Source organism: Labrus bergylta, chromosome 20 (genome assembly GCF_963930695.1).
Source record: "Labrus bergylta chromosome 20, fLabBer1.1, whole genome shotgun sequence".
Lineage (NCBI taxonomy): Eukaryota > Metazoa > Chordata > Actinopteri > Labriformes > Labridae > Labrus > Labrus bergylta.
In genome coordinates this window covers 12,614,198-12,678,637 of record NC_089214.1, presented here as the reverse complement: position 1 = coordinate 12,678,637, position 64,440 = coordinate 12,614,198, and the positions used below count along the sequence as shown (strand labels likewise).

Here is a 64,440-nt window from a genome sequence, read left to right as displayed (position 1 = left end):
AATCTGCCGCTGATGCCTGACGAATTGGCAGGCCTCAATGGAGATGGCAGGCGGGCGACCACAGTTCAACAATTATCAATCACACACGCTGTTGGACTGCGCTCATTTATCACGCCACCATTGTCATATTGGATGGATGTCATGCAGGTGGATTGATATGCAGAAAGAACCTGCGTTTATTGTCTTATTCATCTTCAGAAGTTAATCTCTGTGGCTGCCACCTTTGCATTTAAATAACCCTCTTTCTTTTGTTCAAAAAATGTCATTTTGAACACTGACTGTGATCCATTAAGTATGACAGCAACAGTTATATTGACCACAGCTCACCAACCAATTTGTCAGGCAGCCACGATACCAGACTCATATTTAAAAACTCTCCCAAAGGCACTCCATCTGACTCCAGAGAGCTGCTCAGTGTCACCCGTCTTCTGCACCAACTGTTAAGTCTGACAGTGTGAAGATAACTGTATTATAGTGCTACACAAGAAGCAAGACGGGAGAATACTTTGGGGGTAAATTGCCACCCTCAGATAGCGTAATTTGAGCCTCATTTCAATTAGAGGTTTTTGGGTGTGTATGAGAAGTTAATGGTGCCCGTGAATCTATTTGTTCATTTAACATACATAATGAAGCTGGAGTGAGCAATCAGAGGCGGTGGCGGCGCAAATGGCTCAAAGTATAACTGACATCAAACAAGAGTGACAGAAAGGGAGAGAGAGAGAGTAAGCAGGGATTTAATTACATTTGTTAGAGAGAGAGAGGGCACAGAAAGAAGCATTTGAAGGATATTATGAAGCTATAAATGGTTTTGACAAAATGTGTTGGAGTCTTAATAGCTACATAAAAGACACCAGCTTTAACAGCCCACTTCCACATAATGCTTACAGTACAGATATCTCTCTCCCCGTCCTTACAGGACATTGAATGGGCTAAATATAGGCGGTGCAAGCAACCTGATTATTGCTGGAGAGCAAGAGAAAACTTAAGTGATAGATGTGAGCTTCGGGAAAGATGTCAGAAGCCCTCGTAAAAAACGTAATGGGATGGCTGTGAACTGGGAATAACTGACAAATAGTCCTTAGGCCTATCATTTGTCTACTATTTTCTCCTTGTTAAACCCGCTTGGGAATAAAAAAAGAAAGGTAGTCAGAGGTTATAAGAAAAAATGCACACAGGTAAAAAATAAATGGATACACCTTGAAGTTTAGATGAGTACGATTTGATTCAAGCAGGTTGGAAATTTGAATGTGAATGGGGCAACAAATTGACTCAAGTGTGAGTTTTTAATAATAATATTCAGCATTATTTAGTTAGACTTCACACCCTAACCTGACACTTTTTCATATGAACAATTGCGCAATGGTAACGATTAAAATAGCAGCACATAAACTTAATGAATAAACACATTAGAGACACATGTTTGCTTGAGTTGTGATTTTGAACTATCTTACGATCTTTAACAATAAACATAAACTCTAAAAATGAAACCCTAAGTGGCTGTGCTTATTTGCTACCTCGATATAGCTTGATTATATTAAGTTGTTATTTGAAGCCACTATTATATGAGGATCAAAATTGCAGGGAAGAATCAGTGGGTATAGAAGATTCAGAGTATTGCACAAAACCAGCAAAGATTTCAAAGATTCTGGCTTTTTCACATCCGTCATCCATGTAGGGGAAACCTCCAACATTTTGACTCTATTTTAATATTTTAATCTCTAATTTGAGCAGCTGTCTGAGCTGGATCATCCCTTAAACTTGCAGTGACGTTTTAGGTTTGCTCCATGCACAATGGGATGACACAACCAGCGCATGACCATCCAAAAAGAGGGCGAGTTCATGACAAGGGGCAGAGCATTTGATTCATGGTGCTTGAAATGATATACGATATGAAATGATAAATGAAAATGAAAGCATCCACTTCAACTCATTTTTCTTTTAAACCTCAGATTTGGATTTCATAATGAATGTAATGTTAACGATATCATTAAAGTTATATTTCCCTAGATTTTCATTGAGCCCTGTTCGATTAACACAGAATACTTGTTTCTCAATAGCCCATGTTACATTGCTGGTTCAAGGCAGGACTGTTACAACTCAACTCAACGTCAATGTAAATGCAATCTTGGAGTCTTTGACAATCCTCATTTTCTTGTAGACGATATATCCACAACCACCGCCTGACGCCCAGCCACCACCATCTGACTGTGTCGTCCCTCAACCACTGTCCAACGCCCAGCCACCACCATCATGACAGTAAGAATCGTTGTTTGGTTGTTGGTGGTCTCACAGATGTGTAGATCGTGGCTGTACTGGTGGCTGCTGAGCCATCAGTGTGTATGTTTGCTGTATTGTAAATGGACATGTGTAAAATCGATATTGGTCACCATAATGCAGACCTAATGAGTGACAAAAAGGATGGATCAAGTTCTTTAAGGACTCAGCACTTTCTCTACAGCATCATTGTGTGAAAAAAACTGAAGTTGAAAGTGTATGGCTGGAAAGGTCGAGAAACCTCAACAAAGGCATATGCAGAATAAAAAAAACGTTGCACCTTTACAAACTCTCATGAAATGCCAAATAGGCCTATACGAGCATTAAAGTCAAGACAAATAGTTTATTTAGGTGGTTGATCTCTTATGTTGCAAATGTGAATATGGATCAATGAGGGGAGAAAAAAAAACATTCAACGATCAGTCGACAATGGCCAAGATCTGCGGCAGACTCGGTCGGGGACAGACCTAGTGAAATCATACATTCGAGGCTCAGTGTTACATCATTAAGGCGTACTGACCGTGGAGCTTTGTTACTGCGTTGCAGTGGGATCTGAATGCATATAGGGGTTGATGAGAGCAGCAGCATTGAGAAGTCACACAGCAGCCCTCAAAATGTGCAGATATAGATCCTCTGTCTGGATTAATCTCAAGACAGTACCTTGTGATCAAACAGGCCACCAAAGCAACTGTCCACATGCTCTCAACTACTGGTTACATGATGAAGGAAAGTTACAGAAATATACTTGGTACAGATGAGCTAGTCTGCTAAAACATGGCTTACTCTTATTATATGCTGCTATTGTAAAAAAACAATATCACACAGCACTTCCTCTTGTGTGGTATTGCTTAATTTTTTTTAACTGTATCTGGGTGATGTACTTTCAAAAAACTGCAATTGAAGACCTGTGATTTCCTCTTGCCCTTGATTCAAATTAAAGGGAATGAACTTCTGACACTTTCGATAAGCAGAAAATGCAGGAAATGCAAAAACACGTCCAAACTTCCACAGCTCCCCATTTTCAAATTTCTGTTTTACTCGTAGCAATGATATACTCCACACTAGGATTAACCCACCACTGTGTGTGTGTGTGTGTGTGTGTGTGTGTGTGTGTGTGTGTGTGTGTGTGTGTGTGTGTGTGTGTGTGTGTGTGTGTGTGTGTGTGTCTGTGTGTCTGTGTGTGAATACAGTAGAAGAATAGAGCACCTCACTCAAGTGAATGAAACCGAGTTTGACCTGCTGCTGAACCAAACATTTGCATATATCTGTTGTCATACAGTACTGGAATCTAGCTTGCCAACAAAAGATTATCACTATTATGTTCTGGAGACAATGTTATACCGGCTAGCCGTATCTCAAAGCGGTAAAAAAAAAAAACCTGGGTCATATATTGTGTCTGTACTATAAAATAGCATTGTATAACTTTAATTTTCTACTGTAAGCAAGTCCTCCTTTAGGTGAATTTTGAGTAGCTATATAAAACTCTCATAGGACACAACCTTTAACCCCCTATATGATACCCTTTTCCAGTGTATTTTTCAGATTACTTTGGCGTTATTTGTTTTATTGTTCTACTATTGCAGATTAGCATGCTTTTGTTTCCCTCCCTGTATGCTTCCCACATTCTTTCTTTTCTACAGCGCTGCTTTAATGCCAACATCATTTGCAATGGCACTGGACCATCTTTCACATTACGGTTAAATCATCCATTTGATTGCAATTGACATAATTGGAAAGGATTCTAATAATGCCTTTCCAAAATCGCAATTAAGAGCAGTGAAGCCATGGGGAAGCAGAACAGACCAAACCCGAAGGAGGCAGAGGGAAAATGATGAGAAGTCGGAGAGCAAAAGAAAAGAGAAGGCTTTTTTTTGCGACGCCAGCCAAGCAGCAATTGCTCTGCACAGTTGAGCAGTGGAGATAAGCCACAAAGCAGATGCCTGCATATCAAGTGCTTGCCTTAGTTGCCACATTTCCAATAGCTGACTCACAGTTCTGATTTGATGGAGGACAGGGTTGTGTTTGTGAATGTACTGAATGACCCCCCCCGCCGCCCCCCATTTGTGTGTGTGTGTGCGCTGTGGTTTGGATTTTTTGCAGGATTAGAAGTCGTTCAAGACAAAGGGAAAAACGTTTGTGAAAGGGTCACGGTCTGGTTATTACCTTTGCGCAGCCTCTGAGACAGGAACAGAGCAGGAGGCATCGATCATGTGTAGCTCCATGACCGCAAGACTCGTTGAAGATGCATGGGGAGGCAGATCAGCGATCCCCTTCAATGTTTAATGATTTAGACCCGATTGAAAACAGCAATGTTGCATCTCCATGTACTGGAATGGATGCTGTAAATCTTTGCATACACCAGCAGTCAAAAGTGTGTTTCTTTAAATGGCATACAAATGTGTCATTGCCAGTGAAACTCTTCCAGATCAAAACATTTTTTTTCTGTTTTTCCGTCAAGGGTTGGACAGACAGTTCTGCAGCATCATTCTCAATAATGGTTTTTGTTTTTCCGTCTGCAACATCGATTCCTCCAATCATGTTATTTCTTCCTTGTTCAATCTCCACTGTTGTCAGCACGTCCTGCAGAGGCCGGCTTCTTCGACTCTTCCTGTCAGAAGACATGCACAGTTGAAATTAAAAACAAGAGCTATTTTCCAACCTTTCGTGTTTGGATTTTGGGTTCACAATTATTTTGATGTGCAATTATGGCATAAAAAAACAAAAAAACATCAGCACAGCAAGAAAATATCAATTAACTCAAGATATAAACAGAAGGTGTGTGAAAATATATAACAATAAAATGACTACACAAAGATAAGGCTGAAATTAAGCGAATAGTAGTATTCTTAGCAATGTTACAAAGAAAAGTGGTGCACATGAACTGATGAATGCCTCGAATGCTCATGACAGTGCCGTGTGAATATGCTAATTAAGAGTGTGTTAGAAGATCTGTGAGGATTAAATAAATGAAGAAGAGACAGAGGAGAGGAGCTTTAGCTTTAATAAGCAAACATCAGGGCAGCACGGCCAATTAAAAGGCACTCTGCAGCAGAAAATGCCAGAGCACATGAGATAACAGATTAGCACATAGCATTATTACTGAGTGGGGCCTGGGAGAGTTGGACAGAGTGCCAGTGATTTTTCTGTTGCTGATTAGGCAAACGTAAACACCAAGATGAATGTGGTGCGAGAACTGCGTATTGATTTTGCCCCATCAAGAGACAAACTCTCAGAGAGACTATTGAACCACTCGAAGGCATCAGAGCTGCAGAGGGATTTGTCTTTAAAGGTCAATGAAGATGATGCATGCTTTGTGGAGTCTACATTTAGATATTTAGAAGAGTAACTCCAAACTTTGCAGGGCCTCGGAGGAAGTTTGTTATAGAGAAGTGTATAGAGATATTAAGACATGCCATGATTTAAAATAGCAACCATATATTTGACGTATTTTGTTCTAGAATCATTGACCAAAAATGCTTGTATTTTTTCGAGCACCATCCCGCTTCATCTTAAAGTTAACAGTTGGCAAGTTATGGTGGCTGGGAAGTCACCAAATGATGCTTTGTCCCTTTTGTGGAAACCATCTGAGACGGTTAATGCAGTTAAAAAGCCAAAACTAACTAAATGACTGCTCATTAATATTTGGTCTCTTCCAGGATTTGGTACATTCCCCTTCCAGCAAGATTCTGTAGCTTATTTCTCTGAGCAATCGTAAAAGTGTTCTGCCACTTGTAAAAACATTTTCCTGAAATGTAATTAATTTTTTCCAAAAAGTAAATTTGTCTCGAGCTTTGCAAAAGTGTTTCACACTTTGTAAGTTTGGTTTGCACTCCACAGTCACAGCCATATTATGTCTATGATAGAATAGAAATGGAGTCTTTCTATTCTTAGTCGTTACTGATAAACCAAACAGGAACAGAGAAAATAAAAGTAGGTGACACAAAGACAGAGATTTACACATGGTATTCTTGCTTTAGTCAAACTTCATCTGATGGAGACCACGAGGTGCGGCTGAAAGCTTAAGACCAATCTGAATTTTAACATTCTACAAAGATTGCCAATGGACTTAGTTAACATGTCTTTATGCATTTGAACTATAACCATTTTCTTAGTTGCCTGTTAACAATTTTATACATTTAGAGTAAACACCAAACTGTAAGTGATTATAAATCAATGAATATTAGTTTTTCTGTGTTTAGAGTGATTTGTTTTCCATATCACTTGCTAGGAATGCTTCAAAGGAGAAGCTTTAATTAAGGGATAATGCTCAGGCCTGTACTAATATATGCAGAGTGGAAGACAAATTGTTCCATGGAATCTTCATAATGAATAACTTGGAGAGCACTATCTCACCATAGTCAACTTCTAAATAAAAAAAGAAAAGAACCAACTGTTATGTTTTCTTTTTCTTTTTTCTTTTCTTTTACATTCAGAATATCGCATTTTTAACAAGTTGTTCCCTGGCTACTCTTATATCTGAAAAAATGACTTTCATTCCATTGATTCTGACAGGACTGAAACATCCTTTCTTCTGGAGATAGAAGTGATCTTAGCTACGTCTTGGAAACCGGAGACATTCGGTCTACACAGTTACTTTATATATTGGTTCAGCTGTAGATCAGAAAGGTTACAGTATTACAATATTCAAAGTCAGTAGCATGCTGTAGCTAATCTAATATCTCGTTGTCTCTAATCAACATCAAGATTTTCCCAAAAGAATGATCTCCCTATTCAGATGCTTCCCATCTATCAAGATGTCGAATTCTCCAAAAAGATGACGGAAATATTGACGTCCCTCACTGTTATAGTTGGATAACGCACTCTTAACAGGATGCATACAATCCAAGCAAAGGCTGTCACGTACATGCAGAGTGATGGGTAGTCAGCAAATGAATGAGGAACTGTGAACAGACAGTACCATAGCTTAGATGGTGTCCATTGTGAAAATGTACTAGGCACCCTTCAGCCATTAGAACTGAGGACATGGCATGATTGGTAATAATTACAAGTACAAATAAAATGTTACCCATCGTATTACAGTTGTGTTGTAGGGTCCCTCATTTAGCGGGATGCACCTCAGGGCTGATCCTGAAAGAGAGGTCACCTCAATGAAAGATCCAGCATGCAAAGAACACCAATGACCGAGAGGGGAGAGGTTAGATCTCCTGAATAATTCATGCTCTTGCCTGTCCAGAGTCATGGAAACATTGTTTGCCCATTAAAGATTGGCCTTTTACCAAATAAATACAGCAGTTAATTGAGGTAATTACATTACAGTCATGACCTTAACTAAACAAATGCCAGATGTTATCGCTGAGCTTGAATTTTATTGCTTCTAGTTTTGGATGTCACTGCTAATTACTCATCAGTTTACATTAGAATTGCAGGAATTTTAGCGTCATCCTTTATTTTCACAGGCAGGAAATGTTGTTCTAAAAGTTGCTGAATATTTTACGAGTCTCTTTATTTCAATTTTTGACACCAGCCTGAAGTCTTTTTTACATCAAGTCCTCCTGAGGGACGGTTGTGATTTATCCTGACACATCTTCACATTTAGTAAACAGTGATGCGATATTTTCTCCTCCTGGGGGGTAAGGTGGAAATCAGACCCAAAGCCAAATGAGGGGGGAAATCTCTAACTTTAAATAAGAAAGTAAACAAAATATTATTTTGTAAGGTTTGTATAGTACCTGAACTGAAGTAACTACTCACTGAGTGGAGGTTACAGTTAATGCTGCCCCTCCCTATACACAGAACACCTGCTGTGTGGAGGGCCTCATCATCTAAGGGGGGCCTCAAGAGTGTTGTTGTGTTGTTACTCATCAGGCAGATGTCAACATGATACATTTACTAAGCTAATGAACATCAAATGTGTCTCACACAGAGAACTTACCTGGACGTTACGCCTCGGTATATTTACAGTCACTCGTGGATTTGGCGGACCATTTAGGCATTAAATATATTTATATATTAAATGACACGGTACCCGATCAATCAATTGTAGACATCCACACTATGCAGAAAACTATCTCTTGTGAAAGCACTGAGGGGGCAAAGCAAAACTCTGCTTTGGGCTCCATTTTGGCGAGGGGTAGCCCCGGTCACAGTTTGTGATATTTAAATGGGCAAAATAATGACCAAAAACAGGCGTAAAACTTCTTAAAGTAAATGGTAAAACATTTTCCTAGAATACTGTCATGTCTGTACAGAAAATGTAAAGCTACAGCCAGCAGCTGGTTAGCTTAGCTTAGCTTGGCATAGAGACTGACAAGGGGAAAATCCTGCTTTGATTCCATCCAAAGACATCTTTTTTACACTTAATCCTTAGAATAAAATAAAGAACAAGAGCTTGTCTTAAGGCAGAACCCGGCTAGAGTCTCAACACGAAGCTATGCTATGCTATGCTATGCAATGCAAAGGTAAGCTAAGCTAAGTGGCTTTAGCTTAAGATTCCTATTGACAAGTAAGTACCGACAGACTTGCTGTTTTATTTGAATCTAACTGCAAACAAAAAAAAAAAGATTTTGTTCAAGTGTTGAATTACTATTTTATAATGTCATTAATCTGCACTGACAATCAGTGCAATGTAATACAGAACAGACAATCCATTGCTGTGTTCAATTGTAACATCATGAAAAGAGACAATGATACACAGAAGATGTTCATTTGGCCTGAGGGGAGGGGGCGGGGGGGATTAGGACCCAAAACATCTGTCAACATCTGCTTGTATGACACACGCTGTAAAGATGCTTAACTCTCCTCCGGCCTCTTCTAATCTTATGCTGAATAATCAAGTTTAAAAGATATCTCACAGCACACAGCATATATCACTTTGACGTTATCTATCACTGTGATTTATTTGCACATCCACGAGTGAACAATTTGTAAGCCAGTCAAACGCTGCACAGGTTTAGCCTTTTGATCCGACAGATCATTTAATGTATGACTCTGACACGGCTGTCAGGTTATGGACAGATTAATAAATGATAACACGACTAATCCAAGGAGAAATGAACCAAACAAGAAGATTTCCGGTGACTGAAAGCATCAGGCATTGTCTTATGTATTATTATTGTCAAAATGTTTTTCAGACTGCTCATTCATGGAGAACTACAAAGATGTCAGTGAACTCTTAGGGAAAAGATTACATAAAAACCGGGTGCTGTTTATGCATTTTAGGATCAAGTTCTGTGTTTATCACTGGGATGGCCATTTTTTGCATAAAGTCAGAGAGTATGGCATTGCACTGACTCAACGCAAAGAGCAAGACACACTCTAGATTCACACACTTCCAGCAAAAAAGCACTGAAAGGGAATATACAATTTACGGCATATGTCCAAACCATAAATGTACCCAAGTCCACAAAGAACTATGGAGCATGAAAGCAATTAAATGGTTATAGCCTTATCTCCATTAGTTTAATAGATTTATGATGGCACAAAGCATTCAGTCCTCCTAGTCGTACAGATTGAATTAAAACTGTGATATGTAATTGTTTTTGTTTTTTGAGCATTTAAAACAACACCTATCACAGTTCAAGAAATCCCATTGGGTACGTGCTCTGATGCTTGTTATCTTACCATTGGACGAGTTTATTTGGCAGGAAATGAGACATGATATGCTAATGAGCTACAACAGAACGTTGCCAGCTAAATTAATTTGTAAACTACTCCTGCTCGATTGGAAATGATTAATCTTTAGATTAATGGCAGACACAATGATCAAGCAGAAACATGCACCTTAAACACATTTCATCCAGAGTTCAGCAGGGAGCAGGAACTAACATCTCTGTCTGAGTTATGGCTCATGGTGTTTTTTTTTTTTTTCATTTAATCTCTCAGGTGATTACCTCAAAAACAACTCAAACCTATTTAAATGATTCGTTCTTCCTGTATATTCCTCTCTGAAATCACTCGCTGTATCGAAGGTGTGGTTGCTGCGTTGATTTATTCAGGAACATTCCGTGTCTTTTTTTTTTTATTAAAGCGTGTGAGCGACAGCAGCAGGGAATCAGGGGGGATTAACTCAGTTTTAAATGTTTTCACTCTGCATGCAAAACAGTGGAGCTTGTCGCTTAAGATTGTATCCACAAAACGCTACGAGGGAGGTCATGAGAGAGAGATCAGTGGATTTTAAGCACAGGGCCGGATGCATGCGAAGCTTCTTTACAGTACATTGTCATGGTAATGTTATGCAGTCAATATAACATTACATAAAACTGATGATGCAGAAAAAGTCATTATGTTAAAAGATGTATTGTATTTGATTACTCAATATAATCCTTCTATATGTGCCATAGTGATACATATGCAATGTAATACAAGATGAAGCCATGATTGTTTTACACAAAAAGGCAACTCATTCTTTGTCAGACATTTCTGAATAAAATCTGTTGAGATTATAGAAGTGGGAGGTAGAGGAACGGGGCTCAAATGATTGAAAGTTTGACTAAGATGTATCTGAGAGAATTTCAAACTTTTATAAATACATTTTAGCACAAAAGCATCTCCACCGCTGGAGACTTTGCTCCAATGAACCAAACAAAGGCTTAGCATATAGCTTTATGGTGCTGCTTAGCCTACTTTCTCTGGAGTTTAAAGGTGCAATACAAATTCATTATAGGATGTGGCATTGTAAAATGTCACGGTGTTGGAGACCATGTATGCAACATTATGAATAGATGCATAGAAACATTATGAATAGATGCATAGAAACATTATGAATAGATGCATAGAAACATTATCAATAGATGCATAGAAACATTATGAATAGATGCATAGAAACATTATCAATAGATGCATAGAAACATTATCAATAGATGCATAGAAACAAATGCTTGGTCAGTTATTCCTGCCGTCTTCTTGATTATCTGATTTAATTACTTGTTGCTAACTCCTTAGTTAGGTGATAAGCAAAACCCTAATGGGCCTAATTATTTTAATATGCACTTGTACATACATTCGTTGAGTCGTCTCTCAACTGAAAAGTCAGGGGTTCAATCCCCAGCTCCTCCAGCCACATGGCTGATGCATTGGGAAAGATACTTCACCCCAAGTTGCTCCTGCTACTACGTCGGCAGCGTCTGGATGTGTATTATCATCGGTTCAGCCTCTCCAACAGCACATTTGCATGTTATATTTGTGTGAATATGCACTAAACCTACTGTAAGGAGTTGTTTATGATACCATCCCAGTAAAACACAGATGTCTCTTAAAGTAAAAGCAGACCATCTGGGAGAACACATGACTATTTTTACATTATTACTTAACTAACTATCAACGCTGTCATCTGGCTGTATTGAGAACAGACATTACAGTTTACACACTAAGGAGCCCTGGTTTACATTCCCCTAGCAAAGTTTCACAGTATGTATTACAAAAGGAGCAGGATAAGACCTTTTCTCAGAATACACCACACTGTCATACAGTTCAAGATCACCGACGAGGAGTCACATTGTGGCCCTGTGGAAACTCACACAACTCAAGATGCTCACAGCTGCCTAAAGAAATCATTTGTAGATATGTCACAGTAAGAAATGCCGATCTCAAGTCTGATTTACAGTTATGATAATGATGAAAAAATTTATCTGGCAACTACAGTGCTGTATTCATTACTGACCTCTGAAAACAGTAGAACTTAAGCCCATAATTCTACATTAACAGACATCAACAAATCTTATTAGACAGGATCATAAAATGTATTGTATTGTAAATTAAATTTGGACATGTTTCAATTGAACATACAAGGAAGCGTTAACAAACAAACAGAAGAATATTTTAATCTATACTGTATGTCTGTAGCAAGGCATGTGAACTGCATACTCTTTACTTTTCCCTATCAGAGCAGGGAGGCAACATTATCAAATAATCAGACGATCAATATCGATCCCATTTTATCACTGCAGAAGCAGGAGAAGCAGAATTGACAGGGGGATATCTTATCTCTCCTTTTGAAGAAGAAAAATCATCTAATCCTGTTCATGTTTCAAACAGTTCAATTTCACTGGCAGCCAGAGAAAGGCCCAGAGGTGTGTTTAGGCTTGGAGGTAGTGAGCCACAGAGCTTACTCAGGCGTTAAAGTAATCAGTCAGTCAAGCTGTAACACACCTCTTTTGATACAAATAAACTCTGGGTGGTTTTATGCAGTCGCAGCCATCTGTACGGACTTCATACTTTGCTTGAGCATCCACCACCATAAGTCGTATGCAAAGGCCTTTTTAAATATCTTTACTGTCTCACACGTCTGCAAATTGCCTTCCTCCTGAGGAAAGGGACACAGTCAGAGTCTGTAGTGATTTGCTGACAGAGATTCTCACACTTTGACTAACCTGTCAGGGAGGTGTTGGCGAAGCATTTCATGATTTTATTGACTGACGAAAAACAAGCACACCAAGTAAAAGGATATGGTGTCATACAGATCCTTCACTTAGTAATGCAGCAGCATATGCTCCTTGAGTCCATAGTCCTCAGGTTTAATTAGCTGACTTGCTTATGTGGAAATATAACATAAAGATGCTTTTGAATGCCTGTTTTATTTTATTTCATTTTTTTTTTGTTCTTGAAGGAAGAAAAACCCTTTATTGTACAAATTCCCTCTATTTCCCTTCCACTCTTATTTTCTTAAGGCACACAGACTCTTGTATTAATTCGAGCTGAGGAAAATTATGTTTCTTAACTTTTTCAGTTGAAGCAATGTGCCATATTTGAGGGAATTACAATCAAAGTATCCTGCACTGTTTGAAGTGATTAAGCAAAGCCCAGTATTTAATCATAATGTGAGAAGCTTGATCCCAGCTCTCAGGGTAGTATGTACCCAGATGAGTTACTCATCCTTACAGACTACAGTTGGTTTTCTTTTTTTTTTTTTAATCTTAATCTTGTAGTTCCTTTTTAAGTGTTAAACATAGGGAGACAGTCAAGTGCCTCTTAAGTCGTGTTTGAACAGTGCCACCATGGGTATATTAACCTGTTTGGGCAGATTTTGCGCCATCGGATCCCCACCCCAACCCCCTTTTTTCTGAAATGATTATTAATCCTGTTATCTTTAATAATGATAAAAATGTTCCTTAGGTTAATTGGTGACTCTTAAAGAGCCCATAGGTGTAAATGTGAGTGTGCTTGGTTGTCTGTGATTGACTCGCAAACAGTCCAGGGTATACCTGTGGAAAAGTGGTATAGATAATGGATGAATGGATGGTTGCACATATTCTCAGACAAACTTTGGAGTTTTAAACCTAGTAACTGCTAAAAACTTAGCAGTTACTTAGCAGTACATACATTGCAGGGTGCAGCGAATACATTGTATAGTGTCATGTTAGCATACAGTTGTCTGTTTACACATCAGTGAGATAAGAAACGACATTAGCATGAATTTGAAATAGTTTTAAGTCACTTTAAGTTCAATATTCAGTCTCCTTTTACCTGTATTGCAGGCTTCTTTACCAATTCTCAAACTTGAAATATGTGACTAGTAGGTGGCTAAATGCTCTGTTATGTTTCCTAATGCAATGTCATGTGTCCACCTTTTGAAATGACCAGACAGCATTCAGTGGATTTTTAGGGTTTTTCCAGCAACCGCAAACAATTCCACCAATAGCTATGCAAAGTATAACATGTATCATAACTTACATACATAAAGATACTGATTATAGCCAGTATACACTACCACAAACTAACCTCACTTGCAGTGAAAGAAAACTTGGCTTACTGTAAAGCATCCACAACAGACCTTAGGGATATTCTGTAAATGAGATGTGTTCCTCCTCCAGTAGCTTGGTAAATAAAGCCCAAATAATTTTTGCTGTCTCTGGTCCCTGGTGGGTTTCAATGGAATTGAGTTAATGTGAAAACTTTAGTGGCTTTTATTTACCCGTAGTGGGAAACTTACTTTCATTTCTCGAGGGAGATTATAGACAGGTTCAACTATAGGACATGCACCCTTAACCTAAAGGGACACCTCAGCAGCACAGGAGTAATAAGAAACCTAATCTTTAACACAATACTGTATATCTAAATTGTTGTGCTATGTAAATGTGTACATTTCCATTAGAATCCTTGCCATGGAGCATACTGTCTCCCCAGCTAAAATGTAGATTATTTTTGATAAATGTTATTGTGTAGGCTGAGAGGAAGGTGCACATTTCTCTCACTCATTGGTCAAGTTGTCTTCAAAATGACTAAAACAAATTCATGAATTCAAATTATTTAAAATTAAATGTCTACGTGATGTGTTCCTTTGATATGCTTTGTTTAGGACTTAAGAAGGGAAGTTTGGTACTTTTTGCTTTGTTCAGTCATGTTTTAGTCTCATTCACTCCAGGGGGAGGTCAGATTGATAACACCTGCGGTCAATCTGGCACGGATTACAGAGCTTCTCTCTGATTGGCCCAAGAGGACAGGCAGGGTATTTAATGTGTGTGACATCAGCAGACTGATTTATGTGTGTCCCTTTTTAGAAATCTGTGAGGTGAGACATTAATTCTGTGTTTGCCTAACTTCTCTAAATTTTTGGTCTGCAGAGGACATTTCCTAAAATAAAGAAGACATTTTCATGTTATGTTATTGTTTGTTTTTTTGCGTGCGTGTGTGTGTGTCCCAGAATACATTTCTTATTCAAATGAGATATCTGCAACCTGGTTGTCCATTCTTTTTCCACTCACATTGCCTGCCATCCAGAAGTACAACAATCCTGCACATTATGATTACTCCCGAGTGAAACAGCATAATATGTTACTCACATCTTTGATTGCATGGACTTATGTTTGTTTTCTTTTACCGCATATGTTTACTTTTTGTTTTCTGCAGCTTTAAATATTTCAGTGTGTGGTAGTATAAAGTCAATCTTATGTCTCTCTCTCTCTGGATTTCAGATGCAATCAATCAATCCACCTGAAGTCTGACAAAAGCTAATTTCAAACTTCCAAACAATACATGTGAAAGCAGCCTTCATTAGTATGCCACAAGCAGGGTATGTTTTTTTTTTTTTACCTGGTCTTAAGGTTTTTTTCCTTTTTCTTTGTGCCATTTTCCTTTCTTCTCGTCAGAATCAGAGTTATTATGAAATGCATTCATCATTAAATGCAAAACAAAGGAACTTGACTGATGTTCTTTATGACTGAAGGTTAAAGCACTTTATCATAAAATCCAGCTCTGCAGGCACTCACAGGATGGAGGTAGAGTAATAGCCTCCCCGTCAGCACAGCTCACTCATAATAGTCCCAAAACAGCGTGAAAATAGACTTACATTAAATCTTGTTAATAATTTACCTTTGGGAAAAAGTTGATGTGTTTGTCATTTCAAAGTGAAATATTTTTATGGAATCCATTAACAGCTGCAGGTTACAATAATGTTCCTTTTTGTTGGAGCAGCAGATAACACTTAGAGCATTTGTAAGGTGTCATTCTAAGTGTGCTTTTTGTAATGTCAGAGGCTCTTTGTCAACTTTGTGTCATCATTCTGGACAAATCAAAAAGATTGGAAGGGGACAGTGGGATAATTTTAGCCAAATTATCGTCTTTATATATGGTCCCACTGTTATTTGTGAAATGTTTCTGCATTGAATTTAATACACGACTGAACCCATAAGGTCAACAAAATACATTTGTACCAAAGTGTTTTGAACTTAGGTGGTGACTCCCGACCTTCTGGTTGAGCGATGACCGACTCTCTGAACCACAGCTGCCCCATCATATAAACACAAAATGTTGAGTTATCACAATGTTTACACTAACTTCTGATAAAAGTGTATTTATCGACTTTTCTCTAACAGGTAATTTTCTCTTCTTAAATGCTAAAGCATTGGTCTTCTATCTGTAAACGTGACATATTTTAAGGAAGAATGTGTGACTTTTTGATCCAGTAGATCGCCCTTGAGCACCAGTATGAAACCAAAACAAACTGCTGTTTGGCGACACCTACGCTATTCTTAAGCCTCCGCTCTCCTCCAGAAGCACACCATCTCTCCACTCGCTTTGCATGAAGGATTTCTTAATTAGAACACACCATAATTAAGTACCATTAAGCGTACGTAAAGGACAAAGTTGTCCTTTGCTCGAGCTGCAATTGCCTGTGCTCTGCATTGTTGTGTTAGCAGACTAACGCTAACACACCTTGGTTAACTCACAGTTTTATATTGCACATAAATTGACACGGAATGACCGAGAACTAAACACACTTATGTGACGTGCAAATACACAGTGAGTATGTTACTCTTCTTTTCTCTAGTCCTTTACTAACACAGCTTTATACGGAAGGCCGTCCCGTTCATGTAAACATGATGTAAACACAGCTCCGACAACAGTACAGCTGGTGGGACTCGAGCTTCTCACTCATCGTAGACAGTCATGACTCAGAGAAACATTTACAGAGGATAAACTTGATTTCTGCTGAATTTATGTGTAAAATGTCCCACGTTCTTTCTTTAAGTGAGATTGATGAAAATGAACTATATCAAAATGTTGTTGTTTTTCCTTCAAAAACATCATTCCAAAACCTCAAACACAATTTCAGTGAGTATTTGAATGTTGTCGTCAAGAAACTGAAACGGTGCAGGTCTTTTACTTTGCAAGTTATTATCTGCTCAGCTAATTACCTGAGTCAGTAAGCAGCTGTTGAATTCTCACATTTTAACCAACGTGTGCACAGTAGTTAAGAGGTTTTCTTAAAGAATGAGCTTTTTATTTGTTTGCAAAACCTGTCGCCTGCCACCATCAGATGCATCATTAGTTGTCTTCTTCATGTTTAATACTTAGCTTTCAGAATAAGAAAACCTCTGATCTGCACTTTAACTTTAAAGGCGTCTCACATCGTTTCCCTGGGCCATGAGATCAGATTCAAAGAGATGTTTGACATGTGTATTTATGAATCTCCAAAGCCTCTCCTGTGACTGTAATTTGTCTGTGATGACTTGTGAACACTGCTACTGCTTCAAAATAAAATCCATCTCTTTGCTTAATCTATAAAGTATTTAAATGCGACGCAGGGGCTGTATTTTCAAGATGTTCTTGTAAAAAGTAAATACAAGTTGAAATAAAAGATGCAGTTTACGACCATCAGAGTTTCCCCAGGGATGACAGTGCAACTGGCATGAGCTGTATGTTGAAAACATTTGACAGCACGATCGGGACTACACTAAACAGGAGAGGTTGCACCACAATTATAAAAGTGACGTTTCACCAGAGAACATCTCACTTCCTGTCTGTTGTCTGATGTGCATTATTCAGCTGACCAGTCTAAAGACATCAAATAAACAGATGAGCATGGGATAGAGCAAAAAGTGATTGACCACTATACCAAAATTAAAAAAAAAAATAAAGATGTAATAAAGCTTATCTTAGATTTTGCATTCCCAAAAATGAAATGGACATGATTTTGTGCTCATTTTGAAGCAAGATTTTTGTAGGGGATTAAAGTGTTCATCCAGGAAATCGTGTTATACTTATATGACACTTGCAGAGCCTTCATCATTTTATCAGACATCTGTTGGACATTTATTTAAAAAGTATGTAAAAACTGGCAGACTCCTTTTTGAGTTCTGGTTTATAAAATGTAGTTGAGGGAATATAGAGACATTGACCTTTGGTCCACCAAAATCTTATCAGTTTATTTTCTTGAGTCCAGGTGAATATTTCTGCCAAATTAAAAGGTATTCCCTCCAGGCTGCCCAAGATACCACATTCCCAAGACGCAGATAAATGGGCAACTCAGAATCTAAATGCCCCTGGGCCAAAAACAGAAGCATAGAAAGCAGTATGACAAATCAATTTAGATGAGGGAATAAAGATATCCCATTATTACATAAAAAATATATATCAAAAGAAACTTCATGTCAGAGACAAAAACTCAGTGATCTTTAATATTCCATTTTCTAATAAATTATATTCTCTGTTGTCCCATATAGAGCTCTTCCTAAAGGTTTTTCTTACCTCCGACCTCCTTCCCTGTATGTCGCAGGTTTTTTGGTACAAGGTCAGCATATTACAACGACCCTGCCACCTCCCGAAATTCCAATTATGGCTTGGACCTCTGCTCTCAGCATGTTGTGAGGAGTCCTTGACAGGCCTAACACAATCAGCCCTGGAGTCATCGGCGTATATCAGACACATTGCAGCATTAGTGTCAGTGTCAGTGCTGGAGGTGAAACTCCTCATTTTATGAATAACCACCCCCCCCCCCCCCCCCCCCCCCGCACCACCACCACCCGACAAGTGTCACATTATTGTCAAACAAATTTAGTCATATCTTCCAAATACACAGGCGGTCACAAATTGATTGTAATAGAATAATGGGAGCACAATATGGCAGACATATCCGTGTTATGTATTCTTGAAATTAAATTTGGCGTGAAAATGAATGAGCCAATTTCCCAGTGATCTGTTCACAAAAAAACACCATTATAAAAGCCTTCAGCTATCAGAGGAGTATGGCATCTTCATTTTTATACATCACTGTTAGCGGCTTGTTGTAAAACAGGGTTTAAAGTGGGGCTGTGCAGAATGCAAGGCTTTTTCAGGGGAAATCTTGCATGTTTTTCTTCTTATTTATCTCTTTGCTTTATGTTTTCATCTCAAAGCTGAGGTCACCTTCCAATTCCAAGTAAGACATTAGTGGTATTACTTCTTAGTTTGTATTGTCAATCTGCACATTTTTTCTTTTTTTTTTTACAAGGTTATGACTGACAAAGAAGAAGAGGAATTTATTTCATTGCTATTTTGGTTGATGTGTTCCCTGCTATGTGATTTGTAAGCTGCCTGAAACAAGAGTTAAGAGCTAGTATCACCTGATACAATTAAAAAGTGATATTTTAGCCTGTATGTATATATTAGCATCATGTTTTCAGCAGGGTTACAATGATTATATTAAGGTTAGAACAAGCCATCAGATGATTGGTTGGGTTAGGGGATAGGGGTTATTGTTAGGGTTGGGATGGCTATAGAGCCCCTGGAGACGTTTGATTTGGTAACCGGTTGTGACAAAAAAGAGCCTTAAATACAGAGCAAAGGAAACAAGGTCCATATAGGGGACATTTAAATAAAAACCACTGACATAAAGGCTTAGTATCAGTTTTGCAACAGAGACAAAAACTGATTTATTTGCACACATCTCTGCACTAACACAAATTAATGTGACAAGTTCAATTCCCTCGAGCCCTCTCTCGCTATTACTCTTATCAAAAAAGAGTATGGCGGATATTTATCGTAAAGGTCATCAAGGTTGGCCCTGCTGTACTCTCTCTATATATATTGCATTAGATGTGTTGATGAATAGACCACAGTCATAGCAGGGAAATTAGTTTCCAGAGAACTGAAACTATTCTGAGTAGAAATGTGCATTTAGATTAGCTTAAATAAGAGTAAGTGTTTCTTGTCCTTTATGCCTCAAACAACCTCATTTAGCTTTACTATCCTTCAACGTTTACTCTGTCCTGAAGGTGAGATTTAAAAAAAATCTGAGACCTACCCGAGACCTTCTTTTGCTGCTGATGGATCTCTAGATATATTTAGACTTTTGTCTTTTTGTTTTACTGAGTCATTGTGACCATAGTCCTCGCTTTTTAGGAACAAAAGGTATAAGAAAAAAAAAAGATTGCACAAGCTTAGTGTTAGTAGAGGTCATTATTTACTATGTCATAATCCTGCTCCTCTTAACTCATTTATGCATTCATTTTTGCACACTCACATCATAACCTGAGCTCTTGGAACAGATTCATTGTGCATTGAGTACATGTTGTATGTTACTGGGTTTGATTTGGTTTTTACTCGACAGCTTGAAAAATTAAAGAACTATCAGGTGTATTTGGTATGTTTCTCTGTCTGCTGTGCGCCTGAGATGTCAACAGCATGTAACACACGCCTCAAGATGGATGATTTAGTAGAGTCCCTGCTCTCACTCATTATCTCCACTAGCAGTTCCCTTAAAAAATGCTGCTGGTTTCACAGAGGGATGCATCCTGACACCCGTCCCCAGGGCTTCATGAAAAGCTGCAAACACTCCCAGTCCTACAATTCCAATAACTGGAAGAAGCACTCAACTTGTCCTTAGGCCAACAGGTTGCAGGAGTCCAAATCAGTGTGTGATGTAAAGGGGAGTTGAACATGATGTTAAATGCTACCAAAATCTTATCCAAGCAAGATGGACAGGTATGTAATACTGTGAATATACAAGTCTTTGGGAAGTGCCCTCGGCAGTGACTCCATTGATTTCTGTAATCACTTTGAGGTAATTACTCAGGAATATGCTGAATGAGCTCCACAGGGGACAACAGAGAAATGCGACTGTGTGATCACAGCTCCCCAGTGACACCCGCCATGCTCTGCAGCAAGCCTCCGTCACTGAAAAGCTCCGACTCGACACATTAAATATGAGCATTGAGGGAAGGATCTTAATGCAACAGAGCAGCATCAAACAAACAGGGACCCGCATACATTACTGCAACGCTTTAAAGTTCACTTTGTGCTTGTTGTGCTAATGCTCTTTTTTTTTTTCTTTTTTTTTTAAAGTCAAGGGAATGCTTCAGTACAGAAGGTGCACACTCAGCTTGGGGATTGGGGGCTGCCATTCAGGCTCCCATTATATTGACAAGTTTTATTTCATAATCCCAGAACACAGGAATTAAAGGAGGGAAAGCAGCATGCAAAATGTTGTCAAGTGTTGGAGGAGGAGTTGAAGGGAATGAATGCAGTTTGTATCGAGCTTAGAAGGAGATAAAAATATTTATCCACTTTAGAGCCACTTTCTATAAGTTGTTTCACTACTATTCTGCAGAGGTTACATGAGATTCACTTAACTCAAAGCAAATCAGCAATTGTTTTCAGTTTAGCAGATGCAGCTAAGCATGGCAGGCATGTTTAGCCTTAGCATTGTCCACCATGAGGCGATGCATAGAGTTGAGGTAATGTAAGCTTTTCATGAGCTAGCTAGACTTTTGTTATTTATATAAAACCTTCAAGGATGATTTTTTTTCAAGTTGGCCAGGTTTCAGCATATATATATATATATATTTAAAAAAACATCCACTGTCATATATTTTCTCACCCTGTAGATGCTATCAAAAGAAAAAGAAACACACTGATTTTCAGTGCATTTAAGTACTGTAGTCATTGTCTTTGTCAGGTCTGCTGTCAGCCTATGGCTTTGAAGCTTCTTCTGACACAACCTGAAAACAGTTAGCTGTCGGCAAAAAAGAGACTCTGTATTTTCTAAAGTGACCCCGGGCACTGAAACTACTTCTTTTGTCAGTAGCCCCTGGCAACAATAGCCCAGTTAGCTCAGAGTCAACAGATGACAATATCTGCCAGTAGGCAGAAAATAAGAAGTGTGATTTTGAATTCCTCTGCACATCCCCCATGGTCCATTGTTAAACTTTTTTTTTTTAAAGTCAATAACTTGGCCGCTGTTGTCACTGTAGCCTGCATGTAGTGTGAAAAGCCTGATAGGCATTGTGAAAGAAAGTTGTTTGAAAACTGGCCACATGGGGGATATATTGTTTAAAGAATGGTGTTAAAGATAACATCTTGGAAAGATTCAGATAAAAATAAAGACTGCAACTAAAAAGAGCAGCTAATAGGTTAAATCACAGACGAGCATGTAAATGATTGAATTCAAATCAGCATATTGTAATAACAATGATAGATGTGTGATGACAGAGTTTGACAGAGAGTTCCAGGCGAACGTGACGGATGGTTTCCGCTCAGTAAGCAGAGGTGATTTTCAGATGCAGACTGAGGCTGTTCCACTCAAGCTGTCACAGCAAGCTGGCGGCATCAGTTCCACTGACACATCTGAAATTGGCTTTGGTCTACCTGTGTGTATACACCGGGATCCACAACAACCTTTTGCTGTACTCTGATCGGGTAGTAGAAAGGGCAAAGTAGTAAAGAACAGAGAGAGGGTGAGCTGTGGCGGAAAACAACTTGCTTTGTCATTGACGAGAGAGAATCCTTCATCACAGATGTCAGATTAACAAAAAGACAGTGGCGATTATAGTCAACCTTTTTGAAGAGAGAATTTCTTCATTCTTCTAAGTTCCATATGAAAAGCATACTTTCCTTGTATACATTTATTTTAAAACGTCGTGCTTTATCTATTGTGTGCTTTCAAAAGAATCTCCATGCAACTCATTTGCATAGGCTGGGGGCTCTCCTGAATATCTTAAATTCCCTCCTTTTATCATGCTCAAAACACTTTCTTTCCCCTTTTTTTCCAAATAGATTCAAGATCAATACCTGCAGTATTTAAAATGCCAAGGACGCAGCTCACTAGTTAAATGTTTAATAATAAATTAGATACTGTGATTTGCACATGCATGCCATCTCCCCCGACGGGGCTTGTACGTGTTTGTACTTTCTAAATCAAAAGGCTTTCTGGGAGCTAATGTGATTTCCTCTACATTTGTGTGTCTGCTGTAGCTTTTACATGTCTCTAAGATAGTGGGATCGTTGTAAATTCCCAAGGGTGTTTTTGGATGTCTGTTGTTCCTGTAAGAGGCTCTAAATAACATACAGCCCCCAGAGCTGCGCTTAAGCCATGTCTGCCTGTGTGGTGATATTATAAGTGACGCAATGCTCCTAAAGTGAGTAGACTTGTTACTTCAAATGTTGTTGATCCTACAGTACTTTATCTCATGAAAGTTTAATGTGTAACCTGCTTTTAGGCATGTTTGGTGGCGTGTCAGGAATATAAGTAATTGTAAGTCTAGAGAGAGTTTGGCAGTAAAAGCTCCTGGAAAACTCTGACACAAGGTGTGTTTGATACTGATTTGCTCTGGAAAGAGCGAACTCTTCACCCTTGTCTGTGTCAAACATATTTGGCTTTGCTTTGGTGTGCAGGCTGTCCACAGGGATACACATAAGATAAAATGTGGGGTCTAAGAGTGATCATGGGTGTTGCATCTTCGATATGGTTTTGGAGTGTAATGACAGCAGATTTTATATATTTTAATGTTTGATCCTCAAATAGATAACTTGCTTGTGATTAAGAAAACAAGTTGTTAAATACAAAAAAAAAAAAAGAAAAAAAATCTGTATTCTGTATCGATAATCCAAAGCTGCGAAATATTTCCAAGGGGCGAAATATGCAGCAAATTCAGAAATGTACATGAAGCAAACTCGCTGCAAATACACTAAATTATACAAAACCAGGACAACAGAAAAATGCTTCTTATTACAATGGAAGTGCTCCAGGCCTGTTGGGGGCGCTAAGTTTGAATTTTGGTGAAAAGCATTTAATGGTAGAAAACAATTCCAAAGTTAATGACAAAAACTAACAACACCAACACTAAACTGATGCTCATAGCTCCTATACCTATACCAAAGACAGCCGTCTGTACTTTTAGCTGCACGGCTAACTAAGGTAACAAGCTAACAACAGCTACTTTTTGCAGCAATGTTTAATTATGTAAAGCTCTCTGTCAATTGCACAATACACTTGAGTTTTTGTACAACTACAGTTTTTGCACAACAGTCAGTGAATTCAGGTTTTATTCCAGCAATGTCCATCAACTTGTGTTCTATTAATAAAAACAAAGGGTCTCGTATCTTTCTCTCTTGTCACTCTTGTATTTGCATGGCCTTCGCTGTCAATGATTTTTTTCCTTGCTTTTTTCTTTCTTTGTTGTTGTTTTTATACTTTTTTTGTTTTTTGGGCCTTTAATGAATAGGACAGCTGAAGAGAGACAGGAAATGTTGGGGGGGAGAGAGTGGGAGGTGTCATGCAGCAAAGGGCCAAGGTCAGATTTGAACCCATGCTTTGCAATGAGGACTACAACCTCTGTACATAGGAGTCGCGTCTTAACCGCTGGGCTATCTGGAGCCCCATTCCATGTCCATCGTAAATTTTTCATTTGTAGAGCATTTCAGTTGTTGTATTTGTGTAGGATCATTGTGTGTGTTTCTGATTTTTCATGCATTTTTAAACCTTTTGGACCTGTTTGCCCTTGTTTGGCAGCATTGAAACCTTATTTGTGTATTTTAATGTGAGAGCCAAAGGTTCACAGTTGGCAACACATTAAGGGAATATCAGCAACCTAAAACCAGATCAGGACATAGACTGTAGAGGAATTTAGAGACAGTTGACATCAGCAGAAACTTAAGATGAAGAACCTTGAAAGAGATACTGTGTGTGCTCTGCTGAAGTGGCACAGGTCGCACAAGGTAACCTGTGCTGCGGGAACAACTGAAATGGACTCGTGGCAGCCACAGAAAGAAATGCACTGTTGGCAAAAGCCCCATGACGTTGATGAATGTTGTCCTCCGAGTGTTAGGTAATATTCTCTGATGAGATGCAGGGTGTGATTCGACCTGCAAGGTTGCGAGTACAGCGAAAAGTGATGACGTGAGGGTGCGAGAGCCAGTACAACAAGGCCACAGTACGAGGGGGAGAACCGAGAAGTCAGAGCAGTGATGGAAACAATTTACGCCATGACACCAGGACATCAGACATGAAGCTAAACGGGTTACTTTTTTTCTGTTTCAAGTATTTCTTCTCCATTGAGCTTAATGCTTATACAGAATACTAATGTGCTACGTAGACAACGCACTATACTGAACATCTATGATTTCTTAATGAATTTATCAACATTTTCTTTGAGGTCACTACATAAAAAACAGAAAAGAACATTAGGTAGATGCTAAAATCACAATGGAGCTTTATTTTCAAAATCTAAGTGAAATCCTTGGATTTTATTGTCTTGCTGTGTCCTAAAAATGCCCGACAAGCAAAGCAATTTCCCAAAAGGCAGGACTGCTGTTTGAGTGTTGGTCTCAAGCACTAAGTCAATACTAGGATGATTTTATTGAGCGTGACCGACAAAATCCCTCTGAAAAAAGGCTTTGAGGCAAAACAACTAAACCGATTATAAAGCAAAATTTCATAGACCTAGAAAAATAGATTTTTCTGCTTATCTGCCACGAGTCGGGCTACGACCTATACAATCCTCTGAAATGAGTTAAATAACTATCAGTTCCTGGAATAAGATTACAGCATTAGTTTGTATGTAGATTATTTTGTGAAGGAAAAGTGCTGTGAATACAACCAGTTAAAAAACAAAGAAAACTCTCGAACTAGAAAACTGTCTTGCAACGGCTGTTCTCTGGAAATGGAAAAGGGTGAGAGAATCACGAGGCGCTTCAGTGCCTTCTTGTGGCCAGTATACTTTTTTTCTCTTTCTATAGGGTTCCTGCTCTCAAGTGTATCATTGTCAGCACAATGCCAGAAGAAAAGGATCATTAAAAGACCATGAGAAACACTACATAAATGTAATTTAAGGTTATTTATTGTGCTTTATTCTGTAAAGTCCGTGACTAATGATTAAAAATTAAGACTCTTAATCTAAATGAAAAGCTTTAGGGGGTACTTAAAGCATGACCACTTATGCAAACAGGAAAAATGATCCCTACCAGTTTCCAGTAATCACTATTCAGCCATGTTTCCCTTGTGTCATATCTTCCTCCCCCTTTTTTCTCCACAATAGATTTCACTGGAGCATACTGTAAGAGAAAATTACCTGTCCGTTTCCAGAGGAGGGAGGACCATTCATCTTACTAATACCAGAGGTGAGTGATCATGAAGTGTGGAGACTCCGGTGGAAAAGTTGAGACCTACTATTATCAATCATCATCATACCCGCAAATGGAGATCTCTCATCACACAGCACACAAAGTAAGAGAGGCAAACGAAAGCTCCCACTTCGGCTGCTACTAACTGCACTCATTAGTCAGATCTGTTGGTCATTATTTAGCGCAGCACCTCGAGGATTGTTGCAGCGGGAGAATAACATTCATCAATCCAACGAAGCTCTGACATATTCAATCGAGGAGCCCGTGAATGAGTAGAGGGAGTTGCATTTGATTAAGATGGCAGTGTAATGAAGTGAGGTGAACCCCACTTGACCTTTCACATTCATTCCGCTCTAGTCGAGTGTTTGCTAGCACTAAATTAATCTCGGCACCATGTCACCATTCTAACTCAAAATCACAATAGTACTGACTCTGCCTCCACATATTTTGCACAACTGGTTTCTTCATTCACAGAACAAGTTTGGTGCTGTTGCTAGTCGTCATTCTTGCTTCTTTGGCGCATTACAGTCTGAGAAAAAGGCATACAAATTACTATTGACGCATCAGAGACATGCCAATGTCTGCTTCTATTTTTAATTTCAGTAACATTTCTTTTGAAATTGCGGCAATTAACGCTAGAAAAAGTAGACAACAGGTCTTAGTGTCTGCCCAACAGAATCACCATTTGCCACTTTTTTCTGAAACCACTTTGGGTTCATTGAAGGTCAAATCATCATTCTTGTGTCAAACAACAGAGCAAATAAAAAATGCAGTAGTCAAGGTTGTCAGATTGACATTTAAACGCACATTATGTAAAGTCTACCACCAGGGGTCTCTCAATCAAAACAATAACAAAAGATGACGTCGAGGCTGGCGGAGAATCATGGGAGTGATTCTTCTCTAAATCATATTCAATCATAATACAAAAAAATCATAATACAAAAAAATATTTGTGAACAATTGCATACATTGGTTTCTATAACATCGACCATTACATCCATCTTCCTGTCTTATACTGAATGATTGCTTGTTACCAGGGTTCAGAATTTAGGTCCCATCATGACATGGCTTACAAAGTCATTCAAATATTTGATTGTGTGGTCAGTTTCTGGTTGGCTACAGGCGAGGCTGATGTAAATGTCATTATCTCAGTTGATATGATTACACTACATCATAATTCACTTTGTGGTTTGTAGCTTTACCCTCTGGTGACCGTGTGACTGTAAAGAACCCAGTCCATCCAGAAATAGGTCTAGTGCACGCATCACTTGTAAAATCAAGGCATTAATGAAATCATGAAAATTCATCCTCTATGCACTGTGAACGCCTGTTCAAAATTCATGGAATCCTATCCAATTTTTGTCAAGGTATTACAGTCCTGACAGATTTAATAGTCCAACTCAATGACCTACAGACCAAAGTTTCAAGTTATTAACATTTCCAAAAAGCCGCTGAGCAACTTTTTCTGTCCAGCTTGTGAGCATGATGTTCAGCTCTATATTGCCTGGAATCTTTTTGTAAGATAAAGTTTCAATGGTGGATATTCTTCTACCATAGCTTATGTCCAGTTGGCTCAGAATTCAGGTCAGTCAAGGGTCTTTGCCATAGTAACAGAAACATTATTCCCATAAAGTTTTAATACAACCCAAAAATCCAGAAGTGCAGCAACATGCAGAGAGAGAAAGGATATTCATTAAGGATACATAAACAAATGATAGGCAATGAGATATTATGGAAGTTTCATTATTACACCAAAAACAATAATGAACAGTAGTAGTTGTGCGAAGTCAAAACGTATGACTCAGCGACATTCAGATGATTTGGCAGATTTCCGAGGAAAGGCCTAAGTATCAATGGCAGACTGCCCACATATCTGTCTTAATTTGCTTTTGTGACAGGTGCAAGTAAGTGGAAATGTTATCTGACCCACATCATCTTTAATGGGTGTCACATGCAGGTGCCCCACAACAGGAATGTGATTAAAAGGCAATCACGCCCACCCAGAAGGCTGGTCCTGTTGAATATGCATGTGAGAGGAAGCAGCAACCAAAAACTTTTTGCTTCACATATCTTTATCTCGGTTCTAGTATTCTGTATAAAATAAATAGAGTGTGCTTATGTTTAAATGTTACCCTCGAGAAATGAAAATGATTGAAACAAAAATTAACGGTTTCACAAGCAACTATACCAACGCTTAGATCTACTGCAGTGACCTCATACAACATCAAATAGTCTCTATTTAATTGTTCTTTCAGGCAGAGCTGCTAGCTGGCAATGAAGATCTCAATGTGGCACTCCACAGCAGCAATTCAGACACAAGCGATGAGTAATGGTCCCCAAGGAGACTCCCCGTGTCAAAAGTCTAAACAACAAACTACTGTGACACAGATACAACTCACTGCTGGGGTTTCAATAATTCATGGCCTTGTTGAGAGTTTACAGAGCAAATAAATAGTGCATGGTTGGGTTTAACTGACCAGAAATATCAGCAACAGATACAGCAGGAGATAGCAACACTAGCTATCTGAAGGTGTTTGAACCCATGGCATCCATCCTTTTTGTCCAAAAATCACGAGAGAGGCTGCCTTTGTGTGTTACAAAATACTGCCTCTCACTTTGGTTTCTGCCCTCTCTCTCTATCTCCCTCTCTGTGTTTGTCCCTTTTAATAGTGGCTCAGATCAATAACGTTAGCCTCAGGCACAGACCTTTGCACTAAAACCAATTGTTCCAGGAACTCTGTTCAAGCAGAGCGCAGACTTTTTTTTCTGGGTAGCCTGTCTGATTTAAGCAACACACAAAATGAGCTGGATTTGACATTTGCTTTGGTTAAAAAGAAAGCATGTTTATTTGGCTAACTACCATGGCGCTGACATATAGGTTATCTACATGCAAATTAGAAATTGGAGTAAAGAGAAAGTTTGTCGTTTGGGGAAATATAAGCTAAACATTACTTTCTTTGTATGAGTTAAAAGAGAAGCAAGTAAATACAACAGCGAGCTGCACAGGTAGCACTTGTTCACTTATTCACTATGTTTTTTGTTACCTCTTGACAGAGCTAGGCTAACTGTTTAACTCATTTTCTGACTTTATGCTTTGCTAACAGGCTACTGGTACCATTTTCATAGTACCTCTCCATCGAAATGCTTCTTTAGTTCTAAACTGACTGGTTGGCAGAGCAGAAATATAAACCTCCAAAATGATTGAACCTTTCTTTTAGAATTTGGACAAGAAAATACAGCTTTGTTAAGCTAAGCTAACAGGCTAATAGGACCAGCTTAATGTTTACCAAATACAGGCAAGTAATATATCAATCTTCTCATGTAACGCTCAACAATGCAGAAAGTTGTTTTTTGAATCTATCATCCATGCTTTAAAAGTTGGCCCAGAAATTCTGCTTCGATCTTAGATAACCAGGCCAGTTTTAAAGCACACTCCCATGCAGAATGATGAGAAGGTCAATGACTCTGTGGTGTAAGTAAAGTTGAGCATGGCTGGACCAATCATCTCATCCATCTCTAAGCAAGAAAACTAGAGTTTCTTTTCAGCCATCCTCTTTAAAATTTGGCCCAGACACTCAGCTTTGTTCTTAGATAACCCAGCCACCTTGTTTGCAGCGAGAGTCAAAGTCAGCAGGATCAGAAAGCAGTTTGAAATATACCTGCCTACCCAACATCTGCTCTGAGACCAAACAGCCACAGGATGTTACTGTGAGGGTTATACAAACCAGTCATCCGAGGAAAATTGAGCAAAGCAGTTCCTCTACAGTACACTGGATAATGTGCTGACTCATGCCACCCCTCTTTCTCTTTAGCACACACACTGAGTAACTTTTGTGAGGAAGTGGGGGATGAATAGTGGTGAGCAATTTATGATTAGACACAAAAAATGTTCATAGTGCAGTTATTTGAAAATATAGATTATGCAAAGAAGAGTAAAGGACATTAAGACTCCTAAGAGCAGACATTGCTTATGTCTAAAATGAATAAGTTCTGTATGAGACATTCCAAAGGGTTCAGAAAAAGTACACTCTTTGATGCATATCAACAGGCTCAATGCACTTTTCATTCAGGCAATTTAACTACTCTCTTTTGTAACAACTAGAATGAAACAGTATAATAATGGAGATATATCTGTGCTCTGCAACTCTAGCTTAAGTTAGTTGGCCATGATTTGATTCCAAACTGGTTGTGATGTCACCAGTTACTTTGAACACGTGTTGTGATATGGTGTAATTTGGGCACGCCCTTATTGTACTATTAGCAAGTACTGTTAAAGAAACATGGTCAGTGCATGTGCACCCTTACCTTGAGTGACTATAAACACCACCATAACATCTGTTTATACTAAGCCACTTAGCTGCTGACCTGCAAACAATATTAATTAAGTTATTTTAACAATCTGTTGACCTGACATTCAGAGCTGCACTATGGAACATGACGTGTCCTTTGTACAAAGAAGAATGTTAGCAGTTAGCAAACCAAGATCATACAATGAATGACATATTGGTCAGTGTTTTCCCTACCATTATATTGGGGGGGGGGGGGGCGGCCGTGTCGGCATGTCGGCTTGTCCCCCCCCAACGCTGTAAACCTAGGGGAAACACTGTTGGCAATATGTAAACTGTATATTAGGCTGAGACTGACCATTGTATGATGGGAGATCTGCAGATTCACTTGGCTTTGTTACTTGTAATATAATCTATCAGATCCACATGTTCCATATGGCTTCTAGTGTTACACTCTAAACAAACTGTACATATGCACAGTGAAGGTCAAACAACAGAATGAAGCAAAAATGGAGAAAAATACATATTAGAGAGACAGGGCGCTATAAGAGGAATCAGAGAAGTGTTGTGAGGAGATACAATTTAGAATTGAAGTTAATCACTATAATGGAAGTATATTAACATGATATCTTGTCATTTTTTGCATTAATGCAAAAGTAACTTGTTTTCAATTCATATCAGCTGTAGCCCCCTAAATGGAACAGAATCATATCCTATAGTGGCAGATTTAGTCAAATTTGCAAATACATCATCCCAATTATCTATGTTTTTGGTATTGCAATAGGAGATGCACCAAATGTGAAAACCAATGTTCAAGACAACAATTTAGCTGATTGCCAATAGCAATGTTTTTCATCACTTCTTTCGGTGTTAGACTTCCACAATGCCAACATTTTCTCTCATGTTTGACCATGAAAACAGATCAGAGTTTATCCAACAGGTGACTTCCTCTGCCCAATAAAAAAACTATTTGAATCAGTAGGTGTACTATATTCCAGCATTAAACTGTTATGACATCATATACACAATTTGCACATTTACCAATGGGCCGATGTCTGTCAACAGGGCCAATACCGACATTAAACCGATCCATCGGTGTAATCCCAAGCTGTGATTTATACCCCTAGTCGGCAGCATTTGAATGTTGTGTTTAAGGAGGAATGGCTTATTAATTTCTTGTATAGTTTTTTAAATGCATTGAGATGTAATTGTTGGTTGTACGCTTTGTATGCTCACCCTCAATGCGTTTGCTACAGGTACTTTCACTGTACAGTTTTTCCCTCTTAAGATGTAGAAAAGCAGAAGTATAGACTGTAGAGCTACACAAAAGATAGGAAAAGTACAGCACTAGGGCTTCAGAATTATACCTCCTGCACTGGATAACAGCTCTGCTGGGAGGACTGTGGGTGATCATCACTACCAGGACATCAGGAAACATTAAATATATTCTACTATATATCTTTGCAGAGTGAGGCAACAGTGAAAAATACTGCAAGAATGGCACCCCAGCTGTACTGCTCATTGAGCTCTTGCAGCCACAGGACAAGCTGCAGCTTTGATATAAATGGATTTCTCCACACCTGTCTGGTCTTAATGCACCATTTAAAGAGGAGAATAAACTGGGGATCTTACTGGGCATCATGAGCCTATTATGATACTGTCATCCCTGGGAGCTTTCCCCACTATCCAGTTGGTGAATGTCAATAGTACTATTGTCGGGTTCACGTCCAGCTTTGTAAACGCATGGCCATCTGCTATTTTGTGGCAGCGAAAATAACACTTTACTTTTTCATGCTGCTTCTAATGGGGATTTTTGGCTTTGGTGTTGTGACTGATATTTTCTGATCATTACAAGCATTATTAACTTCTCTGGCCAAAACTACTCATCCAGAAAGATAAGAAAAATTGTGGATTGTTAGTGGATATCAATTGAGATGGCTTTGCCCTCATCACTGTGGAGCCTGACTATTTATTATCTCCCAGTCTTTTGGGAAATGTAAATGGAGTTTAAATATCTTTAAAGACAGCCAAAAAACGTGTTATGTTAAATGTAATCCAGCTCCCTCCCCGTGATATTCATTAGCTGACTGTTGTCCTCCATTGACAGGGCTAAATAAGGACTGTGTCACTGGCTTTCTGAGGCTGAATAGTTTGCAGACCCAGCTGGTCACTCACAAGGGAGAGAATTAGAGGCTAAAAATGGAAGCAATTTTCTTCCAAGATTAGCCCGTGAGGAAACTAAGAAAAAAAAAGGAGTTAATGAATCTTCATGCCACTAAATTTAACCATTCCGTGGTTTGATTGTGGATTCTTTTAAAAGTCATTTAGGTTTTGATTAACAGTAACGTTTGTAATTACTTTGCAAAAAAGCAGAAAAAAAGAAATGCAATAAAAAGAGAGTACTACATGTTGTTAGCCTTATTCAGATATAAGCCATTTGACAAAAAATTAATATTGCACAGCTAAAACATTGTTATAGGTTATTTATGTATAAATGTTTAGAGAGATGCAAGGAGAGAACAAATATAAACCACTGTGCTGCTGGAACTCCCATTGCTTGCTAAAGAGAGCCATCTGCTGGAGAAATGCCTCAACTGTATTTTAAACAAGTTAATGTGCGTGGTTGTATAAATAGATAATTGATGATCTAACTAAAAGTCTCAATAGAAATATGACCCTATTAATGTTTTAAAAATACATTTCACCACAAGGGACAGAGCACACTGTCCTTGGCCATATTGCGTCTTGTATTAATCATTGTTGTATAGCCGCAAACATGAGGATAAGAAGTGTTGTGTTCTTGTGGGTCCATTAGAGTAAGTATCCCACGATACCCTTGGCTCCTGGTTTTTCTAATAAAAGAAAGAATGAAGGATTGGCAGTTTGCAGCAGCTGATGTGACAGCAAACAATAGCTTGAAGGTCACTGTAATAGAAATGTGTTGTAACACGTTTAAGTCGTACATGGCACGCATCATTCAGTCCAAATAATGACCAACTGTGTGTGATCTGTCAGTGTATTAAGTGTCCACGTCAACACTCAATGCACTGCTATGTATGGCTTACATCCATACAGCCATTCAACGCCAGCCAAATGGACTGTCAACAGCCCTGTGTGGATGGAGTTTGAAAGCTCAAGGCCTAAAAAGACATATGACAACACAGACTCCTTAGGATACAATGTTTTTCTCCACATCACAGTTATTTGTCTCTATTCATTTGAAACTATTCATACAAACAAAAACATTCACCACACATTCACATAGTGCAGTTTACTTTTTCACTCTGGCTCATTTCCACCTAACGATTTTGGATCCGGTGCCAATGTAGTTGGTGATGTGTTTGGAAAAATAAGCATCTTTTTCAAGGTGACGATGACCCTCACAGAGAAAAGAGAAGGAAAGGAAAAGACTCTGAAATCCTATTACCCAGAGGCCCTGGCTTATTTTATTGCCATCAGCAATGCTGGCCCATCAGCCGCACAGCAACTGTATCCAACAATTGCTCACACACTAATTCTATCCCCTGGTGCCAGACTCGCCCAGGGTGTGGATGTTGAACTCAAATTTAATCCGTGATAGTAATTACATGATGGCTGGGAATCCAATTGAGCTGATGTGGGTGTGTCCCAGTCTAAATGCCATGGAAAAGAAAAAAAAACCTGTCTGAATCATACATAAATTATGAGAAACTCTGAATCTACTCACATGGAAAGCCTGTCCTAATTTATTTTAAAACACAGTCGTAAGTTCAGCAAACATAAGAAAATACTTTTGAGAGTATTAATTTTAATTATTTAATTTTAATTTAATATAAAAAGTAAATGCATTAATAATACAACAAAGGAAAACTGCAATAACCATAAATACATAAAAACTACAACTATAGTAAGAGTGATAAATAAAACTCCAGCAGTAAAGATTCTTGTGTTAAGAGGGGATCTGCTAATTGATAAATGCTGCAAAGTGGGAGGATGTGAAAGATAATTTAGAGTCTCCTTCAGGTGTTATGCGTGAAAAAAAAAAGAAATAATCTTTAATGGATTCCCATTCTCGACAAGCAATCCCAACAATCACCTTTTAAACAGTGTGCACATGCAAGGTGACACCCAATAAAAGTCAAAACTGTTCTGGAGTCACTAAAAGTGATGATAGTGGAGAGGTAGTGTGGGATAATGACGGAAAAAAAAGACAGACTGCAAAGGCCTTCATCACCTCGAAGCAAAAAAACAAACACTTTGACGTGTTCAATGTTACTTTGATGATGATCAAATTAACAGAAACATTAACAGCTCCTATATAAGACATTAACTATAATGGAACGACATCTTTAAAAAATTTGAATATTCTTTTTCATCATAAACACTAAACATGTCTAACCAACAGCGAGGGAGTGTGCAAGAAGCCAACAGCACGTTCTGTTCCTCCACTGCACCCTGCAGGGCCTCACACCTCCAGGGCAGGGTGATGCTTCCTGACAGAGGTGCATGCTGCGTCTGACAAACAGGCTGGAGTTTTTATTTTCCTGTGCAACATTATTTTTGTGTTTGTATTGATTCACTGAGTGCCATCCAGGCAGTTAGAGACCTCTTCATTCCATTACTATCCCAGTCCAAAAAGATTCCTTACTATCATTTTATCTTATCTACATAAGTCATTTTTATTAAATTAAAGGGTAATTAAATGTTCCAATCGATATTCTTTCCCAGCACTATTTTTTTGTGATGTAAAAAGATATGATTCATAATACAGTAAATTAAATACGACAAAATGATTTGCAGGTAGACTTTGTGTTTACCTCGACTGACAAAGGAAACACAAGTTAAGATATAACAGGAGGACAATTTGCACATTCAAATAAAAAGTTAATACAAGTTTAAAGCACATCATAAAATATAACTGTTAAAAAATGCTTTTTGAGTTGATTCAGAATTTATAAGCGAAAGTTGTATTAAGATGTGCGCTTAGTGTATAGGATAATAATCAACATTGCTCCCCCACCGTTAAAGCTTTGTGAAACGTCACACTGAGCACATGAGCAGAGCTTCAAGGTCTGCCTGAAGCGGAGATTGTAGTATTCCTAAATGTTGCTCCGCTTTTTCACGACCTGCTTTTGCTTTTAAAGCCATTAAAGCTGGGAATAATCTCCAAACTAATGTGAAACTTTGCACAAACATCCAAACTTTCTCCCACAAAGTCAATTCATTGATTTTAAGGAACCAGCCTTGTCAGCATTTTTCTGTCATCTCAACTTTTTACAACTCAGGGAAACTTGTACATACTGTTTTAATATCTGTGTATTGCACTGTGTTCTTCTTCTCTCTTATGAAATGTGTGCGTGCGTGACTGGTTGATCTGTATTTAAATGTTGCCATCATCTGCTCAGGGACAACAGATGGAAATTAGCTAAATCTTGTAGAAAGCATCTTTTCCCTTCTGATACTAATGTTATTCTGTACACTGTCCCTGATACTAATGAATAATAAACTAAAACTGAAAAACAGGTATTACTCAGGGAAGTATGCTTCTGAAGTGCAACACTCTACTCGACAACAATTCACCTCTTGATACATTTATTTAAATTGACAGTTTTTATTATAAACTTCTAAAAGTGTTTAGTTAATCTGATGGGAAAATATTTTCCTTCAAACAAGGTCTTGTCAGCTTTTATGAATAAAATATTTCCAGAAATATTACAGCTTCAGTAATCTTGACTGAAATATTTGTTGACTTTGAAAACAGTCACACAAACAACCAAGTTTATGAGTAACATACGCTTTTCTTCCTCCATCCATACAAGTGTCATCTCCACCTGACCGTCTGAGTCCTGATAGTGGATGAGGAAGTGCTCCCCATTGTAGTCATAGGAGACAGGCATCTTCTGAAGCTGCATGGAAACCGAGGAGCTGACACACCAGAAGGGTTTCTTGAATTCATCCAGCAGGGTCAGATTCATGATGCAGCAATTCTGGTGAGAGTAGAGACATGTAGTGTCAGTATCAAGACTTTTCTCCAGGGACGATCATCATCTGTGGGTTTCCATTGATAAAATATTCCATTTTAGACAGCTGTATAAGAACTTTTTTTTATCCAAGCATGCACTACTGTATATGTCAACCAGTCATAGTCATTTCAGCTAGAAATAAAACATAGCAGTTCAACTTTTTAGTAGTTAACATCAGTTAACATAAAAATAGCATTTAGTCTCTGCATCCTGAGAACTTAGATACTTTGGTATTTTATTTTTATTTTTTTACAACACATATCGAGGGAGTGTGCAAGAAGCCAACAGCACGTTCTGTACCTCCACTGCGCCCTGCAGGGTCTCACACCTCCAGGGCAGGGTGATGCTTCCTGACAGAGGTGTGTGCTGTGACAAGTCTGCCCTGCTAATGGCACTAAGCTGGATTAGACCATCACAGATCTGGGCTGTACAGAGACAACAACAAACAACAAGCAAGTCTTAACACAAAATATTTTTTAATTTAACAAGAATTTTTTTACACGTTAGGTTACTTGAACAGTTAGCATCGCTTATAGTGCTGTTTAAAATGCCATGAATTCAAGGTTTTTATTTACACATGCTCACGAAAACTAGATAGTGTTGGATGTACAGTAATGTCTAGGATAGACAAAAAAGCTAGGCATCTTTAACATTAATAATTCAGTTTGCTATCATTTTTACCAACCATAAGATCCCACAGACTTGTATTAATAAAAACAGTGTTTAGGCGTCACACACAGTACAGCATGAAGTGAACATTGTCAGCATTATTAAACAATGTGACTCAGTAAGCTTGAGTATAAATTAATTACTTTTCCGGCAGAAGAGCTGGGAGAAGCTTCTGGACATGATCTCATTTACGGTGTTGTGGAGATCAATGTGTAGCTGGTAACCATGGAGACCATACTCAGGGTCTATATCATCAGAAGGGGGGTTGAACGTTGGCTCCACATAGGGGCTGGGGGAAGAAAACAAATGTGAAAGGAAAATAAAACTTAGGCTGCAGTGAGTGAAGGAAACATTTAGAACAAATGTATTTTTATGAAGAAGGAATTTCAGAGTGTTATGACTTTCTGGACTGTGATCAGAATGTTTTGTGACATTGTGCTCTCATAAGAAACCAGCAGAGGGGGCTATGGCCACACTATGTGTCAATACTCTCGAGCTAAAAGGTAACTCGCTTAAATTTCACACAGGTTGCATCTTTTCTTAATTTATGCTGAAGGGAAATAAAAATGTGAACACTGTTTGGTTTGGCCCGGTCGTTCTCAACCTTGTTGGCCTATGGCCTCAAAATAACATCCTCCTTTTACTCTTATCACAGGTTAAGATGCGCAGCAAATAGATTTCTCCCTCTTATAATGTAGGATTTTTAGAGGTCAGATAAACGACAGTCTTTGGCATTAAAAACAACTGATGCACAAATTATCATTTTACACCTGCTAGGTGCTCTTTCAGGGTTCCTGACCTCCCAGGGAACCCTTAATCCAGCCCACTAGTTTTTAATCAAATGAAGACAACCCAAACACTACAGCAGCTATTTTCTCCTGTTAATTATTCTGTTATTCGGTTTAAGCTTCCACTAATGAGTGAATTCAGCTGCTTATAATTAACACCTGCATTGCTTTGCTCCTGATGGCAGATGATCAAGTAAAATTGCCCGCGTGTCAGCTCCTGACACATGATTTATTTTGGGCTTTTTGTGCCTTTAATGCAGAGGGAGGACAGTGGATAGAGTTGGAAACCAGGGAGAGAGAGCGGGGAATGACATGCGGAAAAGGGCCACGGGTGGAAGTGAACCCGGGCCTACCGCTTGAGATGAGAGTCTCAATACATGGGACGCGCGCCCTAAACATTGCGCCACCAGAGCGCCCCTCCTGACACATGATAACAATATGATAACACAAGATTCTATATACAGTATATAAACACATGGAGCGGTCACAGTATACTATATGATGGTTGGAATCAGGTGCCAGTGATCGTGACGTGCCCCCACACTCCCCCACCCCCACTGCTGTGCTTCATAGAATGCTCAAGCCATGGGGTGTCAAATGGATCCTGTCAGTTATCGCACCCTTTGAATTTGAGCCCTAACCATGTGATGGTGATACACTGCACGTCCCTGTGAGCATCTGAATAAAAATGTGCCTGTTCAAGTGCAGCTTACCAAACAGAAGACCCCTGGACGCTTCTTTCCACCAGCATATGGAAGTGGAGGGTGAACATGATGAAGGCAACAGAGCACTGGTCCTGCAAAGAGAGGAATCACTTAAAAATCTTCTAAGAGTCTGCTTCAGAATAAGTCATTTTAAGCTACAGAAAAACAAATGAATACACGTGTGAAAATGACCTTCCATACGCCGACGATGATGCCAGGATGCAGCAGCTTCAGTTCAACCAGCCGGTCCTGACCAATGACCTGTGCGCTTTCAGTGTGAGCCTGCATGTCTACCTTCGCCATGAGGGAACTCCAGCCAGGTCTGACAGAGCAAAGCAAAGAGGACTGTAGGTCTCACTGAGAGGAAAGAGGGTACTGTCATAGTGGAGTTGGACGCCGGCTGTCTTACTTCTTTAGGCCCGGGCAGTTGAGGGCTATCCTCCTGACGCCGTGCAGTTGAAGGGTGGAGATCTGCCGGTAGTCAGGAAGGCAGCCTCCTCCGCTCCAGCACAGAGTCACAGAAGTCTTGCAGAAGCGGGACCAGCTGGGCTCGTATGTGCCCTCCTGTCCTGACTTATCAGAGACTGTGAGCTCCCAGGTGACGTGCAAGTTTCTCAAATAAGACAGCATGACACGGGATTAGAGCAATAAATGACACATGCTCTATGGTTTGCATTAAAAGTACAGTTGTTAATTTGCTTTGCTCTATGTTGGGGAGCTAGGGCTGCTGGTTCATACAAACAACAAAGGAATGTGCATGCCTATGATTTAAAGTAGGGTAACTTATTAAGTATTTTCATGAATTCATTCATCTTGATAATTTTGTGGATATATCTTTGAATTGTGTCAACCATCTAAGAGTAATTCTTCTTTTAGGTTTGTGAATCTGTAATACATATGTGTCTGGGCTGCCCTATGAGTCTGAAGAAATGTATATGTCTGACATTTACGAGTCAAGCTAATGTTCTCTTTCTAGCCTATTAGTGGGCTGTACCTGCTAACAGAAGATAAGCAACACTGTGTAGATTAATACTAGGCCAGCGATTGTGAGATCTTGGGTTAGCGTGGGTCAGCGATGGTCCGCACTTTGTCAGCCATGTGTGTTCTGTTTTGACCACGGCTGAATAAATCCTAAAATGATCCACAGTCTGTTTCACGATTTGAACATTTACTACAGAAACAACCCCCCACCCAACAGTAACTCATTTCCTGCTTTAACTCTAAGTGGGAAAAAAACACTTCGCTGACATTCCCTCAACGTCACATAAAAACACAAGGGAACTGCCAAAAACTGAAATTTTCAAAACATTATTTGGAGTTAATACGATGAAAATAATTGGGTAGTGTTTGGTATGGATGACTCTGGGTTTAATAGCCATTATGTTTCCTTTGACAGCAGCCTGCAAGGATCATGACTGTGGTTAAGCTAATGAAGGGACACAATGGATAAAATGAACTGCATTTCTGGTGATGAATCTCTTGATCTTATTCTGTCTAAACTGTGATTCAGGGCTGCCCCTTCTGCAGTGTGTCACTGAGGCACCATCCAATATCAATTAAGTTGAGGAACGAAGATAAAAAACTGGAGCAGCCCAGGGGGGCCCAGGTGACCCAGGGGATTTCACTCTGTATTGTCTGTATGTGTGATGTCTTGCGAAACGATTATTACCGAGGTAAATTGCATGCTCCTCAGTGTCTCTAACAGACAAACCCCCCACTGGGAATTGTCTGAGCTTGTGGGAGGAGGGAGGAAGTGGAAGCATGTTTGTGTAGGTGTGTGTGTTGTGGATGAGGAGTTTTTTTTGGGGGGGCTAAGTAATTTATTTCAACAATTCAGACAGCCTCTGCTAGGAAGACAATTATTTCTACTTCCCCTCTGTAACACAGGGACTGCCACAGAACTCAAAATTGAGTGCTGCACAGCTTCTAATCAGAGGTTATAAAAACACAGCAGAAACCACAGCGAGGACGGTGAGCGAGCTCTCCCCGTGTGCTGGCATCCCCCTGAGCACACGTGGCGTTCAGACGGAGACCTCCGCTCTCACCTTTAATAAGAAAGTGTCATCTAGTGCGATATGAAAAACAAACCAAGCTTTGTTTTTGATTGCCAGCGGCTTGAACTGTCCTCTAGTTTCTACCCTTGAACTTTCTTGACAGCGAGGGTGGATCTCTAAAGTTTTACTGTTTGCTAACCGCAAATAGAGGAAGGGTTCCCATGATACCTCACAGAGCTGCTTCAAACTGTAAAACAGCTAAACATACTTTAAAGAGGGCAACAGTTAGAGTACGGCTGGGTAAGTATAATCAACAAAACCTGGAAAAGTGGAAATAATAAAAAAACAGCAAAGCCCAAAATAAGACAAATTGCACAAAGATTCCTAGATATAAAAATTTGACAATCTTCCTCATATTAACAGCCAAGGCGATTAAGTTCTAATTAAATTCACCAAACAAATCACACACTTCAGATTCAACGCCTCAGTGTTTTCATTTCATTTTCATTTTTGCCTCCCTCCGTCTCTTACCTGAGGACCTGCTCCGTTTGGCTTGGCAGCCCAGTGTGACAGCTGATGAGCCCAAGACGTCTTACCCACTTGTTCATGTCACAAGCGGCCATAGTCCGGAAATGAAGCCACTTCCAGTAGCCCAAGGCTCCATCCCGCACCTCCTCTCTGGATGTCCTCAGCAGCAGCCCGTCCACGGATTTAGGTTTACGCTTTTTATTCGTGCCAAACTCTGCGATGTAAATCTTTTTCCATAGAGTGCTGCAATGACAGAGGTTCCAGACAAGCTCAAGATAATAAGTTTTTTTTAATAATATTACTTTTGCCAGTTTAAGGCAATAATCACTGTTAGTTCTCAAACGGCCTTATATGTGGTAGCAAACTTTTCAACACTGCTAAACAGTACAGTGTTAGGTATCGCTACAGATGTATGTATTCGCATCACTGATATCTCTAAACATTCAAATTCAGTTTTCACATACTGCACATAAGGCTAGACTAGACTGCACAAATCTTTTTTTTCAAATACATTTTTTCGACAATTCCAGCCTGAACTTGATCCATACGTGAGTCAATTGCTGTAAAGAACAAAAAAGATTGTTGTCAGATCAGAAAATAAGCGTTTTTTAAAAACAAGAATACAAGGAAGCAGAGAGAGTGCACAGAGGCACTGCTTGTTAATAGGCAAGGCATGAAACTACTTGGGGCCCCGGGGACGATTGGGGGGCCCCATAGCAGTGGCTTAAAAAAATGTGAAAATTTTGCAATGACAGTAGAATCCTTTCTAAACGGGCTCCCATCTAACGACACTCACTCTTCTTGCCGTGCAAAAAAAAATCACATGAATTATTGCTGTGAAAACCAAAGTGTGTCAATGAAAGTCACAGAAGGAAAAGGAAGAGGAATTATCGGTCTAGGAGTAAAAAAAAAAAAAAAGAAAGAGAGAAAAAAAGGGGAAGAGGAGTCAGGACACTGACAGACACATTTTTGCCTAGAGCCCCAACAGATTCTAGGATCGCCACTGCAACAAGCCCTGAATGACACTTACTTTTCATTTGCGTGCTCATAGAGGAGCTTACTGACGTGGCCCAGGATGAAGAGAGCAGAGGCATCTAGGTATGACAGAATCTTCATCAGGATCTCAGAAGGCAGTCTACAGGAAAGGTAATTAGACATCACTGCAAGGAAGGGAAAACAGTGTTTGCATGCCACCTGTTGTTCTGCACGCTGTTTTCGAGAGAATCACTTGAGTATGAGACAAAAGTGTTTTTGACCGGCTGCGTGGCAATTTTGTCAAAAACTTAATGCAGAAACCTGATATGACCTGTGTTGATGTTCCTAATGAGCAAAATTCAGTCAAGTGTCATGTGTCTGTTTATTTTTGCTCGGTCTATCTTCTCAGTCAAGTATGCTAAAATGTTAAAAAGTGCACATTTTTCATTCTTGACAACATGCTGCATATCTGTAAATTAAAAATATCGATCAGGTTTGATTTAGGTTGGAGCTGTCCTGGTTACTGATGGCTCTGCAGTCCAATTAAACCACCTCGGTAAGTGATGTATTCATGACATGTTTTCATTACCTACCTGGCCAATCACAAGCACTCCACAAACAACCGCATGAAACAACTTCTGAATGCAACGCTCAATGAATAAATCAGCGCTGGTGCAGGTTTAATGGGGATAATGTTACATATTTTAGCTCTAACATCCAAAATACTTGAGTTAACCTCTCGCTGACATTCGGAGCTGTCAACATATAGCGACTCCGTTTGAAGTCCTTCTTGGCATTTTGAGAGTTTGGGAAAAGGAGCAGTCTGTCAAACTCAAAATGTATCCATAACATTTCCTGTAAAGATGCAAATGCAGACACTATGCACTAGTGGATGAGCAGAAAATCGATCAGCATTAATTGTAACATGTTGTTTACTTAGATGCTCGATGTGACGGATGTTTCATGTCATGTGTCTTGTAGGCTGCTACTTGATGCCTGAATTTCCCTCATGTATCAAGTATCTATCTTTACGTGCCAACATGCACGCAATAATAATAATACTATTATGCTGATGGTTTGGCATGTCAGCAAGCAGATGTTTGCTAATTAGCACTTACCACCAAGTACAGAAGCCTGAAACTGGCAGGAATGTCATATAGTTTTTACAAACCAAACTGAATGAGCAGATATGTTCTCCTGTTGAAATATCAAGGCTATCACTTGTCATCTTTATGGGAAAATTAATGTTTGAAACCTTATCATTTCAATCAAAGTTATGATTAAAAATGTTTTTCAATCTCAACATAACTTTAAAGGAGTTTGACAAGGACAGAGTAATTTATCCTGAGGGCATACGGATTTTGATGTGAAAGGCAAGATGTCCTTTTTGCCACACTATTTCACCACAAATGGTGCTACAGGTAACTCTAGAGAAACATGAAAGTCATTGGAAATCACCCTGTTAATGATGAGCATCTGTTCAAACTTTTTTTACATCAATTTATCCAGTACTGGTTAGAATACTTTTGTTCTGATATTTTAGTCTTACCTGCATAATTTATCGAAAATGCCACACAGAAGTGAGGGTTTTGCTGCTTCTCTTTTAGGTAGCCTACACCATTGTAGAATTAAGTGTCTCTTAGGAATGAAGTGCTGGTCAGACAAAAAAAAAAAATCTATTAAAATATTTGTTTCTTTAGCTTGAATTAACTCTTTTATTATTTATTACTTATGGATTATTATTATTTATAATTTTTTTGGCATTTGGTAGACTTAATGGTTAATCGATTAAATGCAAAAAAAAAAAGGAAATAATTAATTTGTTAGCTTTAGCCTCTATCCAAACCGATAATGTGCCCTGCATTTTAAGATCAATAGAGTCAAGTTTTTGTATTATTTTAGAAATATTCTTCCAGTAAACTGTGACCAATTAACATAAAGAGGGAAAGTGAATTTTAAAGTCTGGAGATAGGGTTTTTGAAAAACTTTTTATAAGCCTATATTTTTCACTTAAAATAAGGATATATATCTGCATTAACTGCATTACATTCTTGTTTGGCAGTTCACAAGAATGGAAATAGCCTATAGGAGAGCTGCCTATGGATAAGTAGTAAGGTAAGAAATTGATTTAACCTGTGAGTCATTCAGTCATTTTCCGCATTCAATGGAAAACAAGATGACTTTACTTAAACAACAGAACCGGTAATTATGATTTAAACTTTGCTTGTATTGTTTTGGTAATCTATTGCGTATATACAGGGCCATAAAGTTAGGCTACTTAACACAATGTGTGAACACATCAGTGCCCATCATGCCAATTAACACGGTCACTCGTTCAGCTGTAACAGCCGGCTAGAGTTAGTGCATGAATGCAACGCAGGAATAACATCTTCTGATATTAGGCCTACCTTTCTAGAAAGTTCCGAGAGGACGCTGGAGATAATTTGTCTGCTTTTTTAAACGTCCTCACTGCCCGCAGTCTTGAAGGAATTGCTTTTGGAGCAGCTGCCATTTCTTTCATTAGTGTTGACCTCTCTGAGACAGAAGATAGGTTAAATCTGTTCAACGCGAAGCAGCATGGCTGTGTGTCGTTTGATTATGGACCGACGAATATATTGCTACATGCAAACTGGGGAAAACGTAAATCTTTAGACTCTAGAGGTATGCTATTTGAACCGCTTTTGACTACAACCCGAGGTAGTAACATAAGTTTCTAGACTGTCTGCGTTCCGTCGCCATGGTGACGCCCTGCCCGGTCAAGTTCCGGCCATGTGCAGTAAGCTACATACCTTCAAAATAAAAGCTGAAGGTTTGTTCAAGAATAAATGTACATATATGCTTTTTATGGTTAAAGGTAGGTAATCTTTCTGATTATACGGGCTATTTATAAGTAAATATACTATAGTCTATTATTTGTATCCTACTTTTGATCTTAACGAAAATGCAGTTTTGTGTTGATGTAGTCTACCTTAATTGACTTAATTTACACTTAGGCCAAACAGATTTATACACACTCACTCACACAATCTGACAAATTTGTCATTGGTCGTTGTGAGTGATGTGGTAGCCATACACAACACGTTTGTTTCGCATTAGGTCTAATCCTGCTAATGTGTTTTATCCATAGACTGTAAAGGCTGCAAATCAGCTGCAGTTTACATACGCATACTACACCTGCTGCATTTGTTTTCAATTTGTTAACTTACATAATACAATACATAACCTATAAAAGGAGATACGTTAACACAGACAAACATTGCGTTTACTTTATTTGACATGATTCACTTTCATTTAAGTCTTAAGCATTTATCTGAGGTAATAACCCACTTTTTTTTTCTAAAAGAAAATGCCTCAACAAATACATTGATTCTGACTCCAAATGTGTCACACACACACACACACACACACACACACACACACACACACACACACACACACACACACACACACACTCACTCACAGTAATCCCAGTTACTGTAAGCTCCAGCAGGCACAGTATGTTCTGCCCTTACCTTTCTCCAGGTTAGCAATATAACTGCTCATCAGGGTGTTAGTGCGGCACTAGCAGGGGAGGAACAGGCAGGATTGATGTTATTTGTCTTCTCACACATGTTAGGATAGAGGTCACATCTTATTGATGTATGACAAGAGAGACATAACACTGTCTCCCTTGCTTTTACTCAGGGTTGCAGTGAAAGAGAGCTTTTAAATGAACCTTTTGAGAGTCTGACCTCATTTCAGAATGAAGATACAGACTCTTTTATGACTGGGTACAAACAGATGGACAATCAGACAGATGGATGGACAGTTATCTGTTTTAAAGTGGGTATTTTTAGTTCTTTGAAAACATATGGTGGTGTGAGCTCAAAGGATGGACATCCTTTGAATTTTTGGTCTTTTTATGCACAATTTTTCTTTCAGATGTATTAAGAATGTAACAAGCTCTGAAAAGTACATGGATTCACTATATTTTAATAGCCAGATCACAAAAAACAGTCCTACTTAATGCAAAGTCAAGTCTAAGTCATGATCATAATCATGCTATTATAAATCCTTGAGTGCTTTTTGCAGGAAAGTCACAACCAGACTCATGCCGAATCCTTTTGCCTGCAAATGCAGATGCCTAGCTTTAAGAACAAATCACATAATCGACCTCCCCTCATTCCTGGAAGCAACTTGTCTTTACTAACTGTCAGGGAAAATCACCATAAAACTGTTGTCAGCCTCCCCGATCAGCCTGCCTGATAGAAGTGAAGTCCCTTTTAGGGCAGCGGCCGCCCCTGGTATGGTAATGCCATGTAGGCCACATCCCCTCTCCCTTTGCATGTCCCCTTACTTGACATTTGATGTTTTGTGTGTGTCCTCGTGGGGCCTGGGGTCAGTTGTGGCTCTTGGATACCTGATGTCACTCCTCCTTCCGCATGGTTGGTGAGCCAGCTCTGACAGTGCAATGTTTGTCAAATGTGGGTGAGAAAGACAGGAAAAATCACCATGATTAAGTCTTGAATAATGTCTTCTTCAAAGTTGTGGATCGTTAACATAAGGTTGTATTTTATTGAAACAGCTGGTAAAAATTTCTGAAGCGCATTCTGCATTTTTTCCAAGATGTTTAATGCTTATTCATGATGGCAGTCATAGATTAAGTAAAACATGTAGTTTGTTTTGCATACATTCAAATTACAGATTACAGTTTTGATAGAAATATATGTTAAAGGAAATGCTGCCTCTTTTTTTTCTAATATTTACCTGAGTGTAAAAAGTGGAGGACATTCTATACAGTATTTTCCCATGCATGATGTAGCCACTACCCTTAAGTAGAGAAAATGACAGCTCATTAAAGGTCTAACGGGAGGGTTCAGCCTTTATGAAGCTCTACTTTGCAGACTCTTCAGAGGTCTGGAGCGCTGATAGGGACCCTTTACACAGCTCTTCAAAGGATGATGACATGTCAGGAATTGAAAGGAAGAAAAAGGGCCAAAGGGGTGGTACAGGGAGGTGCGGGTCATTCTCTGTGAAGTGGGCATTTTCTGAAGTGTCCCCTGCTTTCAGTTGGCTTAAGGAATGTTTGTAAGTGTGATGTGTGTGTGTGTGTGTGTGTAGAATAATTTGCTGAGCTGCCAGAACACACCTTATAATAAGGAAATGAAGAAAAAAATTCCAAAAGAGTTATGGTTTTAATCATGTTTATGCTTTGATTTCTTTAGTTTCCTCTGAAATGCAGATGCAGCACTTTCTGCAGAAGTAAAATCCGCCACTGGATGGCGCACAAGTATCTTTATTGAACTTATAAAGATGCTCGTTTTAAGTCTCAAATTAGCAACATTCTATACATGTATGCTGAATGTACCATACAGCAAGGTTATCCGCTGCAGCCCCCCCTTTCATTCCGGATTAATCAGGCGGCATGAGTAACCCTCAGCATATAAATGATAGGCATTAAGAGCAAGGGATTTCTTGCGTCCTGAGGGGCCCCTGAGCTCAAAAAACATTGAACTGATTAATATGTAAACAAAGCCATTAAGTCCACGCATGTGCTCTTAATTGTGGGACACTTGTGTGGAGTCTTGTTGCAGTGGCTACGCACATACGAAGAATGGGCGTGAGTTGTGCCTCGAAAGGGAGCCCAGAGACTCTTGCTGTTTGAGCACCAGCGATCTGAGCGCTCAGTTTACAGAGTGCGCGAGACAGAGAGGAGATATCAGCGGGATGGAGCGCACAGGTAGGTCGTGAATTTTCTTTTTTATTAACAGAAAGGACATCAAAAGAGCTTGTTTCGCGACGATTATCAGTTAGAAAGAGAGTGGGCCAAAATTTTATAATATACATTTTCATGGGTATTTTAAGTAGTTGTGCTTGTGTAGAAACTCCGCAGTTGCACAAATTGTTGATCAATACCAGACTAAAAGAACAGCGTGTTAATGAAAACACGATTTTTCGTACAGACAGCCTTTCATTTTACGCACGATAGTCATTTTACGCACAGAGAATATACTGAAGTTTAATAACTTAACTATCCAATGTAATTGTTTCTTCTGTCTGATATTGAACTTGTGTTTTCTTCTCCTATATAATTAGGATTTACAACAACACTTGTGTGAACACGCTCCCCAAATCCACTAAGACGCACAAGAGGGAGGGGAGTCAGAGCCGGAGAGAGTCAGAGTGCGTCTGTGTGTCAGAGGCTGTTTGAGAGAGTGAGGAAGCACCGCAGATAAAGGAAGACTGAGGGACTAAGTCTGGACCAGGTGATCGAGGACGAACAAACCTCAACGGGACTGTCGGGTTCTAGCAGTGTGCACGGGATCAGCGATCCAAACCATGGTGCCCGCGCGCTGCCCGGGACCCTGCGCCATGCTGGCGCTGACCCTCCTCTTTGGATGCGGCGTGGTTGTCTGCCTCGGCCAGAACGACACGGAGCCCATCGTGCTCGAGGGGAAGTGCCTCGTGGTGTGCGACTCGAACCCCTCTTCGGACGGAGGAGTCACCTCCTCTCTGGGCATATCGGTGCGCTCCGCTGGGGCAAAGGTGGCTTTCTCTGCCGTGCGTGGAACCAACCACGAGCCCTCAGAGATGAGCAACACGTCCATGACCATCTACTTTGACCAGGTCAGATCTAAATTTATCAGTTAAATAGTTCAGCAAAGTTTATTATCGATCAGATTTTGACCATTACTAGAGCTCGATTTCCGTATTTTCTCTTTTCTGTCCAAAATGTATGCGTTTTGTGTTTGTGCCATGAAGGAGGGGATTGTTTAAGGTCACGAATGAGTGATTTCCTATCACTGATCTTTTCAGTATGATCTGATGCTTGTCTTTCTCAAACACAGACACGCTGCTGTTATTTCTCTGAAATGGCTATATTTAATGCTGTGCGTAATTGGCGCGATGTAGAGATGCGCTGCCAAAACCAATGATCATCCGTGCGCGATCATTTAACATATGCGTCTTAGGCCTCGGCCGAATTGACATGTGGATAGTGTTGCTTTTGCTCGGAAAATCTAATAAATTTTCACGGCTGAGGTCTTTGCATAGCGGCCTCCAAGACGCATCAAATTGGGAAGGATCCCAAAACTGCGACTGAAGTGTAGCCAAAAGATTTGGCGTAACAGAACCAGAGCATGAATGATACGCCTCTCTGTAGTCACTGTGCATAGCAGAGACAAACAATACATTACTACAAAACCAGCTGTTGGAAAAATAATTATCTTGCTTGTTCATAGGTTTTAGTCAACATTGGCAACCATTTCGATCTCAAAGCAAGTGTTTTCCAGGCTCCAAGGAGGGGGATTTATAGTTTCAGTTTTCACGTGGTGAAGGTCTACAACAGACAAACTATACAGGTAAGCAAACAATGAAAAGGCTGCCATTAATATATGCTTTTAGGTGATGAACCACAACTTCAAGCCTTGTCGTCTTTTCTTGCAGGTGAACCTGATGCAGAACGATTATCCGGTTATATCAGCCTTCGCCGGTGACCAGGACGTAACGAGAGAGGCTGCCAGTAACGGAGTACTGCTGATGGTGGAACGGGAGGACCGCGTCTATCTGAAGCTGGAGCGGGGTACCCTTATGGGCGGATGGAAATACTCCACCTTCTCAGGCTTTCTAGTCTTTCCTCTATAATTCAATCCGCGATGATCCACGTCGCACTCTTCGGACTCTTCTTCTAGGTTGAGGAACAAAAAAGAAAAACAACAACAACTACAACTACAACAACAACAACAACAACAACAACATGCCATTTATTTTTAACTTAAATAAAAACTGTCAGCCAAGGAAGCCGACGAATATCTGTATACCTACACTCGTCCACTATAGTCAAATATGAACGTTTTCTTGGAGTTTCATATATTCAAACCAATCAGTCAACTTTTACGCAATCTGGATGATTCAACGTATTGATCGGCTAGTGGCGCGCGCTTGTCGAGTATGTGGATTTTTTCTTGCTTGGAAAACAAACTTTGCCAATAGACAAAAGGGTGTATCTTGGCAAACACGGACACGGGGAAAAGGATGAGGAGAGGAAGAACTGAAGTCCCGGACAGGCCGACTGTGTTATGCTCTATTTTATGTTTGTATAGCCTTAAAGAATTTATGGTTTCCGTCCAAGTGAAGTATATGGAATAATGGACAACCAGAGAAGAAGTGCTCTCACGCCCAAGGCATTTTTTTGCACGAGTGGAAGTTTTTACTTTATGTTTTTGTGCTGTCAATGGTGTTGCGTTTGGATGCTGAACATATTGAAAATAAGCCAAATGTAGGCCGAAGACGAGTTTATTAAAAGAGAAAAAAGGCGACATATTTCAGCCACCAGAAACGACTTAGAGCCCTTTTATTAAAGATTATTCTATCATTTATAAAGTACATATTCACATTATTGTGTGTTCTACATTTCGGAATCTGCGTAGCTTTGACTGATTTAATGTTCAGTGACGTTGCTCACCAAATGTACATTGTGGAAATAATAGAAGAATCCCTATATGTCCCGCTTAATAAAAGATATTGTATTGTATAGGCTAAGCGCATTTATCGCTTTTTGTTTACATTCTCTACATTTGAAGGGAGTAGTTCAAAACTACATATTTATATTAAGTTAAAGTTCTTTTAATTATGTTCCACGAGACCAAAGGCCTCGCGAGGAATAGACAGTTTTCTGTGAGCAGCTGGCTGTAGTCGCTGTCCAAGGTGCTGAAATGCACAACAAAGAAAAGTCTCAGCAGCAACATGTCAAGAAATAACTACAACACAACAATAAAAAAAGACTTAATATATTCCTAAAGGAATCATCTTTCAAACTGTATCTTAATGGACCGTCTTAATTGTTGTTATTGACCTGAAAGTTATTCTTGAACTGCAGAAAACAGACTGCAAGAGGGCGCGCCTTTGAGCAGACACGATGTAGAGAAACGAGAGAAAGACGCTCACTCTTATAATGCAGAGGAGATCCACAAGTTATGCTCGCGAATATATCTTATCTTTTTTTATGACACAAACACACACACACACACACACACACACACACACACACACACACACACACACACACACACACACACACTTAGAGCCACAGAATCCCCTCACACCCCCACCGAACTAAATCCAAGGCCAGATCCAAGCTACAATCAAAGCAAAACAGAAAATGAATGGGGAAAGAAATGCTATTCAGAAACATTCATCACAGCTCACAGCTGATAGAAACATGTTGATCCAGAGCAACATGCCAACAATATTAAATTCAGAAGCCCCATTTTGATAGTTTTAATGAAGACTATGAGGTTTTAAAGATAAAAAGAGTGTTGTGCAGGAGATACACGCCAAACAAGTTAAGAAGATGTGGCTCACTTGGTGGTTTTGTGATGCACAGTGATGAGGTGAATCTACTTGACAGATTTCATCCTGAATTGATCTTGCTTGTTAAAATGCCAGTCACAGATGAGTTTGGAGCAAAGTAAAATATGGAGAAAAAGCAAATGTATGGCTGCCACTCAATTTCAGAAAAGAGTCTCAAGTGTTCTTGAAGCTGAACATTTGTAATTTAATTATCTTTACTTTTGCGGATTCATAGCAGTGATGCCGGACTAGAGGGTCAAAGGCAATCTGTGTTACTGGTGCTCCATCTTATTTTAAAGGGTCACTTAGTTTGACCTTTTAGTGCTTTTGAGTGGAGCACTGTTGTATTATGGGAAACAATAGAGGTACATTTTTAAACTTTCTGTTTGGGGGCTCTAAGGCTTTCAAATGCCTTTACAGGGTCATCTGTAGGAGGAGAAATGAAAGAAAAATAACTAAACAACAGTCACTGGTGAATACAAAACACGGCTTCTTAATTAGTTTGCAGGAAGAGAAGAGGGGATATACTGCAGAAATAATGAAGTTTGGTTTGAAGACTATTTATTGCTTTCTCACTCAAGCTTAAACAAAAGAATTTAGGCTGCAAAGCCTCCAAAAATCCTCTCATTTAATTTTCCCTGTTTTTTTTATTTTAATCAACAAGTTCCTTAAGTGACTAGACGGTGGCCCTTAGATTTGTTGAACATCTTTGAATCCAAACAAGAAGTTGCTCTGGGAGAAAATGCCCATTTAAAACAAAGCCACCATGACCATAATGATAAAAAATAGTTCATGGGTAATGTAGAAAAGCTGCCAAAAGAGTTAAGAGTCTTTCTGCTTCACTTTATGATAATCCTCCGCTTGTTGAAACACACTCAACTGTTGTACAGAGTCAAATACAAATGTAGGGGAAAAAAACAAAAAATAACACTTCTATGTCTGGGTTAAGAATGAAATCCAACAGTTGCTTGGCACTTTAAGAATTAGCATTTAAAAGTGTTAATTTCATACATGTGAGCATCTGTAACGTTGTGTGATGGCTTCCTTCTTCCATGTTGTTGTTTTTCTTTTTTTTAAATCATACCTTCATCTTGTTTGTAACAAAACACAATAGCTGAGAACAAAGAGGAAGAGCTGCTGATGCCAGCAGAAGTGCTGCACAGAGCTGCACAAACTGCCAGCCAATCAGAGGGATTTGGAGAGTGGATTAAATTGGCCTATAAAGTGTTAATTGTGCTCATACTATAGAAGTTAAAGACTGCATCCAAATGGTTCCCTTAGATAGTTTGGACAGCCGTCAAACACACATTGACTCACTTAAACATTATTTTTAGGTTATTGCATACCATCAGTTAGTCTGACACAAAATACTCCGTCAGGCGTATCTCCTCCAAAGATTCGATTTAAAAAGCAGAGAAAAGGCATTTTTCTTGATATATATATATATATATATATATATATATTATTTTTTTTAAATCTAGAAGGAGTCTGCACCTTATCCACACATTTTATCCTTACTTGTGTTTCAAAGACCCCAAAGCTCTTCCACTACCCTTAGTCTAATTGGCATTCATTAATGCAGCAGTAAATATGGAGCCTTCTTTATGCCATCCCACTCCGTCTTCAAAAGCTGGATCTATTTTTTTGTGGAGGCACAGATGGCGTTTTATTGTCCCTTTTGGGCCTCTAGCATGTCATTACTAAACTTTTTGGTGCTATTTGAAAGCACCAAACTCCTATATGGCCTTTAGTGCATTTATTTTGCTCTTTAATGATCGACCTCTGAGCGTTGGTCCTTTAATATGCATGACCCTGACATGCAGCACAGGCAGTAAGATCACAGGCTGGCTGCACCTGCACTGCGCTCAATGCATCAGAATCTAAATTATGTAACAGGCTCATCAGATGAATGTCATCTTTGGTCATCTTTCGCAGACTTCTTGTATAGCACGTCGGGTTTTCATTAATGAGGTTGTTTTAGAGTGTAAACACCCACGCAGGCTTGAACATGGATACATAACCATTATGTACATGGGCACACACACACACACACACACACACACACACACACACATACTACACAGTGTAATCCCTGCTCATTCAGCCCTGCACAAAGTGAAGTGGCTCATATTTGGAAACATCTAAACAAATCGTCAGTCGGATGCAGAAAAAACATTAAACCAATTTAGCAATGAGAATTAGAGTGTTGATTTGAAAGCTGGCCTGTGAACATCAAGGCAGCTTTGACATTGATTTCCTCTTGTACTCTCTAAGCATTTAATTACGTCGCCTTTGCGTCTCTTCTAAAAGTCGATTTGTTCAGTTTTTAACAAGGGTGATAGTTGGCAGGTAGAGTGTCATCTTTTCTTCTTTTCTTTTTACACATTATAGCAAAAAAAAAGAAATGGATGCATCAGTTGTGCAAACAAGATGAATGCCAGCCTCCTCCTCCTCAGTACTTAAAAACATCACCACGGCTTTAATGTCTTGCATTTTATATGACAAGTATTTATTGAGAAAAGAGGCTTAATATAATCAAACCTAAGTGCATTATCTTGCTTCATGTGTTCGTATGAAAAAACATTTTTGCTCTTTATGAACTGGAACATTGACTGTCTTATATCTGTGAACATTTTGAAATTAGCTTCATAACTACACTTTCTCTCTCTGTCAAAAAGTCTATTTCATCTTAGAGCCCTAAAAAAGTGACACATTCTCTGATTTTTATTAGAGTTTTTTAAACTTTAAAAAACGTGTACTATTACTTTCAAACACTTTGTCATTTATTTGAAGAGTCTTGCCTGTAGAGATGCTAGTAACAGCTCATACTGAGGATAAATTTGACCTCAAGCATAGACTTGTCCTCTCGGTTACAGTGAACACCGCCTGTGCAGACCCAAGGTCTATTTTTCCATTAAGAGGCCTGAGGTCAAGAAAACATGTTGATACTGTTGGTGGACTGCAAGACCTTAAAAAAGACTTTCCTGACCCATCCTGAAACACAAACCATTTCTAAACTTTCTTCCCTTTAGAAAGAAATACATCCAAGAGCTGTAGTTTGCAGATATATTATGATTTAAAAAAAAAAACAACCTAAAGATCTCTAAAGCAATTATCCATGAATCCACACTTCCCTGCATGGTCAGTTTGATAAATGAAGCTAAATAAGATGCAGAGTTTGTGTTTGGATAGTTCCTTCACCTCTTTCTGCTTCTCCCCTCTATTTTAAGTCAGAGTGTATCTTTCTGCAGCCACACACTGCCAAAGGAGGGAGACCTTAACAAGATTTTCAACCTTTCCTTTGATTGGAGATGAGCTAAATACATTGGTATGCATGAGAGGGAGAGAAAAAAAAGGCCTCAGAAAAAGTGTCTTCTTTTTTTTTTTTTTTGCTATAGACTCATTTTCCTCCCAGTCCTGGTCCCTGTTATAGCTGAAATTGCCTCATGTGTGATTGTGAGTGTGAATAAGATTTTCACAGCATTAGTTTTATTCAAGCTGTTCCCCAGCAAACCTACAGGCGGGTTTCTTTTGGCTTTGAAAAGACGCTTCAGGGCCCCATTTGGTCTAATATCTAATGTGGCAGCAAGTTAAAAGGAAATGTCAGAATTTATCGCCACTTCTAATGATCCAGACCTCCTCATATCATATTTAAAACCTCTTGCGTAGGTTTTATTCCAAATGAGGCCTACTAATTTCAGAGGGCGGTGGGTAATGAGAGCGGTATGTCGCCAAAGCATGGAGACATAAAACCACCTGTGTGCCCTTTATTCTGGGGCGTAAGAGAGTTGTCACATCTTCGGGTGCTAAGCTGCAAGACAATCAACGTGCATTTAAAAAAGCCATTTCTGCAAGTCAAATTTCACCTTTATCTTGTTCGTTGACTTTCTGCTTTGACCCAGCTCATTTGCACTTGAATAGGAAGAAACTGATGCAAACGGAACTTACACTGGGAGGATAACATGTGGCAGTGGCTGGTTAATAATGCATTTGTTTGCCGAACAAATAAATAGAAGCGTAACACAGACAAACATCAGTCACAGAGGCGCCTCTGTGAACAGGCCCATCCCTGAAGGAAAGTGTGTGTGAGAGTGTGTGTGTGTGTGTTGTGTGTGGAAGGGGGGGGGAAGACAGAGAAAGTCTGTTTATTCCTTCTGCCACCGCCTGCAATATCCATACTGCTGAAACACGCAATTCCCCAAAGAAAATACAACCCTCGTCCAAGCTCAGCACCCACTCCCCCACCCATACCCTCCTCTACCGCGCACAGATAGTAAGAAACGTGGAGCCAGGCAGCGTATGAACAGCTACCTTGATGTGATGCTTCCAATACATCATCTGTCTGTGCATAAGAACCCCCGAGACAGCAAGCCGGAGAGCAAAGAGCATCCCAGCAGCTTACCAGTTTAACCACAATCATTTAGAATAGTGGGAAACTGGGCCTCAGCACAACTAGCAGGGCTGTATGAGAAAACACACACTGAGGGTTGATGATACTTTGAATAAGAGAGACATGCAGAGAAATACACACTTCTTGACAAACAAACACACATGCACACATAAACAGCTGTAGCAGAAACAGAAGGAAGACTACTTTCAGACGTGTGGGTGTGGATTGTGGTTATGGTGATTTTATACCATCATTTGGACGAGGTATAACACCAGGTTTAATAAGGTTACATTTCTTGTCTCCATTTCTGGAGATAGACAATCACATACCACAGCTAGGAAACTGGAATATGTTATATTGCTAATGCAAACGTGTACATAACCCAATATTTGAGGCACTTCCTCTGCAGGATGCTTGTTTTCCGAGAAGATGGAACCAGAGAATACAAACCAGTCGTCACAGGTAAGTCATTTTTAAAAATGTATTTCATATGCATGCTTTTTGGAAGAATAGTAAGAAGAGTGTGCTATAAGATATGATAAAGCAAAGAAACGAAAAATGTGCCTCCAAAAAAAGCCAACAAACTATAACAGAAAAACGTTTTCTGTATTGCATTGACCCAGCTCTTTAAAGGCATGTCCAGAGTCTACACAACTACACAAACCTGTTGTTGTTTTACAGCAACAAAGACGTGACCTGATTACTTAGAACTCCATGTATTGCTTTATAGATGCACCTCTCACAAGATTGCACGCAATGACCAATACACAAGTCATCTCTTTTAATACAACACAGGGATAATAAGTATCCAGAGAATAAAATGGTCCAACAACATGAAGTCAGTATTGATTGTAGACCCGCTTAAACGGACATTCTTCACATCTGCGCTGCGATTCTACATTGGCTTGTGGTTACAGGAATTACTTGAAGTTACAAACTTTTTACAATGTAGTTAATCAGGGAAAATGACAAACATGTATGCAGAGAGTTATTTTCACCCATGACACTTTAGGGCATTAGGAGCTCGATCTATCAGTCTGTCAAAAGGAGCTTCTTAACCTAATAGCGAGTGTTTTTTAAAAAAGCACAAGATGTGTGTGTTGCACATATAGGTGTCATATAAATCTCTGGGTGCTGCATTTAAATTCACCATCAAGAATTCTGAATATTTTGCATGATAGAAATGTTAAATGTTCCCCAACACAAAGGCCGTGTCGCAGTTCCAAACAACATACTAATTCCACACATTGGCTTATGTCCTACTTACTGATGTGTTTGAGCTGTTCATTTCCAAAGTAACCAACACATCGTTCCATTTTATACCAACAGGAAATGATATAATAAGTGTGCCACAGCTTGTCAATCAAACGTCGGCTTTGGAGTGTCACTCTAAATGTGAGCAGGTCCTCCATTTCCTTTGTGAGTTGCACTGTGAGAGAACAACAGCACACTCAAAATGGTTCATATTTAGTATACACACTGTCTGCTTTGAGTATACTTCAGAATTTGGGACACAGAGCTTGTTGAGTGAAGCTACTTTTTGCATTTTTATCGAGCCTATAACCATAGGTTTATGTTTACTGGCATTTTTTAAAAGTCAAAGTTATGAAGAATATGAGCAAAATAAAAGTCTGTTAAGCACAATGTTTTGGAGAAAGGTTTTACTCGAAGGTGGTGAGCCTTTGAATGTTTGATGAGATCCCATGAGAGTAAATGGTTACAATGGATGAAACAAGAAAGATCGGGTTGACGACAACAGACAACAACGCTTAAAAAAAAGTAACGCATTTGACCTCCAGATGAAGGCCACCAGTCAAAATGTCAGCTAGCTCGCTGTTCGCATGTAAGCATGCTTTCAAAAAACAAACTTGCAATTTCAACTTTTAACCATAGGGGCGCCACACACAATGAAACTGAGATCTTTGCATTTGCTCAATAAATTAATAATAAACTATTCTTCCGACCGGGGCTAAATTGAATATCTGACTTGAATAGCAACATTAGGTGCTCAACATTTGGTGCGCTTTGGCGCCCACCGAAGGTCTCTGGGTGTAACTTCACCTTTGTAAATGTAATGACATAGCCAGCTTAGCGTCAGCCTAACTTAACCTAAGCATTAACCAAGTAAGTGTGAGAGCGTCTCACAAGAGAACCGTGGCCTGCTGCCAAAGTTACATAGTGCTGAAAACAGGCAACCAGGGGGATTATGTGGAAATGGCATCCCCCATTCTCCCTTTTGAAAGTTATTGTGCAATTAGATGGAAAAGTTACATATAGCTCTTTACTATTTAAATGATTTAAAAAGTTAGCCAGTCTACTGAAGAATGAAATGTACTTATTATGTTATAATCCTGACTCTTTCACATTCATTAGGAGTACAGCTGCAGCTTGTGCTACAAGACTTTTGATAGTTGGGACCTGGTTTTCTTTTTCACTATTAAACAAATAACGACATATCTTATTCCCCTTTCCCTTGAACTACATTTATTTCAAATCAATTGACGAGATTTCTAAATTGACAAATTCAGAGATGTGTTGAAATAACTATTTTAATCACTGTTTGTTTATGGTGTTAAGAAAGCAGTTGGGTTTAATTTTTTTTCCATAAAAACAGTTTTTATGATCATTTGCAATGTTCCAAATGCTGCCTGAGCGTTTAAATATCCAACTACAAATTAAAGAATGGTTGTAAGAGGTGGAAAGAATCAGGCATAGTTTCATTATTGCTCAAGGTTTTAGTGCCTTTTCATCAACTGCAAGGATTTGCAAGGTATATCTGAGTCTAGTGTGTATTGCTTATTTGTCACTGTGATTTGAGGAAAGACGTCAGCAGATTCAGTTTGGATTGTCCGATCAGCGCTGGAGACAAAGCTAAGTTAAACTTCTTAATAGAGGTTTAAAAACACTTGTGTTGAAACGAAGCATGCAGCAGAATTATTGTTGAGCAACTAACAAGCTAGCCGTTAACCAATGAATTAAAAGCTCCTACTGTAACATAGCTTTTCTGAACATATAGCATATTGTCATCAGGAGCTGAAGCCCGAGGTCCTCTTACACAGAGAATCTAAACCAATGGACGACTCAGGCATCATTATTTCTGTCTTTAATAAGCTGTCCTGGATGCTGCTGCCTTGTCATTATAATGCAACATTCAACATACACCACCTTAATCTGCTCCTGGAGATTTGATATAGGACACATTAACAGCCATACCTACGCAATGTCTTTTTAGACAATAAGACAAATTATAAAACATTGGGGATTTCCCACAAAGCTCAAAAGGCATGGCAATTGAGTCAACAAATTTAATTAAATTCTGAAGTGCATTGAAGTATACAAGATGTGCCAATAGGAAGGTCATGTAGTGAGCAGTTTATTGGCTGATTTTGGGTCGTGTACAGTGCAGTACACTCAGAGCTGCTTACAATACTCAGAGGTATCATAAGTGGCAGGAGAAATAGGCAGGCTTTAAGATCCCCCTGTATGTCTTAATACAAATATTTTATATGGAAAATGTACATTTCAAAAGATGCAAGTGCCATATCTTTTCATTGCGCATAGAATCCATGTCATTATACTTTGCCTATACATCATTTAAGTATTCCAATATTGAGAAATTGCATGTTGCCGCAGGACAGATCAATGTCTCCACGGACAACAAAATAAAAGCCTGAGCATGTCAAGCTCATCCTATCATAAACAGACGGGAGGAGAGGCTCGAATTGAGCCCTGTGTTCATTCGAGTTTCTCCACCGCCTCGGGCATCGTGGGGGACCTTGAGGAATGCTAGAGGCACGTTTAAGGGCGAAAAAAGAGAGGAGTCTTTGGTAGGCTGGAGAGTCGAGGCCGGCCTGCGATAAGTTGACTGCAGTGACGATGATAATTAATCTCACTGTCAATAATACCCTTCATTTTCCACCGAACCTTTACAGGTTGGGGGTCGGTTGATATGAAGGGGAAGAAACGTCATTTTGATATTAGAATGCTTTTACAAATAATGTTTTCACGAGAATATTCAAAATAATTAAAAGACTATTTGGTTCATTTCTTAATCAATTACTCTAAATCAACAAATCTGTTGCAGAGTCAGATAAAAAGATCAACACCACTTACATGTCTGAAAACTGTTTTTTAGCAGTCACTCTACTGTAGCAAGAAGTCGCTATTCGCATAGCTTAGCATTAGGGCTAAAAATACAGCTGAAACATTAAGCCTGTAACTTCTATGAACTATTTTTTACCAGCACCTATAGATTAGTTAAATAACTTGTAATATCTTGTTTATTTTTTTCCATACAAAGAGTGTAAAAGTGACAATTGTGTGTTTTACCAGGGAGAGAGCAGTTGCCAGGCAACCAGTGGATATTCCAGAAAAAAACTGCTAAATCAGGTGCTGAAACATAAATTAAATAGCAAATGGATAACACAAACTAACTAGAGGTGTTCATTTGTGACGAATAAAGGAAATATTTCTTCTACCTTTAGGACAAAAAGACAAACACTTTCCACTTGTTTCAACTTGTTATGCTAAGCTACGCTAACTGGTTGCTTGTTGCACATAGATATTTAACACACGAGTATTTTTTACCCAAATAAAATCTGGGCAAGAAAATTATTCAGATTTTTTTGAATAATCTTTTAATTCATAACGTAAGGTTTAATTTTGTTTTTGTGTAGAATATGCAGGTTATCAATGTGCTTTTGTAGTCTGAGGGATTCCTTTCCTAATTTAATCAATTAAAAACCACAATATTTGCTGTTTGAACAGTGATATCCAAAAACATCTAATACATTCCTCTCCTGGCCTGTGCCTGTGCTCATGTGTTTACTCTGGCTGCTCCATGGCTGACAGAGAGAGCCTCTTCTTGGAGACTGGAGCATGCATTGGCTCAGATAGCATGTTTAAAAAGAGGCGTTAGAGCCAATCCACTTTGGGGAGAACCTTGTGAGGGATCAATGCTGGCATGCTGATGAGCTTTGCTCAGGTGTTGCCAGAGGCACCATGATAATGGTCAGAGCATGCAGAATCATTCCAGTAGCACTGAGGAATTAATGAAATACACGCCAGACCACACATACACTAACACAGTGCACAGGCTCATCATTGGTATAACAGTGACATCATACTCAAAGGTGAGATGTCATTGGCACTTTCTCTGTCCAGGAAATTAAACACAGCCATCACTGGCTGACCCTGAGATTGCAACTCTAGAGAGCTGAATCCTAAACACAAAGCTGATCTGTGCAAAGTGTTCAACTCCACACTGAATTCCAGCATTTTGAATTCTTTGGTATTCAGGATAATCAATCCAAACTTAATTCAGAATTATTTAAAACCATTTAGAATGACATGACAGCAGAGCAGCTGAGTGCTTGGGAAATTCATTTTGTTCTGACGGTAGTGTCTGGTTTGTGTTGAGATTTGCCCAATCAGAGTTCCTCCCCATCCACTCTGCCCCAATTCTACACTAGTCCCCATCTGGTTTGACAATCTGTTTTGATGGAAATCAGTTGTTTTTCCCCCCCTCTCTCCTCTCTTATCTCCTGTCTCTGCTCTTGCAGTTTGTTTTTTTACTTGAAGTTTCCCTGCGATCATGCCTCAGACGCTTCAGATGAAACTTGGGCATGATCACAGGTTCTCCTTGTGTCGCCACCAGTGCCTCGCAATGCGCGCCTCCCCCCATGAGAATAAGACCTCGTACAATAGGATGCCTTAAATTTCACCTAAAATAGGGCTGGGAGAGTATTGGGATGGAAATGTAAGTACTCTGTCTCCGTGCTGTTGTAAAAAGAGGCTTTTATACCATCTGTTAATTTTTAAAATCGTTCTTTTTTTCTTTCTTTTTTTTACGGGCTGTTTCATCTTGTTCATCTTACAAGACCATTAGTCAGGCTAATGGTCTTGTACATCTTTATAGGAGCTGGATGGTGGGTTCTGTTTTATTTCTTTTTATCTTTTCCCCTGAAATACAGATGGGCTTTATTGTTCTCTTGAGTAGTTAAGTGATTGACAAGATAGCTCTAGGGACAATTTAAATCTTCCTTTATTGGCTGAACTGCACTGTGAATTAAAAACACAGGATTCAACATTTCTTATTCAGAACTATTCAATGCTAAAGCCTAACAAATTCTGCATGTAGCAATCACTTATTGCAACACTGAAAATCCGGTTGTCTTTCCTCTTGTCTGGATTTTAATACTTAATGAATACTGACGGAATGTAAGGTTAGAAAAACTGTTAAATTTCAGCTGGCAGGAAAGTTTTATCAGCTCTGGGTACCTTTGGATGTCAGTGTTGAAAGAGTAAACACAGTTAAGAGAGTCAGCAAGAAAACAAGAGAGCGGGAGACGACTCCCCCTCACCGCCCCTCCCTCGTCTATCTCTATGGAATAACTGCAACTACCATCACAAACTCTGTCTCTGTCAACAAATGCCAATGCATCTTCAGACGGTAAATCGTGATCAACGTGTAGAGAGACTCAGCCCAGGCAGAGAGAGAGGCGAGGAAGCAGAAGAAACAGTTTTTTTTTCTCCCCTTGCAGAGGCATTGTGAATATTCTTTTGTGTCCTGCTTTCCTACTCCTGCCTTTTATATAGCAAAGTTTTGAGTGTTTTTAAATGCAAAGGTGGTGCGCTTTTTCTACTCCCCAAGTGTATCCCTCCTCCCAAAACCCTTTCTGTATCTGTGTCTTCCTCTCCTCCCCCCTCGTCTCCCTTCTCTCTCCCCTCTTTCACCCTACACTTCTTGATTTTCTATCTCCCACAGGTTCACCAGATGATACCACTGCCTCAACGGTTCTTTTCTTCCCTCTTTCACATCTTGCCACGTATAATTTTTGAGTTCTTAGTTTACTTTGAGGAGGTTTCAAGGCAAGTGGTTCTACCTTACCTGTCTTTCATTTGGATGTGCATACGGAGGGTATAGCCAGCTGCTCAGACTGAACTACTTTATAATGAAAACAGCAAAAAAAAGCCTTAAAATGCTTAATTTGCAGGACATACAGACTTGTGCAAAATCTCTCTTGCAGCGTTATTATTGTTCTCTGCTGTACTGACTTTTATACTTCTTAGGAAAAGGAACAGATGCTTCCTGTGGTCACTCTTAGTTTCCTTTAAGCCTCATATGACGAAGAACAGAGGAATCCAGGGTGATAACACACAACACATGAACTTTGAAACATCTTCAATACCAAAAGATCTGCCTGTACTGCGTTGAACCCCTAAGAACACAGTAAAACTGTTCAGCGGTGGGCAGAAAGAAATAAAAAGAGCTCTTGATCCATGTCGACTGTGTGGGCTGTTTTTAATCCTTGCCACAGACGATACAGGAATCCTGTTATAGTCTTCAAAATAGCAGGATTTTTTTTTAAGGGTGGTGCTTCCAGCCGTCCCACCCCCTTCCTTTCCCCTACTCCATATCCTCCTTCATGGGCTGTCCCAGGTGTTGCTGCATTTATGTGGTTTAATAATTCAAAAAAAGAGGGAAAGCGCAGGGGAAGAAAGAGAGTCCTTGTGGCCACTCCCCGCACCCTCAGGCTGCTCCTCTTTTATCTCCGATTGTACTTCCTTTGCTCCACAATGCGTGTGATGCTATTCTGTACTTCTCTGCTGCATGGGCTGTTTCTGTTCAACTAACAACAGTCCCCTGGTGAATCAAATCAGGAGATTATAAGAACATTCAAACAGACAAAATTGGCTTGAAGGAAAGCTTAAATCAATCCAAACTAAAAAAATTACAAGAATTGAGAGATGCCTTTGGGATCTTAGGTGGAAAGAAGGAAGATCTCGACAGGGAGGTTTCGGTGCTAGTGGTGAGGGGAGGGGAGGAAGACGTCAAGGCTGTTTTGGGTAATATAAGAGTAAAATGCCACAGCATCAATTACCGAATGATTGAGGGCAATCTAACTGTGTGTGCCGCCATTCAGCAGGAGGGAGGAGGATATAATGGATAAACAGTGATTATGCTGAGCCCAGATTGAGAATGTTCTTATTTACAGTGTGACACTGGGACAACAACAGCTGTATTACTGCCTGTCATTTATGCAATATGTATTTCATTACAGCTCCTCACAGTTTACCTCATTCTTAAAAGGAGTACAACACAGACACTCCTGACTTGTAGAACTGATAGATTTTTGACTTATTTGGGAGATCTGCTGTCATCAGTTTCATTGTATTTACTTCACTAGACTAGAGTGTCCACTTTCCAATTGACCTGAATGCCATATTTATCATATAAACATGTGGCCAACGTATTGCTGCAACCCAGCTGGTAAAGTAGCCTAACTGTGAGTAATCAAAAAAAAAAAGGCTACGGGTGATGTTAAATAGTTGAGGGGAACTTTACCAGCTTACAGAGATGTTTGTTGAAGGTAGGCTATTTTAAATTAGAAAACAGGGAGAGTTAGCCAAGTGCATTGCTAACTAGCTGACAGTAATCTTAACAGGTTAAAGGTAGGCTAATTTGGATTGGCAAATAGTAATGAAAGTGAGCTAAATGTAATTTATTTTAGCAAACAGTTATGTTAGCTATCTAAGGGTAATGATAACTCTGACAGTAGGCTATATCTCGTGAGCAAAATGTAATTTTAATAAGCAAACAGTACCAGTTGCTAGCTGTTATTTAAATAGGCAACTGGTAATGTTAACTAGCTAAGGATAATGTAAAATAAATTGCCTAGGGTAATGTCAGCAAGGTCCGTGTATCTTCTGGCAATTGGATTTATGGTTCTGAAATGGATATTTAACGTATGAAAAACAAGTAATTATCTGATTTCTAATTTTTTCTCAAATGAAATATAGAGGGTTTTTTTCATGGTCAAAAATAGATGAAGAAAAGTTTTGATATGGTTTGCCTTTCTTTTTCTATTTTGAAAAGGAAAAAAATATATTAACTAGAAGACAGAAACGAAGAAAAGAATCATTATTTTCAGAGACCGGATGTTGT

General features: G+C 39.3%; 2 protein-coding genes across 2 annotated transcripts; one reads left to right on the top strand and one right to left on the bottom strand.

The window, feature by feature from the left end:
• Nucleotides 1–33,619: 33,619 nt before the first annotated feature.
• fbxo15 (F-box protein 15) lies at nt 33,620–44,514 on the bottom strand. Its single transcript, XM_020646105.3, has 9 exons — nt 44,182–44,514; nt 41,829–41,933; nt 40,802–41,041; nt 38,686–38,889; nt 38,469–38,598; nt 38,286–38,368; nt 36,928–37,073; nt 36,416–36,540; nt 33,620–36,079 (listed from the first exon to the last, which is right to left on the bottom strand). The coding sequence occupies exons 1-9, from the start codon at nt 44,292–44,294 to the stop codon at nt 35,813–35,815; spliced, it is 1,413 nt and encodes a 470-aa protein (XP_020501761.1). The 5' UTR covers nt 44,295–44,514; the 3' UTR covers nt 33,620–35,812.
• Nucleotides 44,515–47,242: 2,728 nt separating this feature from the next.
• On the top strand, nt 47,243–50,285 carry cbln2b (cerebellin 2b precursor). The gene is made up of 4 exons (XM_020645751.2): nt 47,243–47,492; nt 47,849–48,379; nt 48,994–49,113; nt 49,199–50,285. The coding sequence occupies exons 2-4, from the start codon at nt 48,092–48,094 to the stop codon at nt 49,394–49,396; spliced, it is 606 nt and encodes a 201-aa protein (XP_020501407.1). The 5' UTR covers nt 47,243–47,492; nt 47,849–48,091; the 3' UTR covers nt 49,397–50,285.
• The last annotated feature ends 14,155 nt before the right edge of the window (nt 50,286–64,440 follow it).

What these genes read in the sequence shown, in the direction of transcription:
- fbxo15 (XM_020646105.3), bottom strand. Translation starts at nt 44,294, where the DNA reads ATGAAAGAAATGGCAGCTGCTCCAAAAGCAATTCCTTCAAGACTGCGG. An exon ending in TATGAGCACGCAAATGAAAA is followed by an intron (nt 41,042 to 41,828) that starts GTAAGTGTCATT and finishes CTGTCATTGCAG; the next exon opens with CACTCTATGGAAAAAGATTT. An exon ending in CCAGCTCTTCTGCCGGAAAA is followed by an intron (nt 36,541 to 36,927) that starts GTAATTAATTTA and finishes GTCTCTGTACAG; the next exon opens with CCCAGATCTGTGATGGTCTA.
- cbln2b (XM_020645751.2), top strand. Translation starts at nt 48,092, where the DNA reads ATGGTGCCCGCGCGCTGCCCGGGACCCTGCGCCATGCTGGCGCTGACC. An exon ending in TGACCATCTACTTTGACCAG is followed by an intron (nt 48,380 to 48,993) that starts GTCAGATCTAAA and finishes GCTTGTTCATAG; the next exon opens with GTTTTAGTCAACATTGGCAA. An exon ending in ACAACAGACAAACTATACAG is followed by an intron (nt 49,114 to 49,198) that starts GTAAGCAAACAA and finishes CTTTTCTTGCAG; the next exon opens with GTGAACCTGATGCAGAACGA.